The sequence below is a fragment of the Perca flavescens genome, chromosome 5, assembly GCF_004354835.1.
Source record: "Perca flavescens isolate YP-PL-M2 chromosome 5, PFLA_1.0, whole genome shotgun sequence".
Taxonomy (NCBI): Eukaryota; Metazoa; Chordata; class Actinopteri; order Perciformes; family Percidae; genus Perca; species Perca flavescens.
In genome coordinates this window covers 32,326,531-32,388,525 of record NC_041335.1, presented here as the reverse complement: position 1 = coordinate 32,388,525, position 61,995 = coordinate 32,326,531, and the positions used below count along the sequence as shown (strand labels likewise).

Below are 61,995 nucleotides of genomic sequence, written 5' to 3'. Positions count from 1 at the left end.
GTCCAGAGACGTAGTATGTTGTCTTTTATGCAGAGGAAAAACAGGGACTACTTCTATACCTAGCCAAAGTTATATAAAAATACAATAGAAATCGACCTTAATAAACTAACTGAGTTTATACTTTGACCATAATTTAATTCAGTCCAATTGAAAATATTGTCATTTTTTCTCTGTAGGCTACTTTTACTTTTTTTTTTTTACTGCAATCTTACTGTCTTGACCATTAATATTAACAGTCTATGTTCTTGACAAGCTACAGCATTGAAGTTAATAATAGGCTACAAGTAGATGGATCCATTCTGCCTTTCCTTCAGTACTCTGCTGCTCTCTGCTGGGTGAACAAGAGCCTGAAGTCTGCTTAAAACTCAACAGCCTACTGCTTAAATACTTTATTAGCACTTGTGAAAATATACATTTCAGATATCACATAAATACAACAATACAAATATTACAACCATAACTCCAAAAAAATAAGATTCCGTTGTGATCCAGCCTAATAAATGAAACACCTTAATGTGGTCGCTAAAAATCATGGATTATTATGTCTGCTCAGTGTTCAGCGTGTTATCGTTTTAAAAAAAAAATGTTTTTTACTTTGATTCTTTGATGATTCAAAACTTCAATAAACATTTCAATATTAGTTATTTATTCAGATTTATTTAAAATCTGTAATAAAGCTGGTAGGCCTAATTGTGCCGCCTTCAGTGCTATCGGAAATATAAGCAATTAGGGACAAAGAGCATGTGCAGTCCAATAAAGCAGTAATAATGAACGTGAAAGTGCCTGAGAGATTTTTTTATTTATTTATTCGGACGGAGTATTTGAAGGCAATATTAACACCTCATGGAACATTAACTGATTGATTAATCAACTAACCGGTGAAGTCAGCACAAGCAGTTCGATTGTTTTGTCATTTCTGGAATAAAATAGCAACTATCGAAAGTAATGATCACAAAACAACAAAATCTGTATCTCGTCTTAAACATCAGAGTTTTTTCTTTTGTCCTGGAAAGATCAGAAATTACAACGAGTCCATAACATAAAGGGACGTTATTTCACCGTCGCCACAAGGTGGCGCTGTTTCAACACTGATACTGCAAAGAGCTGTGTCAAGTTAACAAGGATGAGCTGGTAAGAGACCGGAGGTTAGGTGATTTGCCTTTAAAAAATAAAATTCACAAAGGTATCTGCAAGCTATAGAAATAGCAATTAATTGTTTTAAATTTAAATGGATTTAAATTGTTTAAATGAATCCTCTAACATGATGACAGCAAACTCTAGATATATTTAATATTTGTTGTTTCATTGTGTAGACTATTATTGTTTGTATTCCAGTATGTTATGGTTTTATAAAGTTTACAAAGTCTTTCAAGTTTTCAAATAGTGAAAGTACATAGTTTCAGTAGCTTTACTAAACGTGACTTACTAAAAGTCATGATATTGTCAAGCATGAGTTAAGTAGCGTATTCAACAAAAGGGCAAATAATATTAATTATTACAGTTCAATTTTACACATAATTAATTGTACACATTTATTGATTATACAAAGTTTAATCTTTGCTTTGTCACCCAGGCCAAGCACAGTTTAAATAAATTAGTTCTAATAACATTACTTTTAAATTCCACACCCTTTTATTTACAAGTTTTTTCCCCAAAGAAAAGATGTAAGCAAAGAAGCAGCATAAACAATCTTTGTGCTGGATTTGCCATGATTCTTTCCAACTCTGTTTGCTGCTTGGTTCGTTTTTTTAAATTGTAGTCCTAATGTGTTAAATCAGATTTAGGCTAATCCCAGTGGTAGAAGTACAAAGATCATTTAGTAAGTAGCAATAACACATTGTAGAAATACTCTTTTACAAGTCAAAGTCCTGCATTCAACATCTGACTTAAGCGTAAGTAAAACTACCTCAAAAGTACACTGATTTTAGTTAATTTCTACCACTTGCTACTAGCTAGCCTGTTATATGTGGATTTATATAGTTTTTATTCCGAAAGGTGCCAACCGGAAGTTCAATAACGTGCTCTCAGCCAACTTGATGCTACTGGCGCAAAGTTCCTCCTCTTGGTACCGAAAGAAACGGACACGAAACATCTTATTATTCTGTCATTGAACCGCCTCCGACGACAGTCAAAGCACCCGAAATGTCTCCCGGTAAGTCGTTTTTCACTTTTAAACCACACACGGCAACAGTTCATGTACGTTAATGCACGTTATTAACGGAAATACGGTTTTTGGTTTTAGACTTCTGCGCTGAATCATCTCTGAAGAAGCGGAGCTCGCATGAAAACACAGACTGAAAACATCAACAGTAGTTAGCAGGGGCAATTAATTTAGCTCTAGCTTAGTTTGGAATCTCTCTGGTTAGCTTTAGTCGTGTTTTATGCGAGCGAAGACACCAAAACAATGGCGTTCTTCGTGAAAAAGAAGAAATTCAAGTTCCAGACCCAGCTGACGCTGGAGGAGCTGACCGCTGTGCCTTTTGTCAACGGAGTGCTGTTCTGCAAGATGAGGCTGCTGGATGGAGATTTTGTCGCTACTTCTTCCAGGTTAAAAAAACACCGCAAATCACACGAAAACACCCTCAAACATCACTCCAGTCATGCGAAGCCTCTATTAGAGGCATTTTAAAAGTATTTTGGTAAAATTTCACGTAATTTAGATTTTTTTTTTTTTTCTCAAAGTCACTTTAACACACTTACAGGAGCTGAAAGTGCATTTATGGAGCCGTGTAGTGGATGTCTTGACTTTTTAAATAAACTTCATATGGAGTTTCTATAATATTCTAATTGGTTCCTACACTTGTTTGTGGCGTGTGTATTGGTATGGTAAATATATATTGTGATTTAAAACTTTAATGTCCCCGAGAGGCAATTTGTTGTACAGTACAGGCATATTGACACATAATCCACAACACAAACATTGAACCAGACATCTACAGCACTATTTATCTAACACATCAATACATAAAATACAATAAAGGAGTATATTGCACAATGTCATAAATAAAATTAAACTACGGCACATTATCCTACTTCACATCTATTCCCCCAGTCATACCCCTCCCTACACCTTATTTAATCGGGTTATTGCCATAGGAATGAATGAGTTTTTTGCTCGGTTTTTCAGTCACCATACAGGATTTCTTGTTGTAGGCAGTCTATGGTTTCCCCCCATTTACTACCATAAAATACTAAATTCTTTGCTGTCTCATCATTGTAAAATTTCCCATTAACTCATTGTTATTGCTTTGTTGCACTGAAGTATTTCAGGTACGAACATTACGCCATTTTTTCACTCAGCTCAGACTGGTTCATGACAGACTGTTATTCTCCAAGTTACATTTAAACGCAGGGTGTTGCCATGTTAAGTGGCCTCTCAGTGTATCTGCACTGGCACCTACTAGACTAAACACAACGCAACCTCTCAAACCAAGCTCACACTGGCCAAATGATATTGGCTACTTAGCTCTAAACCTCCCTTCAGAATCATTTTTAGCTGTTTTTTTTCCTCCTGCTGGTTAACCGGCACTAGGATCTGGTGAACTTGATGATGGGATTGGCTTTTCCCTCATTCGTATCACATATCTCCAGGTTCAGATTCCCTCCCTGGACTCCGATAACATCAACCGCTTTCATCTGTTTTTCCCCTTCCCTGTCTTTGATTCACTAGATGAGATTATACGGCGTTAAAAAGTCTCGTCAGATGTCCGTTCCAGTGTTTTTACACTTATTTAAGAGTACAGACAGAACACAGTGAGTGTCTGGAGATAGTTTGACCTTTCGTGACCTCATTATGCCGGAGAACCGGCTTTAAGAGTTGCTAGGTTGAGGTAGACTTGAAAACCTGTAACCCAATTTCCCAACTGTAATGGACAGTTTGTGTTTTATACGTTGATTGTCATGTTAAGTCATCAAGAATTTCCTATAAGTGTTAAAAGAGCCTCAGGATTGTCCTACATGAGCTAAATAAGTGAGCAAACATCACAGAAAACTATATATATATATATATATATATATATATATATATATATATATATATATATATATATATATATATATGACCTTTTTTTTTTTTTTTTTAATACAATCTGGAAAAGTTTTTTTCCTCCTATCAAAGTCACTTTTAATAAACTTACAGAAGCTTAATGTGCCTCTATGGAGCTATCTAGTGAATTTATTTACTTTACTTTTGATACTTCATGGAGTTTAAAATAATCAGCATGGTTCTTAAACTTGTTTTGAGTTTTTTTTGTGATACTAAACACAGGGATTTGCTGTGACTAAACAGGATTTCTTAGGTTTTAGGTGGTTCTTTTTGGGTTCTCAAAGACTGCCTTGCTCTTCCTCTTACAGTCTGCTCTGCTTAACTAACCTCAACTTGTTAAACAACATGAGGCGTTACATTGTTAGCCGGCTAAGTGTTTTATTGGCAGAGAGTCTCTGCGCTGCTGCTAACCCGTTTTTCAGATGAAAGGACGGACCTGATTTTAACAGGACTGGCTTCTGATCTGTTAAGTAAAATATGCCCCACATCCAGGACTTGAGTTGTCTCAGGTTTGTGGTGTAAAAACAGGAGGAAACCCCCTCCCCCCCTTTTTCTTCTCTTTTTCTCTTTTTATCGAGACTTTTCCACACCCTGTTTGTATCTTTGTGTTCAAACAGGCCCCTCAAACTTTGAATCCTCCGAGCTGACTGATCTGTACGTGGGAGAACGCTTTCTCTGCGTCCTCCGTTAAAGCAGATCATTCTCTTTGTATGCACTCAACCTCCCTTTGTGTGTGTGTGTGTGTGTGTGTGTGTGTGTGTGTGTGTGTGTGTGTGTGTGTGTGTGTGTGTGTGTGTGTGTGTGTGTGTGTGTGTGTGTGTGTGTGTGTGTGTGTGTGTGTGTGTGTGTGTGTGTGTGTGTGTGTGTGTGTGTGTGTGTGTGTGTGTGTGTGTGTGTTGGAAAGAGGACAAGTAAACACTGACAGATCGCGGACATCTTGATCATGTTTCTTGTGAGCGGATGTTGCCGTTTTCGTACCTTTTTTTTAATCGGGGAGGAAAGGGCAGATTGTGAGTTTTAGTCTCACGAACACAGATAATCTCTCCGCTTTGAGTGAAAGCTCGGTGGGCAGAGCCAAAGAACTACAGCTTTTGTGGAACACATGCTTAGCCCTGCAACTAATGTTTATTTTTTTATTAACGATTCACCTATAGATTATTCTTTTCATGAATTGTTTAGTCCAGAAACAGTCAGAAAGTGAAGTAAGAGAAGCTGGAACCTACAAACGTTTGATGTATTTAACTGATAATTATGTGTCTTTTTATATCGCATAATGTTTCTTTTATATCTTAATGCGTTTCTGTCTTGTATAAAGCACTATGAATTGCCTTTTTGTTGTTAACAACACTCATTTTAGCACAATCTGTCGTAAGTCGTGGATTTTTGTGCAGAATGTAAAAATATGTAGCAGCATCACATATTAGAATACATTAACTAGATTCCTTCAGCAGTTTGTGCTAACAGCATGGCTCTAATTTTGTTTTGTTGGTCAATACACCAATTTGGTCCAGAGTGAACTATTAGACGGATTGCTATGAAATTTGTTACGGATGTTCACAGTGGATGAATCCTGACTGAATCCTGACTTTGGTCAACAACTTTTGGATGAATTGCAAGCACATTGCTCTAATCGCAGCCTCACAGAGCTGCTAGCATGAATGTAGACACTCAGGCTGTGTCTCATTCCGCATACTTCCGTCAGTACACTGCTAATGTGCACTGACCACTTACTGCCATAGTGCCCATTTTCAACGGTTAGTATTGTCCCAAAAGGAACACTTATGTTAAAACGCTAACCGGAAATGACGAGCGGTAAGCTCGGCTTGCCGCCTCTCAAAATCTGACGAAACTCTGTTAAACTGACCTTTTGTCGATCAAAAAAGCAGAACCTATTTCTCGCTTAAAATGTTTTCAGAAACCTGTTTCGCTGAACTATTTTCAGATCGTATTCTGAACGACCCGCCATTATGCTCGGTTGTGAAATCCGAGAGAAGCCAGACCCACGTGACGCATTCGTCCAATCAGCTGCCTGGTCCCTCCCCTTTCCGCTTTGTAGTCAAGATGGAGCCCGTTTAGTGCGCGTAGTGTCCATGGTTCCACGCTGAACTTTTTGACCGTTTTTAGGGGGTCATCAGTGGACACCAGTGGTTCTCAAACTTTTTCACATCAAGGACCCCTAAACTGACACAAATTAAACCACGGACCCCCATCTGATAAGACCTTGTCCCAGGATCCCCTACCTGATCGAATTTTTGCTTTTAGATGTTTTAGTACAGAAAGTGAATGAAACCCATGAGCAAAATAGCCATGAAATATATCATTGTTACTTATGGATGAAATTATAGTGAATTGAATTATAGTATTGAAGTGTGCAAGTAGGCGGTTTGAGACACAGCCTCAGTCTTGCTCAATGTTAGCCCTCGTTCTTCATGTTAAATTGAAAAACAGGAAGATACAAACAACAGACCACACGCACACGCACACGCACACACACACACACACACACACACACACACACACACACACACACACACACAACCAGTAGTTCGAAGAAATGTTGGTATGGATATTTGCTCCTAACTGCTAACGTGCAAAATCACATGTTCAGTCACAGTTCAGTTTTACTGCATTGTACAAAAGTCTGATTACCTTACTTTAATATAATCGTGCATGTAAGCGCTTGTCCTGCTTTAGTTTATACGTAACTTGAAAGTTTATTCTTTTGTCAACATTTGTTATGTTTTGATACACAAACGTTGTTGGTCTTTTGACCTAGGCCTCTGAAGTTCAGATCGTGATCCAGTGAGATTCTTTTTTTTTTTTTTTTTTTTTTGCCCTCATAAAATGTTTGTTTTGTCAAAGTAAAACTGCAAATTGCTGAGAAATAACAAACTAAAAGCTCCTGTCCTCAGCAGTGAGGACTGCTCTTTTAGAGGTCATTCCCCTCTCTTGAGGTTATATAACAGATTCCCTCCCTCCCTCCCATCTCAGTTATCATCTCTGTGACTGAAAACAAGGCCCTCTCAGAGGAATAGTCGACGGCGCAGGGAGGCTCCCTCCACGGCAGACAGAGATTAGCGTTATGTCACAGATCTGACAAACCCGGTCTTTGTACGGGGGCCTGGCCGGGGGCCTTGTCGTGGGTCGGGAACAGTGGGGTAATTAACAGCAAGTTTATGCAGCGGACTGAGCTGCACCACATGAAAACACTCCCAGAGCCCCTGTTCGCTCCAAGTCAGGCTGAAAGCACAGAGGATCACATGCTGTAAATGTGACTGATATGCTGATTTTTGTTTGGCCTGTCTGTTATATGTCATCCACTTGCGATGATGGCTGAATTTCAGCTGCTGCACAAAAAAACGTTAATGTGTTTTCCTCATCAGTTTTGGGACCCTGATGGATTCTTAAGCTAGTTCTTTCAGAGAGCATTAGTCGTGCAGCTCCTTAAGAAATAACCACAATATGCAATCAAGCTGAGTTGAGACATTATATCAGGATGTGAAGTAAGGTCAGCAGCAGACTAATGATAACAACCAGCGTGGAAAGTTTTGCAGAGAAACTAATAGATCAGATATCGTGGCGGCTGCTTTTGACTGGCGTAATTCCAACACTATGCTTACTTTTATATTTACAACGTGCAAAATCAGAATTGCTCAAGTGTCTTTAAATGTCTTGTTTTGACCTGCTGTCCAAGCCTCTGAGAAAAGCAGCAAATCCTCAAATTTTGAGATGCCGGAAACGGCGAATATTTGGCATTTTTACTTGATAATTGATTTAAACAATTAATTGATTGTCCAAATTATTTCAGCCCTTTTAATGAGCGGTTATATCGTGAGCCTTTAGTGGGCATTCATGCCGAGAAGAGTCCCGAATTCCCAGTTTGAGTATCAGAATTTGTGAATTCAAAGACTTACCAGACGGCACAATGGTTTATAATACTCTGATGCAGGTTTTTACAACTCTAAAGTTGAAAACTTTAGAGTTGTACTCTGCCTTATTGCTCAACAATACAACTACGTGGCGAAAATCTGATTGTTTGTCATGCATTTGAAGGGACAAACTTAAAGTTTTGATTCAAAATATTGACTGATATCGAGTCTGAAAAATAGACACCAATTATTACACAGTTGTCTAAGGGATTTAACAAGAAAACACCGGTGCATTTATGACAATTGGAGACACCAAACACACTTTGTATAAAGAAACAAAAATGACTCAAATATTATGTTATTCTACTTAATACTTCATTAAAATGTTAAAGATTTAAGTATTTAAGTGCAAACTTTTCTTTCTGCCTTCATGTAACAATACCAAACATTTATGTGCACTCAGTTTCCAGAAACCACACCCTGCAAAACACTTTCAAAAGGTTTTATACTGAAAAACTTACAAAATCTCACTTGAACTATACCTTAAACTAGTTTTTTGTATCAGCACTGATTTTCTTTTTTTAAATGCTTTGAAATGCAATATAAAATATATTTAGGGTTTATATAAAATATGTTACAGTTTCTTTCTCTTGTTTGTGGCACTTTGCACTGAGAAAACAGACAACGGGTGAAAATTACACAAATTCAATTTTACTCTAGAAGTAAAGATATCCAAAAACGTATCATTTTAAAACTTCCCAGACCCAACATATAGATGTGGGTCTTTCTTGTCAGGCTAGTCTTCACTCTGTGCAGCTTTAGAAACCATATGGTCTCCATCCTGATTTTTGGCAGAAAAACTTTCAGTTTCAGAGTTCAGGCTTTATCAGCCATCTCTCGTCTTTCGTTTGACATTTAAAGACATTTTAGACATTTAGCCTATCTTTGTATCTACAGAATACTGTTCCTGACATTTTCTGAGCACCACCAACACATGAAACCAACAATGAGTGTAAAGACAACCACAACCACCTTATTCCAGCTGTAATGAAACATAACATTTTTTTACAGAAGATAAATAGAGATAAAGAGTGCAAGGAGTGGAAATAAGAGTCGACAGAAGATTAAATAAAAACAGGAATGTTGGTGCAGTTAGAGGCCAAGACACCTGACAGTAGGGCGTGATGGAGCACAGAGTGTTCAGGTGAAGGCAGAAAAGAAGGAAGTAAAGTCTTAGTGAAACATGGAGCTTTGAGAGGCTGCAACGGGCGTTTCTGATGTGGCAACGTGGACAGATTGGGTTAATTTCCTGTTCACATACTGATTTAACCTCAGCAGTGCAGGGACACATCTCACACACACACACACACACACACACACACACACACACACACACACACACACACACACACACACACACATGCCATGTTTGGTAAGATGCTTTAACCACACACTCCTACAGATGCATCATGGGTATTACAGGGTCCAATGAGGGGTTAGTTTCCACAAAGTTATACAGTACAGTGAAGTCCAAAGTTTGAGTGCACTGACCACGTCTGTTTCTGTATAACTGACATTAACCATAACCATGACTACAAAAAGATAACATAACATGCCAGGTTGTAAAACACTGAAATTTCCCTTTAATATTATTTATAATACTGTACATTGCTACTTGGAGAGCTTCTTTATTTGGTCATTTGGTTTTATTTGCATTTAAGTGTAAAATGACACTGATTGTGACACCGTACCGTACCAGTGACATGTCATGTCGTTGCTCACAGGTCGCGTATCTCTTAGGACTATTCAAAGTACGAGGAATATTTGGGTGGAGTTGGCAGAGCTTCCTTGCTGTCTGTTTGTCAGGTGCCACCCAGCACTTGACTGGTTTGAATTGTTGTAAATGGCCTTGTTGATTCTTATTCTTTTGTGTTCTCATTGATTTGTTGTTTCTCTAAATTTGTCCCAGACATTCAAACATCTATTTTTCAATTCATTACATATTTATGGCATTTCTCTTTGCATTTCTTTTGTAGTACAACCGTAACTCGAGACTAGAAGCATTTCAAGATCTCCTGCAATAAGAGTTCAATGGCCAGGCTATAGCATGCACCAGATGCACCAAAACATAAGAAGTAGTTAAGCTACAGTAGCACGTATGTGAGATTTAATGCTGCTTTTCTGGAACCACCGGTTTACTTGCTTTCTCACGTCTGTGCAACCTTGTGGGTGGCTGCTTTCACTGTTTTTAAGTGCCACGCTTTCATGGGATCTGCTATGAACTAACCTAATTCTTCTCAGCAATGTGGAAGAATCACGGTTCCCCTGTGGTGGCGATGGCACAGAACACCAGTAGTCATTAACCTCAGGTATTGATGGTGATGTAATAGCTTTGTTTACCTCCCTAGTGTATCCATAATGGGCTGTGATGGACAAACAAACCTGTTAAAATAATGTCTTAAAAAAATATGGACACATTTCTCAACTTTTTCCATCAAGTCATTTAATCACTTATTCAGTTGACAATGAAAATGAATCTGCACTTTTTATAACCAGTTAATCTTCATCAAGTAATGACAAAAATATCTAGTTCCAAATTCTCGGATGTTAGGTTTTGTTTTCTCACTATAAATGATTTATCTTTGGGTTTTCGGCTTTTGGTCACAGAAAGAACATTTGATATTCAATATTAAAAGTAGAAAATGTAGTTACATACAACAAAATGAAGAAGAAAGCATTTTCTGCACTTCTACCAGTTGGATGGACTAAGAATCAACCAATTAAAATGTAGAAATGTGTTTGTATTGTATATTGTAAAGAATGTGGCTGGGGAAAGGGAAGTTTGGGGTCCCCTGCTGGAGCTGCTGCCCCCGCAACCCGACCCTGGATAAGCGGATGACGGTGGGTGGATGGATGGATAGATGGATGGATGGATGGGTGGGTGGGTGGGTGGGTGGGTGGGTTTGTATCGTGGTTTGAAAGATTTCAGGAACATGTCCAGTGTAAAAAAGCCATGAGTGAAGCAGCCAGGGAGTTGAGTGGAAACACAAGCAGGAAGTCATCCCTGGAACCACCTCTGTTTTTAGGGTTTTATCACTCAAGATGTACCTGCAGTGCTTTTGTGCTCACGAGTGTTACAGTTAGAGAAAGTGAAGCTGTTGTCACCTGGTTGGACATTTGGCCTGTGACAGAACGGAAGAGACAGAGAGTAAGGGAAGGAAGAAGTTTGTGAGGAGAGTTAGAAATTGACTGGGACGAGCGGCTTCTCAACAGCTGTTTCCTGTTTTCATCTCACTTTTCCAGCCGTTAGCGTTTTGGTGGGATGTGAAGGGAGGTGTACGTGTGTGTGTTAGGGGTGCGGGGGTGTTTCGAACATTATTCCTCTGGTATCTGGCCAGGTAATCAAAATTTATCTTCCTCCACATAGGGGAATTCCTGTGAAATTGATTGTTAGAGCTTCTTTCTCTAAGTTTGACCTTTTTGTTTCTTACTCTTTTCATTTAGTTTTTGTGTTGGTTTTTTTACACAAAGTAAAAATTTTAATCCTGTGACGTAATTTAATTTAATGAAATAAATGAGTCATTGTCATAAAGGCACAGTTCCTATAAATAATTGATAACTTAGATTGCAGCACTTTAAATTTAAAGGGGTGATAGAATGCAAAACCGATTTTACCCTGTCATAGTTGAATAACGACAGTTCGGTGGGTAAATAGGACATACATAGAAGCTCAAAGTCCCACTGACACCCCTTTACTATGAAAATCTCATATTTTGAAACTGCCGCTGAAAACGGGCGAATCCCAACAAAGCTGGAAGTTGACGTCAACCTCCCAAAAACCGGAGCCTTTGTCAGCCCATGGGTGTATTAAGAGAACGGTCACGCCCCAACATTTACATAGGCTACACAACTGACCTGAGATCAGGTAGTCTTCCGAATCTAGGTTGCGCAGATCTCTGCTATTCCATTACAAAATTCACTTCTGAAACTTTTTTATGCGAGAAATCAACTATGTAAAGCTCAAATATGGGCCGTTTTACGAAAATTTATGGCTAATTGCAAATTTTGTCCGACTGTGTGTCGGAGTTCAGCGCCGGTGCTGCCTGTGTTGCTGCCTCGCCGCCCGGGCCTGCCTCCCTTCACGGCCTGCTCTGAGCTCGATTGAGCTCCGTTACGACTGGCAGCCCACAGCACTCCATACCTGCGCAAAGTCACCGGATTTTGGCAAATGGACTACTACACGCCGGTGCTCTGACAGAGCTCCAGGGCCTGCAGCTCCCCTCTTCCTAATGCCAGGTGTGTGTGAGTGAGAGCGCGGTCAGAGAGCTTGTTACGCCAGCAATCTCTTATAATGTGTGTAATTATAATGTGTTGAGTTATTTAAACAAACGATCGGTGAAATACACGCCTCTTGTCCGCGAGTCTCATTGATAGAGCCTGCGGCTGGATGGAGCTCACAAAAATTCATTAACTTGAAATCGGACACCGTTGTTAGCTTTATAAGACATTTAGTTAGATGTTGTATAACTGGCTTGATGAAATTCAAACTGTAAATATACTTGGAATTACGCCGAAAATGAAGCTAACTATCCGTGATTTGTAGCTACACACAGCTAGGATTGAAGGGACAGTCGCAGCTAACGAAACCCTTACAGCTCACAAATATTCATTAACTTGAAATCGGACACCGTTGTTAGCTTTATAAAACATTTAGTTAGAAGTTGTATAACTGGCGTGACAAAATTCAAACTGTAAATATACTCAAATTACGACCAAAAATGACGCTAGCTAAGTAGCCGCAATCTTGTACACATAGGATTGTAGGGACTGTCGCAGCTAACAAAACCCTTACAGCTCACAAATATTCATTAACTTGAAATTGGACACCGTTGTAAGCTTTATAATATTATATAGAGAATATAATAATATAATATTTGTAGCTACACATAGATAGGATTGAAGGGACAGTCGCAGCTAACAAAACACCTAGCTAAACTTCACAAATATTAATTAACTTGAAATTGGACACCGTTGTAAGCTTTATAAGACATTTAGTTATATGTTGTATAGCTAAGTGGCGTGACATTGTGTGTAACATGTGGTAAGAGATTGCTGGTGTAACAAGCTCGCTGACCGCGCTCTCACTCTCCCACAACGGGCCATTTAGCTAGCAGGAAGAGGGGAGTTAGAGGCACTGGAGCTCTGTCAGGGCTGCCAGCCTAACGGAGCTCACAGCAGGCCGGCCTCTGTGAAGGAAGGCAGGCCGGGCGGCGAGGCAGCAGCACCGCCGCTTAAGTCCGACGCACAGTCTTACCATATTTGCAATTGGCCTTCAATTTTCGTAAAACGGCCCATATTTGAGCTTTATATAGTTGATTTCTCACATAAAAAAGTCTCAGAAGTGAATTTGGTAATGAAACATTGCAGTGTCTGGAATATGAGATTCTGTCACTTCTCTAATGTGTGTGTATTGGGGATTCGCTCAACCAATCAGCGCGCATCTCTAATGTCTGCCTATGGCAATTCGCTCAACCAATCAGCGCGCAGCTCATCTAAATATTCACGAGCGTACCATATTTGGAAGAAAAGCTCTTGTTACAAATAGGGCCAAAACACAGAGATGCATAAGGGCCAATAAAATATCAACCAGGCCATTTTCAGCCCAACCAATGTTACATACCCCATTAGGAGACCATAAGGAACAGTGTGAAATACTCCATATAATCATTCTATCACCCCTTTAAAGCAGCTCCATGATCACAGAGGCCAGACTGTGGTGTGGGCTTTATCTCTTATTCTTGTTGGCAAGTAATCACATAGTCAGTATGGATAAGCAAGTACATGATTAGTGTAAACAGATAAGTCACATGACAGCCCATGTTCAGCAAAGAAAAGTCTTACTAACTAAGGGCAAAATAGCAATAAACAAGTAGAAAAATACATACAAAACATCTTTAAACCTGTCAATCTTTATATTTAAAATATAATGCCAACTACCTTTTTTGAAGCTCCTTTTTTTTTTTTTTTTTTTTTTTTAAACAACAAAAAAAACAACTGGATCCTACATTTCCCATAATGCAATGCAACCTACAAGCATCTTTATTTATACTCAGCACCCCCCCGTCCCTGTCCCAAGCTCATCACTCTAATTCCACATCTTCAACACTTGTAGTCTCCAAGTCCAAAGTTGACAAAGCTCGTCCAGAGCCACAGAGACAACATTGTAGAACTGTTTTCACAGGTTCAATAGTAATCACTGTGACGAGTTAACTGACTATTCATGTGAAAAGTTTATAAATTCAGATTATTCCATAAAAGTTACACAGGTATAAGGGTGAAGGGTCCCACATGTTGTTGTTTTATTGGTGGCTAATTTAACACTTAGCCAAAGACAGCTGTTGGAAATGAGCCTTTTGTCAGTGCTGTTGATCAATATGCAAATAAAATACTGAGGGAACATGTAAGGGACAGGATTGGGGATATATCCACGGTCTTTTCAACAGATGGTTGTTTAAAGGTCGTTACTGTCAGCGAGGATTGGCCCTGTGACCTTTTTGAGAACATGGTCTGTTACTCCTCGCCCCTCCTTGGTTGTCCTTACGTCACCGTCCCCTCAGCAGGATCTGTCTGCTTCCTCAGCACTCTGCTCTCTGCACTGTTTATCTGAGCCCTCGATGCGACCTGACCCGGCCGCGCTGCTGTTTGTATTTCTGCAAACGGCCGGGGCCCCCAGGAGCCACGCAGCCGGGATGGGAGATAAGGATCCCATACTGCTGCATTACTGACATGTTGAGTCATCACATGCTGGGGTCCTGTGGGGGGGCAGCTCAAATCAGGGTCTTCATGTTTACATTTCAGGATTTCTGATGACTTTAGGTGTGCAAACACAACGTTAATTTGTCTTCTTCAGTCGGAATTGTATGGGTTAAGTTTTCCTTGTTGTTGCATTTGTTGTGTTGGTATCATTTAGGTTCAGTGTTGTTACATAACTAGCCAACCAAGACTTTTAAACACAAGTAACATGGGGTCAGAAACAGCTCGCTTACTGGACTTTTAATAACCTGTCGTCCTGCCCGATTGCAGATTTTTGGCAGCAGGGAAAAGGTCAAAACTAATCTGATTCCAGTTCCTGTAACTTAAGCTCAGCATGATATATTTCATTTTATTTTATTATGTAATATTTTCCAAGGAGCAGGACAGCTGCTTAGTAGAAATGAAAAAAAACAACAACAACAAAGCAACAAAAACAAGCAAAAAAAACTGTCAATCCTCATTTTCCTCTTTTAAAAGTATGTAAAGTTTACAATTTGACTTCTAACTAGGAAAGCCTCACTAGCTATGTTTCCATCTACACATTTGTATGCGATTTAAGAGATATTGAATGAAAAATGCCTTATGGAAACAGTAAAATTCAATTGAATTTCATGAATATCGACTCAAAGTTGAATACGTTCAGTCTCATCTGATTTTCTTTTGATCGATGTACGGCTTATGCGATAAACGCGGATGGAAACATTTGCCGTATAAATAATAAATTGCTATTAAGTTTGGTTGGAACCGGAGGGCCATGATTTATCTGGGTGAAGGGACGGGCCAATACAATTACACAACAGGTCAAATCCGAAAATGCTTCAATCTAAGGGTTTCCGTGAAGTATTTTTAAACCACGATCTCCCAGAACAGTTTGGAGCGCTCTCGTTCCCACGCCACAAGCCGCCTCCATTGTACGTTCATCTGCATCATCATAGCAATGTGTTGATAACGTTGTTGTTTTGATATTATAGCTTGATATATCGCTATCAGCTGGCACATAAGCACTATTTTTTGTAAATGTCAGCTAGAATGTTGTGCAATTCAGTGCGAAAATGAATGGAAACACCATAAAATATCTCAAATCAATTCAATATACCAATTTGAGCGCAAAACAGCATTTGACGTCATTATGCACAGGTTTTTATTCGCTTTAAAGCTGTTGGATGGAAACACACTTTCACCGGCTTTGTTCACATGAGTTGTTTTTAACGAACTTGACAAGTGGATGGAAACTTAGTGACTGAGGTCAATATTTGTGTTCATGTCCAGATGGGCTCCAACAACAGAGTTACAGACTTACAACAAGTAACACAAAACATCTCACAAAATCAAATTTAAACAGCGAGTATCGACTCTAGAGGCATAATGAGAGAAACAAAATATCTCCTCTTTGCTTTCTGACCACGGTGGGAAATCTGTAGCAGGAAAAGTTAACCCTCTACTTGATTTCATGTTGTTTATGGAGGAGAACCAGGAAATTAGTCGGGGGAAATGCAACGCTACCAAGCCACGGCCAAGCGGACCAATCACAGTTTTTGTAGTCTGCGTGGCCGCGACGTGTACTTACATTTCAGGCTACGGCGTAGGGTCCGTATCTCCACATACCGACGTACATACCCACGGCGTCGATTTAACGCAGAAGCATAAATTGGCCTTAAGAATCATATAAAGTTTAGAACTTTAGAAATGACCTAAAAAGCCAGCTTAAAGACGGCCAAAGAGCATTCTGAAACCCTAAGTAAGGCTATAAAACAATGATATAAATCATTCGTGGCCAGAGGAGAAAGCAAAGAGTTTCTGAAGCAGGATATTAGGGCTGTGTATTGGCGATACACGTATTACGATACACGGGTCACGATTCAATATATTGCAGTATATTTCGATACTGTGTGTAAGGCGATATATTGGGATTTTTTTAAAAGTATAATTTTAGAAAAACTAATATTTAAAAAAAGACATGATGTTCAAGTCAAAGAAGTTTACTTTAGGTAAACAATTCAGTACACAGACAATCAAACTGCCAGTTTGGGATTGTGGTTTACAGGTTCTTAGTGAGCAAATCTTTATATGCTAAAGTAGGCCAAAGTTCAGCCATAGCTACATTGTTAGCTTCTAGCACAAAGTCAGGCACTGCTAGGCACTGTTAGGCAAGGACACTAGTGGTGCGTCTCAGCATAGCCATCTAGTGGTAGGGGGTTTAAACACAACATAAACGTGAACTACTGTTCTACATGAATATTTTTGAACATGACATTTTTCTCACACCCCTATAAGATATGCCAACTTTTTTTTAAATTTATTTGCTGAAGTTTCTTTGTTGTAAACTGAAGACTCATGTCTTCTACTTCATATATTGGGTGTCTTAGTGGCGTCGCAGTTACGTGGCATACCATAATACCCAAGTTTTGGGTACCATTGCTGCATGTCATACCTCCTTCTCTTCTATGTTTCCTGTAAATAATCCTAAAAACTACTTTATATTCTTTCTTTCTCTTCCCAATAAAAACCTAGCCCATTTCCTCCACTTCCTCCACTTCCTCCTCTGTTTGCTTCTGAGGTTTTTGAGTTAATACATCCTCTCTTCCTCTGCTTTCCTACTACTTCCCTAATCTACTCTGGATATAATAATATAGTCAAAGGAATATTTTGTTCCATCTCTTGTTGGCTTTATCTGCCTTTGACTGTCCTCCTTCTTTTAATTTGCGTGTAATTGTTGATGATGTAGGAATTTGAGCCTACATTAGAATACATTAAGTTTCGTCGGGAAAGTCTGCTGGCAGTCTTCTCTGTCTTTTTATGATCTCTGTTTTTGGTTTGAGGTTCTGAGGCCGAGCTCACTTTTGGATGCCGTCTCTTTTCAATACAGGACACAGCGTCTCTCTCTCTACTTAGTAGTGACAATAAATTAAATGTAGGTGGTGGTACCGATGTTGTAGAAGTCCTGAGCTGCCTTTAGGATGATGTGTGTGTGTGTGTGTGTGTGTGTGTGTGTGTGTGTGTGGGGAAACATCAGGCTTTGCTCTATTTTCAGCTGTCGGAAATTACGTTTTGGGTGAGGCAGTTTTCTGTTAGAAACGCACTAATTTAGTTCAACATGATGAAAGTTTTGCCCACGGGACAAATGCACGGAAGAGGACACGCACAATGACGGCCCTTGTATTCGTTTTTCTTTGCTGGCGTTATCATGTCTGCCCTCAGTCCTCTGTTGATGTGAGCTCTGTTCAGATGGAGTAAGAGCAGCTCCAGTATCTGTCTACTGTCTGTGCACAAAATTCTTTGCATCAAAGCTTTGTTTAATCCACATAACTATATATAGCCCACTGTGTTTCGCACGGATTATTATTACTGTCACACAACGTGCTTACGAGCTGTGGACAGGTGATGTGAAGAAGAAGGCGCGGATTGCTAATGGAGGGAAGAAAGTAGCCAGAAGAGAATCGACAGGCCAGAGAAAATGAAAGAAAGTGTCCAAAGTTTGGGATAATTTCAAGCTAAAGCAAAACAAAAACTCTGTACAGTGTGTCTTTAGTTAAACCGACCTAGCTTACCACACTAGCATGATGTCAATGCCTCAGCATTTCTGCAGAAACCTGACTAAGACCTGTCTTATTTTTCTGTATATTTATTATAGCTCTTTAGTAAAGCAATATCTGATATCTCAATTAATTGATGGAATAATTGGTAGAATACTCTACTAATGAAATCATCGATAGCTGCAGCCCTAATCCCCACTTGGTCGTGACTGATTAAGCTATTTGCCTTTTCCCAACCTCTAAAAAAAACCAGAGGTTTCTTTATTTTCTGGCTTTGCAACATGCTGATTTGATTACTTGCTAAATGCATTGGAAAATTGACGTATACAGTGTTACCTCCTGAGCTGAATCAGAATTGTGTCTTCAGGTCAATTAAAGGTCCCATGACATGGTGCTCTTTGGATGCTTTTATATAGACCTTAGTGGTCCCCTAATACTGTATCAGAAGTCTCTTTCCCGAAATTCAGCTTTGCTGCAGAACTACAGCCACTAGAGCCAGTCCCACAATGAGCTTTCCTTAGGATGTGCCATTTCTGTGTCTGTAGCTATTAAGGAGGAGAGGGGGGGGGCAAGGTGGAGGGTGGGGGTGTGGCCTTGACCAACTGCCACTTTGCTCGTTTGAAAGCCATGATGTCTCTCTCTTGAGTGGGCCAAATTCTCTGGGCGGGCAAAGCAGAGAAAGGGGAGGTAACCTTGCTCCTTATGACCTCATAAGGAGAAGATTCCAGATCGGCCCATCTGAGCTTTCATTTTCTCAAAGGCAGAGCAGGATACCCAGGGCTCGGTTTACACCTATCACCATTTCTAGCCACTGGGGGACCATAGGCAGGCTGGGGGAACACACATTAATGTTAAAAAACCTCATAAAGTGAAATTTTCATGCCATGGGACCTTTTAAGTTACTAGATGACAGTGTAAACAATTAGCCTGGCTCCGCCCTCCTCAATTTTCATTTTCCTTCAGTACGTGGTCTGGGTTTGCGCTATATTCGCGGGTTTTCTCCGGCCAAATCTTTACCTGTCCAATCAGCGAACAGAGGGAGTGGCTGGGAACAATGACATTGAGGTTGTGCGCTAGTTTGAGTTGTAGTTCCGTAATGGCGGCGGAGAAAGATGCAAGCAAAGCCATTCGGTCCGTTGTGGCAACGCTGCCAAATATCCAGAAGTTAAAGCCCAAGCAAGAACAATGTTTGCTGAGTTGTGTTGGTGGCCATGATGTTATGGCCTTCCTCCCCACAGTGTTCGTGAAAAGTTAGATTTTCCAGCTCGCTCTGTTAGTGGTGAAGGAGTTGGCTAAGGCTAGCGATGCTAAGCCGATAGTTGTTGTTGACCAAATGTTAGCGATTGGTTAAGGCAGATCCAGAGTGGCTCTGGGCAGATCCTTCAAGGAAGTTAAAGCTTGTCAATGGAGAGTGGCCAGACTCTCTGTACAAATGAAATGTACCAGAGTCTGGTAGGACCAGGCTAGTAAACAATTCCCTCATTTGTTACATTTCAGTTTTGCTGTGTAAAATAGAGGCACTCGTTTCTCTTTTTTCTATTTTTTTCCTTTAAAGTCAGTGTTATGAGTGTCGTAATGTTTCTGTGGTGATGGGTGTAACCAGACAAATTCTGATTTCAGTGCTCATGAAGCGTGTAGGCTTCATGACTCTGGATCTGATATAGTATCAGATATTAATCTAGTTTAGATCAGAACTGAAACAACAAGACCTCATGTAGCTCTTTGTTTTTGACACTAACAAAAAAAAAAACTTAGATGCAAGTGTAATGTGAAAGGCAAAAGTCAGAGTTTGGATAATCAGCCAGAAAACGCTCTGTTACTGCCTTCACTGACAGATTCCTGTTAAATGTTACTACGCTCCCAGCCTCCTCCTGCCCAAAGGGTAAAACACGCGAGAAAAAAAAGAGTGAACAGAAGAGGCACAAAGGTTGCAGGTGAGATTAAAAACAAACGGTGGAGGTCCTTTTTAAAAACGTCTGAGGCTGAAAGAGAGAGTGTCGGTGTGTAAGCGTGTCCTCCTCCTCTGAGCTGCTGGCGCAGAGTGTGAGGTTTCCATGGAGCCTGAACAAAGCCATCTGGACTGAGGAATGTTGTTGGGAACGCTCCCCGTTACACACTGGAGAACCAATGGTGTGGGGGTCCTGATAAGAGCAGAGAGAGAGAGCTTTTGTGTTTCTACTCTTCTGAGAACCTCACGTGTTTCCAGGGAAGATGCATGAAGAAAAATCCTTATTTTCACCTCTCTTCACTTCTTCAAAGAGTTGGTTTAGGATTCAAATTTTTACAACATGTTATGTGGTTTAGTTTTTGGTGGTTTTAATCTCATTCTTGTGAATTTTACCAGTGCTTTACTTGCATGTGCCACAATATTTGTTTAAGCACGTCCAGACCTTTTAATTCATGTTGTTTGTCTTCTAATATTCACCCATCTAGTCTATCTTAAAGAGGCCATGGGAAGTTTTCTTGTAAACAAACAAAAGTTATGTTTACATTCAGTGAAAAATACATCATGTGTGTGTATCCTTGAGCAGTGCATTCCCTTGCTCATTTTACATTTGTATATATACATTTATAAAAAAAAATGTAAGTCTTTTGAATCCAGTTTACATCTATGTTTACTATTTGAGCTTGCAGTCTTTTATCATGAGTTTTTATCTTGGCTGGCACACTGCAGCATATTTTTGGCGTCTACTGTAACATGGGAATAGGGGGAATAGTGTGACACAATTGGTAGGACATGCAATAGTTTGCATGCATGCATGCGTCCTCATGTCCATAAAGTTAGGATACAAAAAAAAGTAACTGTATTCCCTTAAAGTTACAAAAAATAAGACTTAATTAAACATTTAATAAAAACATTATTAGCAGGATTACAATTTTAAATTGCATTTTATAATGAAGGAACATGCAACATTAAAGCTATAGTGCATAGTTTCTGCCGCCCCCATGAGGAATTCTAAGTAATGACAACAAAACTGACGGCGTTTTATGTGAAAATCATAAATATACAGGATTTTATTTGTAAAACTTGTCAATTTTACGGAGGCTCCATTGTACATTAACCAAAACGAAGCAAAGGGGAAGTAGCTCTACTTCAAGTGTTGGCTCAAAATAATGTGAAAAATTATCAAAAGTGGTTAAAGGATCTAACAAATGATGAAGAGGACTGAGTACTCCCTGAAAGAAACCTCACAACTTGTTTAGTCTGAGCTCAATTTTGTGAAGACAATGAAATACTGTGATTTATATATGTACAAAAGATGGTTTTATGTCTGAGAAGTGTTTATTATGGATCCCGTGTAACTTCTAGGCAAGTCCCGCCCTACGAAGCAGCTCGATTGGTTGGGGTTAGGCATTGACCTTGAGTGGTTAAGGTTAGGATAGCCGATTGGTCAGGGGATAAGACCCAGCGGCGTCGGACTGGGGGGAAAAAGGGGACTGAGTACCCAGGGCCCTCATGTGAGGAAGGCCCAGAAAGATGCTAGAATGAATAGCTGTGGATGTGGGGAGCGGCCCATAGAAAATGCCTTTCTACAGGGCCCAATATTTTGTGCTACACCCCTGATAGGACCTGAACAAATCGGGTTACGTTACCTTGCGTAAGCACGGCCAATAGTGTGTGAATGCTACTGAAGGGCGGGTCTTGCCTAGAAGTTGCGTGGGTTCCATAATAACGCGTCTGAGAAAGTATTCTCTGTGATTTGTGTTTGTTTGTGCCTCAGTGTGAGCTTTGGTTGACATGTTTGTCATTGTTGTATATGCATGGACACATGTATGTGTAAGACGATTCTAATAAATATATTGTTTGAAAAGTGGTTAAAGGCAGAGAGAGAATAGAAATGGTAGAAATCGCACAGCACATAGTGGAGAGATGGATAATGGTGAAAAAAATGGTGGGGGGAGGGGAGTGTGAGGAGCAGCTGCTGCTAGTTTACCCTATTGTGTGTGTGTGTGTGTGTGTGTGTGTGTGTGTGTGTAATTTGCACCTTCTGTCTCACACAATAACTCAAACTGCCTCATGTACACTAATTAGCATGAATCCAAACGACTGAAATGAAATAGAATTCAATTCAAACAGAACATTTGAATAATCGATTAGTCGAGTAATCAACTAATTATGTCAGCTCTTTTGTTTGTGTCAGATTGTGCCAATTTATTCCGTTCTCCTGGCAACAGGACTTAACAACAACTCGATCAGCTGATTGAGTCAACTTCTCCAACACTTTGTTCCAGAGCCTGATATCTTCACAACTTTATGCCAGATTGCCATTGATTCCCTGTGTATATTAATGATCCCTAGAGAATACATCCAAATGTTTTTGCTGATCCCATGACGTTGCTGCTAACACCATCGGGCTAAGATGTCTATTTGTACACAGGAAATACTAATGAATAGAGTGCTCACTACTACGCGTTTACATTAAGTACATTATTCCTGTTTACATTAAGTAATCATTTAGCAATTACTGTACACTTGTGTCTACCACAAGTATATATATATAGTCATATAATACATATATATTATTTATTATATATATACATGGCATATTATATCCCTATATTTTAATTTCTGCACTTTTATGTCTTTGATTCTCTTTTTTTTTTTTTACTTATGTGATTTTCCTTTTACACCTATTTAATGAGCATTATTGGAGGGAGCCTGAGATCTAAGAATGCCATTGCCAGTGACTGCTTCTCTCTGTTATGCTTAGTGCTACGTTTACACGTGGGCGGCTATTTTCATAAACGGACATTTCAACCTCTCCGTTTTCAAGAATAACATCATGCACAGCTGTCAGTTTTCAGAAAAGTGTTTGTTTACATGTACCCGTGCCGTCAATGCCGTCAAGAGCACGCCAGACCTGTAGGTGGCAGAGTAACGAGAAGCTCAAGCCCACGTTAGCCAATCAGAATCCCGGAAATAGCAATGAATCACGAATCACTTCCTCTTTCTCTCTCTTGGCTGCCTAAACCTCCATTTGTCTCAGTTTACATGCAAACGTGCAAACGAAGATTTCAAAAATTTCCGGAGTTTTTAGAAAGACTCGGTTTCAGAGGCGAATTCTCCGTTTGCGTGTAAACGACGGGCACAAACGAAGGGAAATGTCGTTTGTAAAATTAACCATGTACGTGTAAACAGGGTCTATGACAAAAAAAACTTGGAACTCGAAAGTTTACATTATCAAAATGTACATGATCAAGAATATCAAGGCTGTACATGTATTTACTTGATGTTTCTGAAGTAGCTCCAATAGAAACCGCTCATCAGTACCAGTATTTCTCTTTCACCTTTTGATTTGAAATACAGTCCCACCCCACCACAAAGCACTGTGTCTGTGATTTATATGTTGGAATCAAGAAAGCCTCATGTGACTCCAGAACATTTGGCCATTCAGTTGATCTACTTCTTCTCAGCATGCGTTGGACAGAATCCAATGAACGTTTCTAAATAAGCTGTTTGCCATTTTAAGAGATGAACACAGCTTCTTTCTTTTTTTTTGTTGGTTTCATGTGTGATTGACAAACCAATCACACAAATGATGGGGCTTTTTGCTGGGATGGTATTTAACTGAAAGGTTTTGGTTGACAAAATGATAATTGCTCACAGAACAGGGTAGATTCTCATAACTTAGAAATAATGAAGACCTGCATGTAAGGATTTTCCCCCCCCATAATTGGTATGTAGCCTTTTGAGTACAACTTCAAACATCTTGACTTTTTTTTTTTTTTTGGACGTCTCCCTGTTTTAGCACCAGAGACGTTCATATTTAACTACAAATAACACCGTAGAATTACTCCTGCTCACTGTGCTCTGCTGCTCTGTGGATGGCAGCTTCCACCACTTTGGTCAAGACTGAAATATCTCAAGAAGTATTGAGTCAATTGCCATTCAGTTTGGTACAAACACCAATCATTCCCAGAGCATAAATTCCAACATCTTTTGACTTTTCCTCTGACTTTTGACCTTTGTGATTTTGAAATGTCAGCATCCAAATGAATTGTAATAACTTTGATCCCTTAACTTACTAAAGACATCCCAGCCTCAGACTAAGATGGTGAACATGGTCAACATTTGGCATGCTTAATGTGAGTGAAAGCATGTTAGTGCTGATGTTAGCCTTTAGACGAAAACACTTCCTCACAGGGCTGCTGGCGCACATAGTTTCATCTCTAAACAAACAGGAGTGTTGTCTAATTTTACAGACAACATGTTGGGCTGCATAAATTTAGATTTAGATGGGAATCTTGATTTGGCAGCACAACAAATGTCACAAGTGATATATTAAACAAACAAGGATGTCTCATGCATCTACATTCCAAAAAAAGAAAAAATCTCTGGTCCCATGAGCTTTTGTTTTTAGAAACAAACCGATCTGTTTTTACACCTACTGCTTTGTTCCCACCCGTTAGCCAGGATGTATGGATACTTAAAGGTTTTCCACTTGCATTTTCTGACCAGACAAACTGTGTTTTTACAGAAGTCGTTTGACCATTGTACACTGTTTCCTTGACAGGTTTTCTTGTCAGTTAAACGGGAGGGAAAATCTTGAGAGACAAACCAGTTTACACGTTAAAGACTTTCTTGTTGAGAAAATGTCACCATCCTCAAAACGCTGCATTTACCCACAAAATCAGTAAAAGAAACCGCTGAGTTTCAAAAATGAAAAACTGTAATCAGTGTCAGAAGCCATGGGAATCCGCTCTGTAATTCAGTTAGTTTTGGAAAAACTTGCTCACAACATGTTTTCTCAGTGTTGCCCTGTTAAATCTGATCCTCAGTGGACACACTGGTCATGAAGCTGTGAGAACGGGATGACATAACTGGGAGAAAAAAAATATCTGTTGTTCTAAAGTCAGAGAACACAACGAATCAGAATTATAAGTTGCCAAGTCTTGAGAACATTTGACTTTGACCTAAATGTCAGGAAAATAGCCGTGGTCTACGCATAAATGCACACTTTAGGTTGCTGCCATTTTACATAAGATGTTTCAGGGTCTTTGTTACATTTATTGCCTCGGCAAATAGAAAAATGAATCAAACTATCATTAAGCAAAGTCTGCAACTCAAGAAGCGAGGAGTAAGCAGGAATAGAAAGGCATTTCAAAATGAACAATTCGTTGGATGCACAAGAATACAGAATACCAAAGAGATTTATGTAGTCCTGCTGTTCCTTTTTTCTCCTTACAGACAGGAGGTTCGAGAGAACTGCGTTCGCTGGAGAAAGAGGTTCACCTTTGTGTCTAAAATGAGCGCCAATCCGCACACCGGCGTCCTGGATCCTTCAGTCTGCAGGGTGTCCGTTAGGAAGGTAAGACTCTCAGAAGTGCCCTCAAGTTAATCAATACAGTGTCTTTACTACAAAAGACACTGTAATACAGTGTCTTTACTTTAATACGTGTTTGGGATTTGAACTGAAATAAGAGAAATCTACATTCCTGTTGAGTCAGAACATACAGTAATGTGGCTGTAGACCTGTTTTACTTGAGTGCTGTCATTATTTGCTGTTGTGAAGGATGCGATAGTTATAAATAATATTATTTACCCATTCATTGTCGTTAGTAAAAAAAAGAAAAGAAAAGGGAAATAGTTTTGGCCCCAAAAGAGGAAGAATAAAAATATTCAAACTTCCATTTAGTCAATGTCCCCACAGTGTCGCATGACAGGGGAGAATACTGTTGGAACTTGGATTTTTGAATTTGAAAAAGCATATGGGACCCTCAATCATTATTGAAGCACAATGGTGCAATGTGCCTCTGCATATTGAGTTAGTGTGTTTATCTTTGGGCCCTCTGCACTCTGCTCAGTGGTTAGATTGAAGAGGTTTAACTGTGATTTGTCAGCCCATAGTATGTTCAGCTGACATTCCAACAGTGCTATCCCTAGACTAACCTTCTATTTATCTTGTTTGAAGAAGAGCTTTGCTGAAGCAACATGTTGCCTGTTAACTCCAGCTTGTTATACGCTGAATTATTGTGCACTTTAAACTGAAATGGGAACCAAACTTGTAAACAGTAGTGTACCATTTTAATGGATACCTGCCATCCAGTAATGTTTCATTGCAATGGTATAATGTAATGAATCAGCCGAGGTGATTTACAGGTCAAAAGATGTTAAAATGTCTAGGTTATAAATAGAGATGGCCCGATACCATTTTTTGCTTCCCGATACCGATTCTGATACCTGAACTTGCATATCGGCCGATACCGAGTACCGATCCGATACCAGTGTGTCAAATATTTGATTATGTTTTAACAACTGTATACTACTATCCCTGTATGGATGTGATATTCATCATCATCATCATCATCATCATCATCATCATCATCATCTTTATTCAGGACACACATAAAAAATGGTCTATAGCACAATACAAAAGACACAAATACAAGATAAAACACATACAATAAGAAATGACTACAACAGTCAGAATTCCACAATACACAAAAAAGGTTTTCAGATATTAGCATATAGAGTAAAACGCCAATGGTTCCACAATCTCGAAGTGAACCTAACCGCACTCAATGCAGGGTTTACAAGTGTTGCAATGATGCTGTTAAATGACTCAGTTGGTCTACACATACATCTGTACATGAGATTCCTGAGTACAGCAGGACAGGTGGATACATCAACACTTACAAACATTTGGCTTGCACTGCTCCATCGTGGCATTTTAAGCAGCAGCCTCATACCATCATTATATGCCACATTGAGTTTCTGCATACTGCTTTTATTATAGCGCCGCCACAGGTGGGCAGTGTACATTTGAGCACAAAAAGCTTTAAAAAGTGTGGTCTTCACAGATATTATTTCTATCTTTGTTGTTAAACTCTTTGTGAAACATGAACAAACACAAACATTGAAGGCCACAGAAGTTTATTTTATCATTATGACAGTCAGTTATAATGGAAAAAGAACATAAATAAACTACTTTAACGTAGATTTTCTTTAGGGCTTTATTACGTGGTATCGGATCGGTGCATAAACTCCAGTACTTCCCGATACTGATACCAGCGTTTTAGGCAGTATCGGAGCTGATAGCGATACTGGTATCTCTAGTTCTAAACATCGTCATGTATCCTATTGATGAAGAGAGAACCTGCTGCTATGCTCGGAGCACTAACCTGTCCGGTTAAGGATCTTCCAACAGTGTGGATCACCTGGAGCAGGCTTTTGTATATGATTTTTGCATTTGTCTTCTACAGCTTTACAACTACACCACACTACTTTGTCAAGCTGTCTACAGTGAGGAAAATAAGTATTTGAACACCCTGCTATTTTGCAAGTTCTCCCACTTGGAAATCATGGAGGGGTCTGAAATTGTCATCATAGGTGCATGTCCACTGTGAGAGACATAATCTAAAAAAAAAAAAATCCAGAAATCCCAATATGATTTTTTAACTATTTATTTGTATGATACAGCTGCAAATAAGTATTTGAACACCTGTCTATCAGCTAGAATTCTGACCCTCATAGACCTGTTAGTCTGCCTATAAAATGTCCACCTCCACTCCATTTATTATCCTAAATTAGATGCACCTGTTTGAGGTTGTTAGCTGCATAAAGACACCTGTCCACCCCATACAATCAGTAAGAATCCAACTACTAACATGGCCAAGACCAAAGAGCTGTCCAAAGACACTAGAGACAAAATTGTACACCTCCACAAGGCTGGAAAGGGCTACGGGGAAATTGCCAAGCAGCTTGGTGAAAAAAGGTCCACTGTTGGGAACAATCATTACAAAATGGAAGAAGCTAAACATGACTGTCAATCTCCCTCGGACTGGGGCTCCATGCAAGATCTCACCTCGTGGGGTCTCAATGATCCTAAGAAAGGTGAGAAATCAGCCCAGAACAACACGGGAGGAGCTGGTCAATGACCTGAAAAGAGCTGGGACCACCGTTTCCAAGGTTACTGTTGGTAATACACTAAGACGTCATGGTTTGAAATCATGCATGGCACGGAAGGTTCCCCTGCTTAAACCAGCACATGTCAAGGCCCGTCTTAAGTTTGCCAATGACCATTTGGATGATCCAGAGGAGTCATGGGAGAAAGTCTTGTGGTCAGATGAGACCAAAATAGAACTTTTTTGTCATAATTCCACTAACCGTGTTTGGAGGAAGAAGAATGATGAGTACCATCCATCCCTACTGTGAAGCATGGGGGTGGTAGCATCATGCTTTGGGGGTGTTTTGCTGCACATGGGACAGGGCGACTGCACTGTATTAAGGAGAGGATGACCGGGGCCATGTTTTGCGAGATTTTGGGGAACAACCTCCTTCCCTCAGTTAGAGCATTGAAGATGGGTCGAGGCTGGGTCTTCCAACATGACAATGACCCGAAGCACACAGCCAGGATAACCAAGGAGTGGCTCTGTAAGAAGCATATCAAGGTTCTGGCGTGGCCTAGCCAGTCTCCAGACCTAAACCCAATAGAGAATCTTTGGAGGGAGCTCAAACTCCGTGTTTCTCAGCGACAGCCCAGAAACCTGACTGATCTAGAGAAGATCTGTGTGGGGGAGTGGGCCAAAATCCCTCCTGCAGTGTGTGCAAACCTGGTGAAAAACTACAGGAAACGTTAACCTCTGTACTTGCAAAGAAAGGCTACTGTACCAAATATTAACATTGATTTTCTCAGGTGTTCAAATACTTATTTGCAGCTGTATCATACAAATAAATAGTTAAAAAATCATACATTGTGATTTCTGGATTTATTTTTTTTTTAGATTATGTCTGTCACAGTGGACATGCACCTACGATGACAATTTCAGACCCCTCCATGATTTCTAAGTGGGAGAACTTGCAAAATAGCAGGGTGTTCAAATACTTATTTTCCTCACTGTATGTCTTGGATGTCTAGATTAAATATAACCATTGTTTAACTGGTTATATTTAACCTTGTAGTTAAGACCTGCTTCACATTGAATTATATTATACACTTATATACAGCTTATTGTAGGCATCTAAAAAAAAGTGCATGTGTAGATGTCTTTTGTAGATGTCTTTTCTCTTGTGTCGATACCCAGCCCTACAGAACTGCATCTAATAACAAACTTGATTGACTAAAATAATTGTACAGACTGTTTTAGGAGGGTTGGAGAAAAATGTCTCCAGGATATTTCAGTGCAGACTTGATGCTGAAATTTCCCACGTGAAAGCCGCCTCCGTGCCATGCTCTGAGGAACCATGAGTGTAGTCTCAGCCTGTAATTTCAACTATCTTGTTGGGAGCCGTGTAATTGGAGACCACTGTAATATGAAGTTGGATCACCGGGTTCATTACTGTCTTCCTGTTTTCCCTGCAGGAACTCAAAGGAGGAAAAACATATACGAAGGTAAGAGCTTTCGTCTCCCTCTGGGTCACCTCACCTCTCACGCACATAAACACACAGAAACAGTTACAGATGAGCTCTCTGTACGTCTTAATGCCATGTCGTGTAAATATTAGCATTTCTTCCAGCGCTTGACGAGCATGCCACTAGCAGGGCGTGACAATAAATCCCAAACCTGTATTCCTTACGTTCACACTTGCCGGGAATCTGCAGAACATCCTGCCAACACCTCTCTAACCGTAACTGTAAGAGCTCCTGACAAATGAGTCATGCCTCGTCAATTAATTGCAAGGTCAAACCCCTCGTGAAGATACACTTTTGTCGATGCGTGGATGTTGTTGCCCGAGAGGAACCATTTCCTCTGTTTTCGCCCACCCTCCATTTAGGTTTCCTTTTGGCTAAATATATCCAGCTTCCCTCCTTAGAAGTTTGCTTCCTTTAAATACACACCTATGAAAACAGAAGCTCCTAAAGAAGAGGGAAACCTGAAGAATAAAGAATGGGAATATTTTAGCTTAAGAGAAGCTGCAGAGTTAATGAATAATAACATCACACATGCAGTTCAGACAAAGGCAGTTTCCATACGGCAAAAAGCTGTGAGGTTTGTTTTAGAGGTAAAGGTCATGTAGGCATAGTCCTAATCAGTGTAATTTGGGGCTGTGTATAAATCATTCTAATGCCGGGTTCAGACTACAGGATATCAGCACGATTATAGCCCGGCAGACACTGGGTGTTGGATTGGGAACGACGATGGCCGCCACAGTCGATCGTTTTGTCGCTGTGTCGTAGTGGACGTCAACTGCCGCCACAACTGGGACGCCAACAACAGAACAGCCAACAAAAAGCTGAAAGTATAGATTTTCCTTCCATGCCTTTTATCTAGTAAGCAATACAACACAGCACACATACAGAGTATTTTCTCTTTTTTTTCACGAAGTAGTGAAGCTTTTAGTTGTATTTTGGGAGGATAAATAAACAAAGGGATCACTTGTGGACCAGAACATGTAGATGTGAACCCACAAACAAATTGATCTTACAATGGGAATCCCCCTGCATTACTACCCTCCCATAGTGCTCACTGATGGGGTGTGAAAAGGACAATTTCACCCGTTTGGTGTGCCCTAGATTCCGAGGAGTCATTCCCAAAATGGGAGATCGACATTAGTCCTGTGGAGGATATTATCAGCAAACTGTTCATCAACTTCATCAAAGCCACTTTAAAAATACAGCCTTCACTCTTCAAATACGCCGCACTTTTGCTGCATAAATTGCCGATTTCTGCGCAAAATATGCGGGGCTTGCATGATTTCATAATCCCCGTATTTTCGTTGCAAAAAAGTCACATATATCTTAGCAGAAAGTTGAAAAATGTTGCGTTTACTTCACACAAGAGCAGCCATTTCCCCCTGTTGCCATGGGAACGTTATGAAGTGAGTAATTACGCAACGTGAACATCCTCGAAACGCAGGGTGTTGGGGGAATCACTTTATTTTCTCTTTTTCATCAAACCGCAGTTTTTGCAAGTTTTGCAGCAATTTTTGCAAGTTCTCGCAATTTCATCGCATAAAATTGCATAAATATCCGGCATTTTCCATCGCATTTTTTAAGAAAACGTGCCGCATAATCAAGGATTTTTGCCCGCAACAATCCCAAAAAAACTATAGAACTACTTACATGTCCCTTGTCTGCTAGCGCCACTAGCTAGCTAGTAGTAGTCGCTAGCTAAGTAGTCCTTACCTAGCTACTGCGCATGTGCGACTCCCAACAGAGATGGGATAGAAGTGAGATGTCTCACTCTGTAGCTAAAACAGAGAGCTCAACACACAGGGTGAAAAGAGGAGCTGCAGCAATGTGAAGTACAACAAAAATATTATATATATTGAAAATTAAACCATGTAAACTTATTCTGGTACAACCTCAAAATACAATTATGAACCTGAAAATGAGCATAATATGGGCTCTTTAAGATTGACGTGGGGATTTTCATCTCATACATTAAAACTTCAAAAGCTCGGGACTTTCACGATGTGAAATTGCTAGTTGGGCAAAATGATGGGTGTCGCAGAAATCTGTTGTGCCAAACGTTGCCAGTGAAGCCCTCCATTAGTGAATCTAGATTAAACTGTTCTTCTTCCTTATCCTCAGCTGGGCTTCACAGACCTCAACATGGCGGAGTTTGCGGGTTCTGGCTCCACTGTGCGCTGCTGTCTGCTGGAGGGATACGACACCAAGAACACACGGCAGGACAACTCAATACTGAAGGCAAGGAGATGGCTGTTTTATTTTACAAGTCTGTGCCCTCATGGTATAAACAAGAGTTTAATTGCATGATAAATTCTATGCCTGAAGCAAGCTTTATCATTAACCCTGAGACTTTGACCTTTTATTGATCGCTTCCACTCCACTAATGTAGTCCGAAGCGGTCCGAGTGATCAGGTAGAGGATCAATAGTCCCTTTGTCATGTAACCTTTTGTTTAAATGCTTCGGTTTTTCTGTCGAAAAGCAAATATGTTTTAGTACTTTAGTTCCATCTAGCGCTGAAACGAGAAGTCGATGAATCGATTTTTCACAGATAATTGATCATCAATTCTTTTGTAAACATTCCCTAGTTTCAGTTTCTCAGTTGTGAGGATTTGCTGCTTTTCTCTGTCTTATTTGATCGTAAACTGAATATTTTGTTGGTTTGACAAAAAAATAAATAAAACAATTTGAAGATGTCCCCTTAGCCCCCAAATCACCATTTATTCATCAGTGCTCAACACTGAAGCAGTTTAATGTCTCTGTGGGTTCTGGTTTGTTCACTCTGAAGCGCCACCCAGAGTTCCTCCACTCACACAGCTATGTAAAAACAAAGCCAAGACAGTCACGAGTAGTTTTGTCATCTCATTCCTCTGGTAGACGTCATGTTGTGTGCGTAACTCGCACGACAGTGAGCTTACTGGAAATCCACTCCAAGCTTTTCCAGTTTGTTTTTATTAAAGCTTAAGCAGCCAACAGACTGTGTTTAGTAGAAACATGTTCATCATTGCTTCCCACAACAATATAGGTCAGTTATCAAAGTTATACTGGAGTTTATAGTGATGAACACATTAATTCATCAATAATTATAATCCAGTAATAAAATAGATATAATTCTGAAATGACCAATTCTGCATAATAAGTACTTCTTTCTGATTGACATTCTGATGCTAATGCTTTGTACTTTTACTTAAATAGGATTTTGAATGCACGGCTTTTACTTGTAACAATAGTATTTTAACACTGTAATATTGCTACTTTTACTTAAGTCAAATATCGGAGTACTTCTTCCACCACTGTTCCCCCGCCATGATAAGGACAGAAATAGTATTGTGATATAGTAGGTTGGTTAACCTTAGTGCAGGAAAGAGAAAGAACATGCACTACAAAGAACAAAAGGCAGCAATTTCACAACTATGGAAAACTATTTCAGCATTTTGTTAATGTTAGATCAGAGATAAGAAGAGAGCATCTCTTCACATGTTAATAAAACAGACACGTTTGCTGTTGCTGACATTTACCTTTTATCATGTTTTTGCAAATGGAAAAAGCAATGCATGTTAAAATTGTGTAGTGAAATTGCTTCTTACGTCTTTTTAAAGGTGATCATTGGAATGACCCTGCTGTCCGGAGATCCGTGTTTTAAAACGTGAGTATTTCAAATTGTGAGATTTCAGGATGGTCTGTCTTTGTGTCACAGTGACTTCTAAATATATAGGTTGAACAATTAACCACACATTATTCATCACAGACCCTCCATCACATCAGCCTATTCGTCTCAATATGAGACATTTTAACCCTACGAAGATCTGACTAGGACTGAATTGTTGGGTAACTCTGTACTTGAAGGTATCGACAAGTGTCCTTATTAAGACAACTTGACATTAAACAGGATGTCATTATGTCAAGTGTCATGTCAGTTATGACAGTGTCATGTCATGATTATGTATGATACCTTCAAGTAAAGGGTTACCAATTCTTGTCTCTTGAAATGCAGTTAAATACAATCATTTCTAAAATTATAGAGGTTTTTATATCTCTATACCTGTTTTTTGTCACATTGTAAAAATTGATGTCACACTTTTAAGTTTTGTGTTTTTCTCTTTTGTTGTTGGTATTTTGCCATCTTGCCTTTTTGTCAAGTCAACGTATGTGTTTGAGGTGTGTCTACAGCTATTAATTGGTGTCTTAGTAATTTATGTACATTTTTAACCTTTTGACCAGATTCAATTCAATTAAATCAATATAGTCTCTCTGAGCACACTCAAAACTGGATAAGATCTTACTTGAGCGACCGACATCAGTGTGTACAAGTGAATAACATCCAATCTGCGTTTAGAGCCACTCCGATGGGAGTGCCGAAAGGGTCTATTTTGGGACCCTTGCTTTTTAGCATCTATATAAATGACCTCCCTAGAGTGTGTTCGGACGTTGACGTAATCATGTACGCTGATGATACGGTGATCTTCACTTTTGGGGATAACGAGCTGGAGCTTGCTGACAAATTATCAAAAGAGATGCAAAAAGTTGCAGTATGGTTGCAGACGTCCTGTCTGACCTTAAACGTTGATAAAACGGTTTCAATGTTTTTTTCAAATAAACGTAAATTACAACTAACTCAAGAAATTCAAGTAAATGGACTAAAAATTAAAAATGTAAATGAAACAAAATATTTAGGTCTAGTACTTGATTCGAACCTTGGTTTTAAAAGTCACATAAAACAAATTGGTAATAAATTGAAATTTAATTTGATGAATTATAAACATATTAGAAATTCATTAACTACTGAAGCCTCACATATGTACCTCAATATTCCACATCTTCTGTATTGCATGTCTAGTTGGTCTCAGGCGTGTAAAACATTGTTAAAATTACCTGAATCATTATATAAAAGGGCCATAAAAATTCATGATAAAAAGTCTCGCCAGTATCATCACTGTAAAGTTCAAAATAAATATAACATTTTGAGTTTTGAAAACCTTATTAAATATAATCCCATTTCTGCTCTATTTAAAATTATTCATAATATTGCTGCTCCCCCTTTGAGAAAATTTGTCACATTGAATTTGGAGAGAATCTCTAGAGCCACACGGTTGACAGTCAGAGGAGAGTGCAGCGTTCCAAGACGTAGAATCACATATGGTCAACAATCGTTTTCTTATAAAGCAGCAAGCCTTTGGAACACTCTTCCAAACGAAATTATTTCATGCACAAATTATAGTACACATAGTTTACACGCCTGACCAAACAGTGGTTATTATCAAAGCAAATTTGTACGCACTGAATGATTGTGATATAAATGATGTAAACTGTGAGTGAGTGAGTGATAGATTCCTGAAGTGGAGAGTGTTTTTATGATGTGAGTGAAGTAATGCTTTCATGTATTATTGTGCATATATTTTATGAATTTTTTGTAAGTATAACATCAACCTGTCCAGGGACTGCGGGTGGAAATTAGCATTTTCTGCTATAACCTGGCACATGACATCTCTTCTTTTATAGACTGTTTTTTGTGCATTGTCCCTGATCAAATAAAGTAAAGATATAGATTGTTAAAACATTTTTGCTCTTCTGTCCTTTGTTAGCTCAGTTTCCCCACAGACAATAAAATGAATCTTATCTGTGCGTTGCCAAGCTAAGCAGCTCTGTCCTCATTTAATCTTTTCCAGACTGATAAGTTGTGCTTTGTTTTTTTCCTGCAGGCCTCCCAGCACAGCAAAGTCCATCTCCATCCCAGGACAAGAACACACCCTGCAGCTGGACTGTAAGGGGGAGGGAACAGCTGAGCCCGGGCCTGCTGGAGGGGTTTCCCTGGGACGAGCCAGCAAGCCGCGACCCTCCATCATCAGCTCAGGTACAACTCACGTCTGGGCAGAAAAATGTAGACTTGAAAAGGATTTTTTTTAGTCATGGTTGTACTCTCTCTGAGGGCACGCAGAGCCAATTCAAGGGGTCATACATAACCAGGGGAAAAATATGGAGGGCATGTAAAGTTGAAATAATCTGTTTCATGAAGGAACAATAAGCAAACAAGTGTGCTTTGATGCTTGCAATGCTGTCAAGGTTTGCTAGATTTTTTTAGATAGAACAACGTGTACCAGATGGATAGATTTTTTTGTAGAGGAAGAAAAGATAAATGCAAAATATGACAAAGCCTTTCTTGCTCTCAAGGTCAATCTCAGTATATTTGGAGAGATTGGTGTCTTTTGTTTCTAAAACTCATGACTGTTTTGGGTTGTTTAACTTTTTCAAATTGCAAGGTTAACTTTTTTTAGAAATTTAATTTATGCACAGGGGGCATGAATTGTTTTGGCATGACAGACAAAGTTTGCCTTAAGATCACTGTATAAGTAATCAAATCTTTTATTTTGTCTTTTTTTCTTTTTCTTAAAAAAGAGCAATATATACAATCAAAAGAGTAGGTATGTACACTACCGGTCAAACGTTTGGGGTCACTTAGAAATTTACATTCCACTACATTATAGACAGAATACCAGCTGAGATCAGCATTGCTTTTTTCACCAGGGCAACAGTTTTCAGATTACATTATGTGCGTACATAATTGCAAAAGGGTTCTCCAATGTTTTCTCAGTTAGCCTTTTAAAATTATATCAGATTAGTAAACAGAATGTGCCTTTGGAACATTGGATGAATGGTTGCTGATAATGGGTAATGTAGATAACCCAAACTTTTGACCAGTAGTGTACACGTGTAATATACTGTATCTGGAATCAAAAGTTGTACAAAGTATTTGGATGTTATTCTCATATGTTGAGGGATTTGAAAGAATGATCAGATTTGCTACCAGGTTTAGAATAAATAAAGGGTGAGGCTATTTGCACCCCTGGTACAATTAGAAGTGCTATTTGTACCCTGGTGCAATTAGAAATGAATGCTATTAGTACCCTGCCGGTGCACACAGCAATGTGTTCTATTAATACCCCGTCTGGTACAAATATCAATGTATGCTATTGGCACCCCTGTGCATTTACAGTACCTTGGCATATATTTACACACAGTTATCCATACTACTCATGTATTACACCTTTTTGGAATATTATTGCCCTGACATTCATACCCTAACCATAACCAATCCCACTCCTCTTGCCTAAACCTAACCAACCCAACCAGAGCAGGCATATTCATGAGTCTTCCCCTACCACCCTGCAATATACGATATAATACGAACTCCAAACTCCCATACCAAAGGTAAGCGTACTGACCACTCACCTAGCAGTTCTTTCAGGATATTAAACAACTGTTTACTACTTGGTTTCTTCAAGCCTCGGTTGCTAGGTAACCATACTGTATACAAAAAAATAGGTACTAACTAACAAACTAACGGTTGTATGCTTTCACTGAAGACAGAAAGCGCAAGTGTAGTATCCATTTTCCGCTAGAAATTCAATTGTTATAAACTTTAAAGACAAAACTTTCCTAATATGCCAGTTTCTGTGGTCATGGAAGATGAACGTCCGCCATGATTTCGGTGCACGCGAGCAACGTTTTTTTGTTGTTACGTCACAGGGTGTAAATAGCTCAGCTGTGTGGCCAAGGCTATTCGAACCGGGGGTGCAAATAGACACTCCGATAAATAAAATGATATTGAATCCCACCCCGATTTCCAGGTACAGTAAAGTTTCAAGTCGTAAAGGGAATTGAGACAAAGTTTAGACCGAGAACAGATCATTTTTTGCCTCATTCATCGGAATCATCAAAGACAAACACAGAGCACTTCAAATGCCAGAACAACTAAACAGCTACTGAACTCTTCAACTCCTAACCTTAGAAGTAATACAAAAAATAGTTCTCAGTAAAATGATGTCAAAAAGACATGAGATTAAGAATAGTATGAACCATAAGATATAGTGTACTTGAGACTGGACTCTAGTCTTTTAGATCTTGGCTCAAACATCGAGCCAGATGGTTTTCATTCTGAGCCAAAAAACTTCCCGGAAGAAGAAAAATATATTTTTGAGAAGATGTTCCCCTGCGTGGAAAACTAGTAGACAATGATAGTATTTTGTTCAGTTTAAATTAAAATAATAAAAAAAAATTAAACCTGTTTTTGTTCCAACTTGGAAAACAACTTGAAAGGCTGAGGTTGTTCACAACAGCGGAGCATCTGGTACAGTAATATGTCTAAAGCACCTTCACCGCGCGAGAAAAAAGTGCACATTTTAGTATTCAGTATTCATCAATGTTTCGTCACATGCAAAGGTTGGTTTACAAAAGCAGTTATGGAAAACCTAAAACACAGTTTGACTTTACAGAAACAAACATGGTTGTAAATTACAACTCCTGTGAGTCAGAAATGGCTGCCATCTCTGAGTTCTGCATCTCTTCTGTGAAAGTAAACAAAGACTTCTTGATGTCTGATCCTGCAGAAAAAATATTTTGATTCAAAATAAATACAAGGTATTAACCGTGTTGTTTTCCTCCTTTTGGTGCATTCAGGTCTCCTTGAAGAATCCGAGGCGAACCACTCCAATCCTGCAGAAGTCTTCCAGTCTGGTCACTCTCGTAACTCCAGCTATGCCAGCCAGCACAGCAAAATCTCTGGTACATGATACAAACATTTTAAAACCCCAAATCTCAGGTAAAAGATTCACCTGCAGTTCCCACATGCAGCCTTCATCATGACGTATTTTGATATTCCAGAAAAATGCCTTTCCAAAATAAGGAATTCAAATGTTTTTATATGGCTCCTGTAATTTCCCAATACTTTTGTAGGAGATTACCTATCCAATAGTCTATATCCACAAAGTGCCGCGGGAAATTCTGCTGGATGCATGTCTTTTCGCCGATGTCCGTTACCTTTCGCTTTCTTTGTGTTGGAATTCTAAACTCCGGTGGATTTCTGAGGACTATGGTTAACTGCTCCTCAGATCTCTGCAGGGTAAATCCAGACAGCTAGCTAGACTGTCTGTCCAAATTTGAGTTCTCTGGCACGAGTTATCCATCCCTTGCTGAAATTCAGAAACTACGCAGCAGTATAACCTATATATAATATTAGTCTATACCCACCAAGTTCCACTTCTCGCCGGGAATTCCGCCGGATCACGCTCTTTTCGGCCGGATATCCGTCACCTTCCTCTTTCTTTGTGTTGACGTTCTAAACTCCGGTGGATTTCTGAGGACTATGGTTAACTGCTCCTCAGATCTCTGCAGGGTAAATCCAGACAGCTAGCTAAACTACCTGTCCAATCTGAGTTTTCTGTTGGACGACTAAAACAACTTTTGAACGTACACACGTTCCAACAAAACAAGTTCCTTCCCGAGGCTATTTTGCAGCGGCTCCGTGCGGAGCTTAGCACCGCCCATGACGATTGTGATTGGTTTAAAGAAATAATAAAACAGAGCAGGTTTTTCTCCCATCCCGTAATGCTGGGTGGACCAGCCAGACCCTCCTCCGCAGCGCTTGTGGAGACTAGCTACCCAAAGTGGCACACAGCTGATGTCTTCTAATGTCTCCTATGACGCCTTCTTGTGTCGCTGCAGGCTACAGCACTGAGCACTCCTGCTCCTCCAGCCTGTCAGACCTCACACACCGCAGGAACACCTCGACAGGAAGCAGCGCCTCTGGGGGCTTGGGCTTCACTGCTGACACACCTACAGAGGGCGACAAGGACGCCGGACGTCCAGAAAGACCCCCTCGACCCCCGCGGCCCATCTTACCCCCTAACAGGCCCCCCAGGTACAGACACAGAGCACTCTTTTGTCAGTGCTCTGGTCATGGGATTATTGTGGTCCAGTCCTCTTCTAACTACATTTTTCCTCTTTTCTTTTTTCTCATCGCTGTATTTCAGGCGGAAGCAGGACTCAGTGGTGAGTCAGCCCTCTTGGGTAAACGACACTCGCATGGATGCCGACGACATTGTGGAGAAAATTGTCCAAAGCCAAAACTTTGCCGATATCAACAACACTGAAGGTACAGTGGGAGTTTATCACCGCTTAGAAAGAATCTAAGTATTGATTTATTTACAGCTTAAAACAAGGAAAAAAACAAGCAGAAATGCGGCTGAAGGGTTTAGTTACAAGAGAGTGGACTTTGACACAGGCCTGTTAAAACCACATGCTCAATAAAGATAAGAAGGTTGAAAATCTTCAGTTAGATCATTTATCACAATATGCAAGGTAGGAAACAAGCAGATTGCTATAAACATGTGAGTTTTACAGCACAAATCTGTAAAGATCAGTACAGTGGCTCAGTTGTTAGCACTGCTGCCTCACAGCCAGAAGGTTCTGGGTTCAAACCCAGGTTGTCCCAGGCCTTTCTGTGTGGAGTTTGCATGTTCTCCCGGTTTCTTGTGTGGGTTTCCTTCGGGTGCTCTGGTTTCTTTCCACCATAAAGGCATGCAACTAGGACTACAGTTGAAAATTAGCCGACTGGTTAACACTGGCGCGTTTACAGAAATGCTGATTAATGTGCATTGTCCAAATCAAAATAAATAAATCATATTTAAAGTTTTCCATCCATCCATATGATGGAGCGAAACACTGAAAACTCAGCCCTTCATCTTTTCAGTAAATAATAAATATGTGTTCAACAAACTGCTTATTGAATTTATAACAATGAGAGGAAATCATTTCCAACATTCTTTTATTGAACAAATTGAACATTGAATTAAATATAAAAGGCACCATTTAAAAACATTTTAAAGTGCAGTTTTTAGTGATATTTTCTTTCAACTAACACAAAATATCTCTATTTTCTGATATAGGGCTGAGCGATATAGAGTAAATCAGATATCATGATATTCTTGACCAAATACCTCTATCGATATTGCGGCGATATATTCTAGAGTTGACAGTTGGTGCTCTCGCAAAATATCTTCACACTTAGATTTTAGATAAATAATCATTAATAATAGAACAGCTAGAACAGTCTGGTAAGTTCAGAAAAGTACATCACTTCACTGTAATGCAGCCTTTAAAACCAGGAAAAGACACTTATGTCATATCACAATATTACAATATCCAAAATCTAAGACGATATCTACTCTCATATCACGATATCGATATAATATCAATATATCGCCCAGCCCTAGTGTCTCGTTGACTTCTGTCTGTATAGTTTAACTAACGTCTTGCTGTTTCCGGTTGCTCCAGTCTAAAATCATCTGGCCAAAGGACTACAGTTGAAAATTAGCTGGCTGGCTAACACTGGCACATTTACAGAAATGTTAATTAATGTGTGTTGTCCTTTATAAAATAAAGAATAAGAATCTGTAAATAATTTGAGAAAATAGTTGTATCAAGAATGGTGAAAAAGGGGAGCTAAGAGAGAAGTTCCAACTCTGGCTCCTTTCTCAGCTCCACTCAGCTGGCCAATCCCAGCGTGAATGTTGGATTGCCGTTTTGGGAAAGTTACCAGCCGACAAAGGGCCCTTCAAGGGGGAAAACTTTCTGAACGCAGTGCAATGTAGAATCTGGCCCGGTTCATTTTCTATAAGACACGAGAGAATTGTAGGGTAGCAGGCGATGGGACCGACCGGCAACTTGCCAAGGAAAGCAGAAAACTTAACTTGGGAAATTCTGTGGTGATTGCCCAAAAACTGACAAAGAAAGAAACAGAGAAGATCATCAATTAGGAGTCCCTTAATGGCTCCAAAAGTACAGACAGAACCAAAACATGCTGCTTGGCACGTCGCATAAAATGTTAGAGAAAGTCACAGTTTACACGATGTTTGCTAATAAATGATTAGACTAGATTTGAAAGCTTTATTGATCCCCAATGGGGAAACTCATCTGCCACCAAATCAACTACAGACAAAAAAACTAATAGACAATACATTCACATTATACAACAAATACACAGTACAACAAATAAATAAACCCATCATAAAGAGCCATTTCAGACATGATTAACAGCTGAAAGGTGCTAAATCTAAACACCACATCTAAAAGTGTTCATTAAAAAATTGGACCGCTGCTGGAACAAAAACACAAGCTACTCATTACTTTATTAGCTTGTGAGCATCGACACGCCCCTCGATGGAGATGTTGGTAGGAGTGGTTTATGGGAAATGTAGTCTTAACTCCATAGGTGATGGTGTGAGATGGAGGCTATCGCTCTTTAACATGTTCTCCTTTGTTTACACTGAATTTCTTTGTGTGAAGGTTTAAAAGTTACTCTGACAGCATAATATTGATGACCGTTAACTCCTGCACCATCTTTGGACCGAGCTCTCCTTCTCCAGCTCTGCGTTTTGTCACCTTTTTATTGTCTGTGTGTCGGCGCCTTCTGGTTTATGTCAGCGGGCTGCTAACTGTGTTTCTGGCTTTCAGACAGCAACCTTCGTCTGTTCGTCAACAGAGATGGAACCACTGCGCTCAGCGGCATCCGGCTTGGAAACAGGTGAGCAGCACGGTTCGGACTTTTCTTCACTTTCAAACGTCATCCTCTCCTTGATTCACCCCTCATTGCCACGATCTGGTTTTAACAGGTCTCTCTTGAGAATGAGACCCTGTGTCTCAATGAGATTACCTGTATAAATAAATGTTAAATAAAAACATCGGTCTATCTCTTCCTCTTTTCCTTTTATCCCTTTCACATAACTTTATCAAATCTGCTGAACTGCCTCAAGCAAACAAACCAAAATCAATATTATTTTTAAGGCATTAGTTTTTGTTTTCTCTCACTATAACCCTCCAATCCAAATAGAACTCGGATACATTTTCCAAAAAGAAGTCTTAAACAACACTTCGGTTGAAAGCCCCCCCCTTTCTTATGACTTACATCAGTTTGACGCTACACAATGAACTGTAAATAAATGTACGTGGTAACAGTAAAAGTGAGCATTAAAGAGATGTGTAACCCTACACTACATCACACATCAAACACACTTATAACTTGGAAAGACAAAAAAAGTCCAGGGTGCTCCCCAGGAAGTCAGATGTTTGAAGGTGGTCTTTGGGGTCAGGAATTCAATTAAGTGTAGAAAAAAAAGGAAAATCCAAGACACTCTTCTTGAAAATGATTTAAAAAGCCTTTATTTTACTGGCTATTTCATAATGGAAAATGTAAAAGACATAGGGAGAAGCAACCCACGCGTAGCGGCACAGACAGCCTTCTTCAGGGTGTGCTCACTTATAACTTGTTCACACTCACTCACTCACTCACTCACTCACTCACTCACTCACTCACTCACTCACTCACTCACTCACTCACTCACTCACTCACTCACTCACACTCACTCACTCACTCTGACTGTTGTCCCCGTATTTTTGGATCTTTGCAGGGTGTCTGCAGGCGGGTACGAGCCCGTGGTGATAGAGAGCCATTAAAGCGAGCAGCAGGAGAGGGGGACATGTTGACCCGTGGATGGTGGATCGTCTCGTCTTCTGTCTTGCTGGTTTCCCCGGAGCTTCGGCCGGTCTGAAGCTGTGAAGGGAAAAACCTTGTCAGTTTGCACTTTATGTGAAGTTTGCGGCGGCACTTGTCTGCCCTCCCTTCAGCTGTTTGTCTGTGATGTTGAGGGCGAAGACTCAGAGTGAAATGCACAAAACGTTTCTTTGATACTGCCATGTGGTGTGTTTTATCTAGATTTAAAAGAAGTCCTGAGATTTCAGGACTTCAATTTGTTCAGTTAAATGATAAAAGATACAGAAGCCAAAGTCGTCCATGTGTCCCCAGTTCATTATTCAAACTGATGCTTAGGGGGCAGTGTTAATTAATAGCTATTAGATTTGATAGCTGTTTCTTACGACATACGATTTCACTGCTGAAAACGAGTAACAGACAGGGACAGGAAGTTACTGAAGGCTGGACCGAAAGTAACTTCATTATGTACCGGGGACATATGGATGATAATGGTCATTTTATTAAAAACCTAACTCCTGCAGGATGTATGTCCATCCAAACCAACAATCTTTTTGTTGAGTCATTTTTCTTAAAGCCCCTTTTTAAGTGACAGGTTAATAGTAAGTAGTAACTTTAATTTGGCCACTAGTTGTGCAGATGAATACAGATCTTTTACTGTGTATTCAGTGGATGTGTTTTTTTTTTTGTTTGTTTCTTAAACACGTCTGTAACAAGTTACTTTGACACATTTTTTGTCACTGCAAACTGTCCGAAATGGTGAGCAAGAATCTCACTGGGAGTTTAGTTAATGTGTAACGTTTAATTTAGATTCAGCAGGAAAAGGTTTCCACCTTTTTTTTTTTTTAAAAGACCTTCCAAACCAAGTCCCAACGGCAAAACAGGATAAAATAATTTAGTTTTATGCATTGCATAACAAAAAAAGTCCAACATGTCAACTTGAAGTGTGTTAACCTCCACCGACAGGCCGCACACCCAAACACTGAATGTGATCAAGAGTTTAGAAAAACCACTGAGGAGCCGGGAAGATGCAGAAACTCTGAATCACTTTACTTTTTTCTCTTTTAGTTTTGAAGTTGTAGCCGTTCGCTGTTGAACAGGGGAAAGCAGTAGAACCACCTTGTGCCTGTAACGTTTCTCCTGAATGATCCTCAAACGCCACGAAAACTGTGATAGCAGAGTGCTGGTGACGGTGACGAGAGAAATATTGTTTCTTGTTAACAGTTTCTTAGTTCAGTTTTGTGTCCGTCTTGTTGTAACTTGCAGGTGTAGCAATTTTGGGAAATCCCACATGTTGCTCCATCTCCATGAAGGACGACTTGTAAAAGATTCAGTTCCCCTCTCTCCTCAGCCATTAGAAATGAAAACTAAATGTGAGGTGTCAGCTGTGGTACAAACTGTTCTGGTTTTATTCTGAAGAAAGAGATTAACTCCATGAAGAGGGATCGCTGCAGTCTTTGTTGCCCCCTGGTGGAGTAACTGCTTGCTTTCAGGTTTTTGCATGAGTCCTTGTCCTTTTACAAGGATGTTTACTTCCAGTTTGTTTAAAGCTGTCTTCAGATCAACAAACACCAAAGAGGCGGAAAGATGACAGAGTTTCTGTAGCTCAGACAAACACGAAAGAGGAATTGTAAGCAAATCAGCTGGCTGTTTGATGCTTTGTGTGTGTGTGTGTGTGTGTGTGTGTGTGTGTGTGTGTGTGTGTGTGTGTGTGTGTGTGTGTGTGTGTGTGTGTGTGTGTGTGTGTGTGTGTGTGTGTGTGTGTAGCAAGTTTTCTGTTTGGAGTTTGATGTCCACAAGAAGTCTATCTCTAACTATCTCAAGAAGGAACAAGGTTTTTTTTTTTTTTTTTTAATCTTGTACAGAGTCTTAAAATCTTTTTTTTTTTTCTGTTTTGTAAAAAGGGTTAAAAAATTGTCAGTCTGAGAAATAATGCCCCCTTCTCGAAATGCAGGTCGAAAATCCCTTGAATTTAGTTAAATAACATGGATGTTATGAGCCAAGATTGGGGTATAACTTATGATAATTTTCCTCATCGATTGAATCTGCCGATAATTTGTTCAGTGAATCTCTTAATTGGTTAATCGTTTAAACTATAAAATGTCCGAAAATTGTGAAAAAGTCAAATATTTTCCAAATATCTGACCTCTTTCAATTGCTTCTTTAGTCCGATTAATAGCCTTAAACCAAAACATATTCAATTTGCAAATCATATAAAATAGAAAAAAAAAACAGCAAATCCTCACACATGGCACTTTGGAACAAGCAAATTGAGATTTGTGGCTGTAAAATTACTGTTTATTATTTCAGGCCAATATTTTACCTTATTTACAATTACAAAAAAAAAATCAGCTTTTAAGACTCCGTACTTTATCGGTAAAAGTATTTGCATGGACGTTATTTTTTTCTTCACACTTCGCTGGTGGAATCCAGCTCTTTATATATATAAGTTCACTACCAAGCTTGTATTTTAAAGTTGTATGTTTATTAATCACATTTTGGGGATGAGCCACTGACTGTATGGTCTGAATTTGGGTTTACATCACCACAGCCTTTAGTATTCTTTTAAAGCATTTATTTATATATTTTTGTTTCTTATTCTTTTTTTGGTTTGGAGGTTGGTTATAAGCTATGCACACAACCCACCTTCCTAAGTTTTTTCTATGAGTAATTCTAACAAATGATTCTATTGAAACGAAGATATAACCGAAATTTATAGAGAACCAAGTTGGAACTTTTGGTCTTTGTTGGTATTTCTGCAGAAATGACTAAACAATAAAAAGCTTATTGGAGTTTGTTTCTGTGTCGTGTTTTTTATCATCAGTGTTGTTCTATCTACAGTACTTTATCCTGTTTCACATTAAATACTGGAACTGACAGTATCGTACAAGGAAATGTCCTCTGTAATATTTCTGAGAATTCAGTGGGTTTAACTAAACGAAGAGTTTATATTCTTCAATTATACACACTTTTAAAGAGCGATTTAATTTTTTTAGACTAGATGTCTTAAAATATTGTAATACAATACATTTAAAATATTGTAATACAATACATTTGCTGTAAACTTGACATATTTGTGATTCTCTTCCTCCAGCAGAAGAGGGCATTCTTCACACAATTATCTGCAGAAATGCTCTGTAGATGGCAGCATCCATTCATACAGTTTAAGTGAGAGCAACTGAAGGCAATGCAACACTTGGATCTTTAGTTTCTTGTAAACTTAATCCCACACACTTTATACTTAGCACACCTGCAGTGCGTATTATGCTTATTCAAATCTACAGGCACTGTATATATGTTAGCGTATTCATACCACTGTTTATACTGCTCAGCTTCTATATAGGTACTTTAGTGTTTATTCCACATTACATTGAATCTATTCTGTAAATTCTGAACATTGCTCTGCTTTTTTGCACTTCTGGTTTAATGCTGAACTGCATTTCCTTGCCTTAGTATTGGTTAATATATATGTGGTTAATAACATGTAGGCTATAGCTGTTTTGTAACATTGATAACTGGATACCTTTATATTCTTTTTTGCTAATTAAGGCTAGCATTGGTGAAACTTAGCATTAGCTAATGGCGCTGCTAACCTTAATTTACAAATGTTGGACTGTGTTTTAGCCAATTACATACTGTCTATAAATGTAAATACATCTCCAATAATAAAATAACATTTATATACAGTTTATACAGTATATAATGCTGTGTTCGATAGTTAAGAAAAGCTTTACTAGCCTAGTTGTTCTGTGTGTTTTATTTTCAGACACTAGCTATACTCAGTGGTGGAAAGAGTTACATTTATTCAGTAGCCAACTCAGAAATATTTTGCTAATTTAAATCAAACTCTGTCATGGCAGGTACCTGAAATACAATGCCCACACAAAGGAGGTAGAGTGGTTCTCCTTTTACCACATGTTGTCGGTTTGATCCAAATTCAGATTACAGAATTACAGAATATAAATAGATAAACAAGAATAATACTTTATCCATCCCTTGCTGAAATTCAGAAGCTACGCAGCAGTATAACCTATATATAATATTAGTCTATACCCACCAAGTTCCACTGCTCCTCAGATCTCTGCAGGGTAAATCCAGACAGCTAGCTAAACTACCTGTCCAATCTGAGTTTTCTGTTGGACGACTAAAACAACTTTTGAACATACACATTCCACTAAAAGTTCCTTCCTGAGGCTATTTTGCAGTAGCAATTTGGCTCCGTCTGGCGCTTAGTGCTGCCTAATACTGTTATGATTGGCTTAAAGAAATACCAATAAACCAGAGCATGTTTTTCTCCCATCCCGGAATGCTGTGTGTACTAGCCAGACTAATAGAGAGACTAATATAAAATATATACCATTGTACATAAAATTAAATATTGTTTGGTCCATTAGGAGTCCATCATAACCAGAATTGGATGCTATGCAGCAAACTGTGGTGAATGGAGATACTCAACAGCGCCATCTGGACTCTGTAGGGTGAATCGGTGACAGAGGATGCAGGTAAGACATTTAAAGGGGAACTATGCAGTCTTTTTTAGCTTAATTTACCTTAACTGAACAGCTTCGGTGTCATTGGAATGGATGGAATTTGACTTTTTTCGGGTTGAATGGTGGTCGTCTCGCTTCCCCCTAGCGGCTGTAAGCAGAAAAAACACCCTTGCAACTTGCCGGCCTCAGCGTCAGGAAGTATTGCGTGAAATCAGGTCTTGCGATGTAACAAATTGCTTTACGGCACTGCACACATACACGCCCATTCAGGAACCAGCTAACAAGGTAGCGATGGAGTTTTTCACACTATTGTCCTGGCTGAGCCGGCAAAAAAGAAGCAGAAAGCTAGGAAAGCATTGTCGGAGGAACAGAGAAAGAAGAAATGGCAGACTCACCGAGCGAGGAGTCAGACACGAGTAAACATCGGACCTGCGTTGTCAGAATGGCGAGAACTGAGACAAACACAAGCCTGCAAATCCGATGCTGACCTGGCATTCTTGCTGTTGCACTTGTAGGCTAAGTATCTTTGGGATAAACTCTGTTTAATCTTTGTATTTCTTGTTATTGTGACCTCAGGATGTTTGCTATTGTCTGTAAAGGTTTTTTTATTATGATCGCTGATCGTCTGTTATTGATCTTTTGGTGACTTAGGGGCAACAACTGATTGCTGCAGATTTATTTAAATTTGGAGAACTCTGCTGGTCTTGGTGAGGAGTCAGTGGGACCAGATGGAATCAAACTCCAAACCGTGACAGTGACCGTGTTAGTCCCAAGGGGGTTAGCGAGCGTCTGGCAAGCGTAGCTCCTATGGCGCCATTTTGATGCTAACAAGCACTCACCCGCCGTTAGCATTCAATTGACTCCGATTCATTTTGACGTCACTTTGACAGCGAATAACTTTACATCTGAAGCGTTTAAAGACTCTATTTGTCCATTGTTTATTTCTAAAGAAACACGACAATGTATAAAAGGCTCGATACCTGGTATCTCACGTTATGGCTCCATAGCAGACGTTTTTATAAAAATAGGCTAACGATTGTGTCATAACCACGCGACTTACTGTCGCATAGTAGCAGGCGCGTATTAAGACAATGTGGTGCCCCTGGGCACTATACCTTAAAGTGCCCCCCACCTTCGTCCCCGTAAATATCAGACATAATCAAGGGGATTTCTCAAATGTAGTTTACTAACTTGTCCAACTACATATATGTAGGCATATGAGCAGTGAGCACTATATTCAAATGTCTCAATTCAAAATGTCAATTTCAAAAAGCACAGCATTCAATTAAAAATGTAAATCATTATGTTATGCAAAGAGAAACCAACACTTGCTTTCCCCCTGCCAAAAATATCAGACATAATTAAGGGGATTTCTCAAATGTAATTTATTAACTTATCCAGATACATACATGTAGGCATATGAGCAGTGAGCACTATATTCAAATGTCTCAATTCAAAATGTGTATCAATTCAAAAAGCCAAAATCAATACTATATATTGCAACATTGTGGGTAGGTCAAATATGTATTTTTCAGACTTTATTTCACGGGCCCTGAAAGCAACTCCTCTGATTGGTCACAAACTTTCAAAAGCATCATAGGAAAGCTAAAACTGCTTTAGCATCACAGCTAACGACAATAAAAGGACCAAAAATGAATAAGATATAGACAAAAGACTATCAATATTAGATCTAAGAATATGGATTAATTCTATGGTGCTGAGTGCTTGGAAAACACGTTGAAGGGTTGGGCGCAACCAAGTCTCACCCTCAGAGCACAATCACATGGTGCTCTTTCAAATTACAAAAAATATGCTGAGGCATTAGAATGCGTCCCAGGACCAAAAAAACACAGAGAGGAAAGACGGAAGGGAGGGAGACATAATAAAAACACAACAGTAAGAATGATGTCTGCAGCTTACAAATAAGACATACAGAAACAGACATACACAAACACACACATAAATAAACAAAAGACATTAACAGAGAGACAGACCTAAAACATAAGGGACCAAACACATGCACAAATAAAAGTAAGAAGGCTATAGCACAAGCCTACAGCATGGATTTCAAGAATTCAGCAATGTTGAGCCAAGTGTCCAAAGTCTTTTCTGAGTCTCCATTTATGCGAGCTGTAGAGAGCTCCATACATATGAAATCCAAAAAGGAAAGGGTCCATGTAAGAATAGACAAGTCATGAGGTGGTTTCCAATGGGTTGCAATCATTCTCTTAGCAGTTGTAAGTCCAGCAAATTCAGCACGTTTTTGAATTTTAGAGAGCTGAAAGGCTGACAAATCATTCAGAATCAAAACACTGATAGTAACAGGTACAGTATCATTAATCAAGGCAGATATTTTGGATGCAATATTGTTCCAGAACTGACAAACAGGAGAGCAATCCCAGATCATGTGAAGATATGTACCGTGAGCTTTTAGTGGGCAGAAAGTGCATAAAGGACTGTTAATTATTTTCATGTGATGCATTTTCACAGGGGTGAGATATGTCCTATGAATGAAATTGTAGTGAATCTGCTGATGGTCTGGATTGCGTGATACTTCTGGATTGTTAGACCATACATCATGCCAGTCAAAATCGATGTTCAGGTCTGGGCAATCACGTTCCCAGACCCTCTCAATAGGAAGGCCAGAGCAGCCAGGTATCGCCAAAAACTGATAAAACTTGGATACCATACCACAGGTTTTTGGCTGCATAGTAAATACTTTCCAGATAGGATGGATGGGCAAAGATCTCTGCCAGGAGACACCGTATGCCTTGAGTGCAGATTTTAATTGAAGGTAAAAGAAAAATGAGGAACGTGGTAGACTGAATGCGTTTTGTAAGTTGGAAAAAGTTAACAAGCCAACCTCGCTAAAATGTCTTTTAGATAATGAACCCCCCCCCCCTCTGTTCCCACTGTGGAGCTGTTATAGGCCTCCCACCAATCAGGAGTGCTGTAATGTTGAATAATGGAGAAAGTGTGTGCCAGTTACATTCTATATGGCAATATGTTTCAACCAAAGTTTTGATGAGAGATAATGGGACCAAAGCGTAGCTGCCACTGTTTATTAGAGATATTGGCAAAAAGAATGTCATAGAGTGACCATGGTTCTGTCATAGCACTTTCTAAAGTACGCCAGCAAACAGACTTATCTGGGTCAAACCAGGTAAGGAGGGGCATTAACACAAAGGACCAAAAATAATGTTTAAAGTTGGGAACTGAAACGCCACCATCTTCCTTCCTCCTCTGTAGAGTAGACATCTTAAGTCGCGGCTGCTTGCCTTTCCAGATAAATTTAGAAATTGCTGATTGTAATTTATGCCAATAATCAGAAGGAGGGCAAAGAGGTCGCATAGAGCGCACAAAATTAATCCTGGGTAAAACATTCATTCTAACCACAGAGATACGGGCTTGAATAGACATTGGGAGAACCATCCATTTTTCAAAATATATATATCCATATCTTTCAAAACAGAAGAGCAATAGAATAGTTATGCTTAACAGTCTGGTTTAAGCAAGGGAAAACCTCAATACCTAAATATTTAAACTGTTTAACAATGGGGATTTTAGCAGAGATGGTTGAATTGCAAGCAGAGTCATTTAAATGTAGTAGTGCAGACTTTGACCAGTTAATTTTAAAGCCTGATAAGCTTCCATACTCCTCGCATAAGGATAGAAGGTGAGGAAAGAACTGAGAGGGTTTTTTTATAAAACAACATAACATCATCCGCAAACAGTGAGAGGTGATGCTGTGTATTGCAAATGCATATTGGTGACACCATAATCGATTGGCGAATGGCTTGAGCCAGAGGCTCTAGAGAGAGGACAAATAATGCAAAACTCCAGGGGCAACCTTGGCGTGAAGTTCTAGAAACTGGAAATAAAGAGGAGGACGTGCGTCCGGTTAAGACTCGGGCTGAAGAGTTAGAATACATAACTTCGATCATACCAATGAAAGTGTTACCAAAGCCAATCACCTCTAAGACTGACCATAACAATGATCACTCAAGTCTCTCAAAGGCTTTCATTGCATCAAGAGAAAGAAGTGACATTGGTGTCTTACTGTCTTCTGCGGCATCAACAATGAGGAGAAGGCGTCTAACATTATCTGCTGCCATTCTCGTTTTTATGGATCCTGTTTGGTCAGAATTTACTAATTTTGACATATGATGGGATAGGAGCTTTGCAAAGAGTTTAACAGGCTCAGAGGTCGATAGCTAGAGCACTCTGCAGGATCCTTGTCCTTTTTCAAGAGTAAGGAAATCAAGGCTGTGTCCCTTGAGAATTCACCGTTCTCAATAGAGAAGTTATAAAATTCAGGGGGGATCCCATCAAAGCCATGTGATTTTCCCTTTTGCATACTCTGTACTGTCACTCTTAGTTCTTCTATAGTGATCAATTTGTCTAGGTCAGCTGATTCCTCTACTGATAATTGAGGCAAGTTAAGCTGATTTAACCATCTGTCACAGTGGGTTTTATCCGAAGTAACCTCTGATTCACACAAATTAGAATAAAATATCTGAAAGGTTTTATTTATTTCAACAGGGTCAGTTCTAATATTGCCATCTAAAGATTTAATAGCAGGTATATCTGCAAAATGGTCACCGGTCCTAATTCTCATGGCAAGTAAATGACTAGGTCTAGCGCCCTGGAAATAATAACGCTGTCTCGTTCTATGAATTAGGAATTCTGATTTCGTTTTCAGAATGTTGTTTATTACTTTCTTGACTAGTGATCATTGTAAAGCTATTTGATCAGTAAAATTAGTTTGCAACAATGAGTCTAATCTGGTGAATTCAGCTTCAAGGTTTTGTAGTTGAAGTGACCTTTGCGCGCATTAGAGCAGAATAGGTATATGAATAAGAATATGGTATTGCTCCTAATAAAATCTTTTTTCGCTTCCCACAATATCCTGGGGTCTTCTACAGAGCCAACATTAGTTTCTCCAAATATCTGGAATTCTGCAATAAACTGAGTGATAAATGAATTATTGAAAACGCCATCTAACAGCACGTTGAGACAGTCGGCCGTACTACAACATTTAAAAAACTAAAAGCAAATTATGTGACAGTATCACAGTAGCAGCTCCCCTATGTCTTCTTCTTCTACAAACCAGTCAAATTGCCTCCAGATTTTCTCATACACCCCCAATTTGCCTCTCAATATACTGTATATGTCAGTCTGTCCATGGACATATATTGCGCCATATTCTTGATCCAAGCACCAATTGTATGTGCCTCCATTTTCTTCCAGATGAGAGCTGTAGTCCTTTTTGCCTGTAATGTAGCAAAATCAATACATTTATATTGTTGGAGATTCTGATTTGTTGGATATAGGTGCAGCGAAATCATCTTAAGCCGCCCACACATGATAGGCGGCAAAACTGCTTTGCGCTGGCCGTTCCATTGATTTCCTCTGGGGAGAGCGGTGCCGCTCAACTGACGTCGCGCACAGCTTGGATTTGCCGCTTTGTGCTGCGCTCAAAGTTAAAATTATTTCAACTCTGACCTAGTTGCTGTTGATGTTTTGAAAGCTCAACCAATGAGGTAACAGCTGTCGTTACCTAGCAACGGGTGGCTTCCTTGCCACCCTTGATGTTGAATATCTGCGCTGCGCTTCGCTCTCTGCGCTTCGCTCTCTGCGCTTCGCTCTCTGCGCTTCGCTCCCTGCGCCCTACCTAGTGGTGCGCAGAGAGCAAATCCCTTATGATGTGTAGGCGGCTTTAGGGTCAAATGGAATGTTCACAGACAAGACGAACATAGTTTTATTGATCACCTCCCTCCATAATGTTTTAATTTTGTCTCTCAGACACAGTGCATAAATGATCTTTAGCCTCATTGCATTTAAAACAAAGGTCAGGTGGTATATTACTGTTGTATTTATTCACCTGAACAGGAGTTGTGCATGTCTGCATCAATCAATTATACTGGAGTAGCTTTAAATTAGAGTTTGCTGTTTTTTTCGGTGATGCGTCACAAGTTTTCTTCTAATTGTTTTCTCAAATGTCCCCTTTTGAGTCTGCCCTCCATGTCTCAAGTCTAACTATCGATGTTTCTTTAGAGCCAGATGCAAGCCAGTTATAGATTGATGAAATCAAACCCCTCTCATTGCAATTGTTTGTTGTAATTTCTTCTAAGGATGAGAGTGCAGGAATCCTGAATGATTGGTTTTGCATAGACGAAATAAAGTTCTTCACTTGAAAGGTCATTAGAATCCCTTCTTTAAAGAGGTCGCTTACTTTACTTATTACTTTCTTTGCCCATATCTGGAATCCTGCATCCAGCTTGCCTGGTTTAAATGAAACATTGCCCCACATTGGGCTGAATTGTGACAGAGTGTCCAATATGTTATTGTACCATACATTAACCATATTGAGAACTATAGGATGATGTGTTCTTAAGTACTTTAGCTTGGCTGAATAGTACAATTTTGAGATACTTGTACTTGACTTGAGTATATCCAGGTTATACTACTTTGTACATTTCACCTCCCTAGATGTACGTAAAGTAGGCTACCTCTCACATCAATAATAATGATCCAATAATATAATAGTAAAACTGACAGTAGACACTGCATTCTGTGGTACTTTTTGCTTTTGATGCTTTACCTAAATTATGTTGCTAATACCTGATTTTGAATGCAGGACATTTACTCGTAATGGAGTATGTTTATAACGTGGCATTGCTACTTTTACTTTGAATAGTACCTCATTCACCTGTAAGGGAAACATTAATTATGATTATTAATTTTATTATTCTTTTATCACTTGTGTTTGAATTTTCATTTGTGTGACTAGAACTATTGAACTATAAGTTATCATTTTAAATTTAAATTGCTAAATGTCCTTGACAAGATTAGGTGTTTCAGCTGAGGGAGGATTTCTCGAGACCTTATGGAGGTCTGAGAAAGAAAACTGATAATAGTGTATCTGCTAGCTTATTAAGATACTCTTTATATGGTCAAGGTAGTGATGTAATGAAACTGTTAGCTCATCTTTTCTCTGTGTGTGTCTTTTGTATAAAGTTATCTCTGTGGGACTGCCCTACAGACAGATTTTTTGCAGACTCTGACACTCTGTAAACTGTCTCTTCTTGTGCACAAGAATAAAATACCACAAAGACATTGATTGACTCAAGATCTTTTATTGCACAAATCCTTGTTACCGAAATTTCCTTTACAACTTGGTGTCAGAAGTGGGATCCCAGGACTGTGGCCATCCAAGACCAGAAAACATACGTCTTGTCTCCTACCTCAGAATCTTAAGAGAAGGGAGGACCGTCTCCACGCACCAGAATTGTCACCTCTGGATCCAAACGAATTCCAATCATCCTGAATTTTAAATTGGTAAGCAAGAATCTGAATCGATTAAAAAAAAATTGTATTTAAATAATTCTGAAAAAAAATCTATTTTTATTGAGTCTAGAAAAGTGTCTTTCTTCTGAAAATTTTAAACACATGACTGTTGAAGACTTGTGATGGTATCATTGGAGCTGTTTAATGTTGTTTTCTGACTAGATTCATTGAATCTCTGAGTAGGTTCGAATCTCTGACTAGATTCGTAGAACCTGTTTTCAGAACCTGAGGTACTGGAAAAATATTTAATACAACATTCTGAGGAGTTTGTCCGTTACCTAGGTCCAAACGGTCATCCTAGCAAGACGGTGTTAAGGATTCTGGAAAATCTCACGTGAGTCTGATCCTAGGTATGGGGTCAGGAATTTCCAAAGATTCCAAGGAATGTCCGAAAACACAATGTTGTTTAATAATGAAAGGGAAATATAGTGGCAATTGGAGTACACATTTTCACTTTTGGGTAAAAGAATGTGGTTTACCTGAAGAGGGTTTATTCAGTGTACAAAGGTTAAAAAGGTTACGTGAATGTATGGAGAGTAAGGAAAAAAAGAGCTAAAAGGTAAAAAGAAAGTCAATGGAAAGGAATTAGGAGAAATAGGTCACAAAGCAAGTTGGCAATTATGGATGAATGAAGCAGAAAGAAGAGAACGAAAACAAATGATGAAACAGTTACCAAAAGATGACGGTAGTGATTCAGGGAAAGAATGCAAACACATACATACACCAACCTCCTCCTCAGCTCCACAACCTAACCAAGGCCCATATTCTGAGCTTTCCAGTTCTCTACAAGCCATGAAGATGAGCTGGAAACAGGGGACGATGACAACACATGTTTTGTGCACCGCTGCCCAAACCCCAGGCAGGACCGCCACAGTGGACCATGGCGTCACTGCCAGCCTATAACAAACAGTCAGTACCACCCCAACCCATCGGATCAGATCTGATTGGACCATGGCGTCTGTCACAACCCGCTGTAACCCAGTCACGATACGGCAAAGCAGATTCCACCTCAGGTTCAGTATCACTCTCTGACTAACTGGACCACTGTGTGGCGTTTTTAAGCCTTCGCCAATGTTTCTTTCCTAAACCCAACCGATTATTGTTTTCCTAAGCATGTGACGGTGGTCACCGTCGTGGTTTGGTCGCTTTTTTTCGTGTTTTTATTGTTCTTTTTTTGTTACTAAAGCCTTTCCCAATGTTCTTTTCTTAAACAGCGTAGACATACACGTGGATAGCTCATATTGCGTACAGATAACACACCATTTGGCTTTAGGAAAGTGGCGTGTATGTTTACGCAAAGTCATGATGCCATGTTGCTGCTAGACTTCTGCAAAATCTGGAAACCAACGTCACATGAGGTAAGACGTCTCCTCATGAAAACCTGGACCTGTGAACAGGTTCAGAAGATAATGGCCAAACTAGGCGGAGATTACAGACAGGCCCAAACAGCCTGGGATGGCACCAAACCATATAAAATATGGGTGACTGCTGTTTGCACTGCCATAAAAGAGGTTTTTCCTGTAAAAGTCAGCATGCCATTAATTCATCATTTACTCGTTTCAAGGCTTCACGTCATCACCTTCCTTGTATAATTCTGCTCTATCTCGCAGCCTGTCCACACTTTCCTTGCCTGGTGGTTCTGCCCTTCTAAATTATGTTGACGATCTTCTTGTGGCTTATCCCACCAGAGCTCAGTGTGAGGAGGACACCATTGCTTTGTTGAAACATCTTTGCCAGGAGGGACACAAAGCTTCCCTGAATAAGTTGCAGTTTGTCAAGCAAGAGGTGACGTTCCTAGGACACATTCTTACACCGCAAGGTAAATCTTTGTCCCCAACTAGGATTTCTGCCATTGTAAACACTCCCAAACCCATCACAAAGAAACAATCAATGTCGTTTCATCAATTAGTGTTCTTACTGCAGAAATTTTATTCCTAACTTCTCTGTTCTTGAACGCCCTCTTTGTGACATCACACATAACAAGGGTCTGACTGCATCCAATCCCACACCATGGACTTCAGAAGCCGAACAGTCTTTCGTGAGTTTGAAAACTTCCTTGCAAACCACTCCCACTCTGGGTGTGCCTAATCCAGAAAAACCTTTTGTTCAGTGTGTTGATGAAAAGGAGGGATGTATGACATCCGTCCTCTTACAAAAACATGGATCACATCTACAACCTGTTGCATATTTCTCCTGCACGCTCAATCATGTTGCTAAGGCACTTCCTAACTGTCTTATAGCCATGTCGTCTGTCCTGGCCTCTAGAGGCTTTGTAGGTTTTTCTGACTTAACTATTCTGGTTCCACATGCTGTCTCTGCTTTATTAGCAGAGCAGAAAACCTCACATTTATCTGCAGCCCTCTGGCTCAGGTATCATACCACACTCCTTACTCTTCCTCATGTAACTGTGAAACGATGTAACACACTTAACCCTGCTACTCTTTTGTCTCTCCCAACAGATGGGGAACCGCACAGCTGTGAAGCAGAAATTGAGATCACCTGCACTCCAAGACCTGATGTCTCTCGGATATTCCTCTGCTTAACTCTGACCTTGTTTTCTATATTGATGGCTCTGCTTCTCGTGACCCTGACACTGGTCACTGTCGAGCAGGTTATGCTGTCGTCGATGATTTCAACACTGTAAAAAGTTCTTCTCTGCCTTCTCATTTCTCAGCACAGGCGGCAGAGCTGGTGGCTTTAACTTAAGCATGCAAATGGCTGAAGGTAAAACTGTAACTAACTGTAACAGACTCCCGCTATATTTTTGGAGTTGTTCATGATTTTGGCGCCAGCTGGAGGCATAGAAAGTTCTGAAATCAGATGGTAAGCCTATCTTACATCATGACAAAGTTTCTGCACTGCTAGAAGCCATTTTGCTTCCAAAACAGATCGCAGTTTGCAAATGTGCCGCACACACATCTGCTGATGACCCAGTTTCTGCAGGCAATGCTAGAGCAGATTCTGCTGCAAAACAGGCCAATAACACACACTCCTAACCCTTACTCTTGTTTCACACACTGTTGCTTCTCTTTCCAATCTCAACAGTTTAGCCTAAGAGAAGAAGTTGTGGTCTGGGCCTGACGGTAAGCCATGTCGGCCTAAACGTCTTTTTCCATGTTTTGCTAAATTGACACATGGGTTAGATCACGTACCAAAACAGCGGATGTTTCAGGCAATCAAAGCAAATTGGTTTACGAAAAGTTTTTCAACTTCTGCTGCAGATTATTGCAGGGCTCTCAAGTTTTGAAAAGAGTTCAGAGTGAGATTTTGGCGGCAGGGGTTTGGGTGGGGACGGAGTCTGATCTGATAAATGACATAAATGTAGGCCTGTGTTCGATTGAAGAAATTCTTAGTCGACTAACACGCATTCAATTGTATTGACTAATCGATTAGTTGATTTAATCGACAGATCTGTAAATCTGAGTTTCTCTGCAAAGAGTCATGCAAAATGATGCATATATTGAATAAGATAACGCCTCCTTTGCATATTTAAACACAACATTTCAGAAAACGTGTAATACAACAAAAAATTGCCTCAATGAAAGTAATCAAAGTAGGTTTCACGGTGATATCTCTTAGGTAAAATGTCAACCCTTAATTCTTGTGTTTACCAGAGATGTGCTCGTACGTTTCTTGGAAATAAGTCATTCAGCATGAAAAAAGCATCAAACATGACTAATGGACTAAAGAGATCTAAGTTGACTAAGACCAAAACCACTGATTAGTCGACTAATCCACTAACAGGGAGCAGCCCTACATAAATTCGTACAAATAATTTGTATTTGTATTAATTCAGTATGTCTTTGTGTGTGTGTGTGTGTGTGTGTGTGTGTGTGTGTGTGTGTGTGTGTGTGTGTGTGCGCGCAATAATTAACACTATATATATACAATATAATGAAATAGCCTAGGCCAAAGGTTTTCACAATGGAGCCCGGGAGGTTGTGCAGTAAAAATAAAAGGAAAGAAAAAACTAAAAATATTCCAAATTATTATGGGTACTGTTATAAAAGTATTATTGGTAGGCCTAAAATGGGTATCTTTATAAAAATATAAAACTGTCTGAGTAGCCCTGCATCCGATTCAACATGTAGCTATAATAATATTAATAAAAGCTACCCGGTGTTTCCTCTATGTAGATTTCTGCCGCCACAGTATCAGAAATAGGGCAGACACACATCAGGGTTTCCTGTTCCTATGTACATGTAGTATATAAAGTCATAATTCCACGACTCTACAGAGCCGTGTGCTCTACTGACCTCAAGCCAACCTTCATCCGCTCTCTCTCCCCTCAACTGGAACAGTGACAGGACGTCATCACTCGCCAAGTCATGGCAACCAGATAAACAACAGGGCGAGTACACCGAGTACACTTGTCACTCAATCTCAGGCAAAGTCACAAACAGCGACGAAAGCTGCAACTTGAAATCCGCACTCACTCAGCTTGTGCGTGGCAGGCACTAGCGGCGCCAGGATTTTGATTGTAGGTGGGCCTCCAGAAAACTGGACGGGCCAATTAAAATAAGCCAAATGTATTCAGGTTCCCCCTTCATTCAGACAGCCAGACACTAATAACGTTAAGACACTACTTGCCTTGCTGGTGTGACGGTGTGGCTACGGGAGGACTTGATGGGGAGAGGGCGGCCGAGCAGGATGGTAAATCTTCACTTGTAACCGCGTTACTTAAAATGTCCTCCTCCTGCTCCTTGGAGTGTTTCTTGCTGAATTTAGATGAACACACAGTTAAACACACCACAGCCGCCGCAGTGACTAAGGTGCTGGTGACGGAGATTTTGCCAAGATGGGTTCTTCCTGAAAAACTGTCCTCGGACAATGGGTCCCATTTTGTAAATGAAGCTCTCAAACAGGTATCTGAGTATTTTGGATTTGACCTCAAACAGCACTGTTCATAATACCCACAAGCAGGTGGTGCCATTGAACGAGAGAACGGCATTTTGAAAAAAGTAAGTGTTTCCAGGAGGAAGTCTTGGCGCCAACACCACTGGTTAGGACCCTTCCAAGTCCTGCTGGTCACCCACACTGCAGTAAAGATCGCTGAGAGAGCAACATAGGTGCACGCATCCCACTGCAAAAAGACACCAATTCCCTCACTGTAGAGAGAGAAAGAAGAAATTGGCCGTGGCATCCAATGAGGTGTTTAGGGTGCCCCCTCAGATGTCTTGCATGTTTAACTCTTCTGTTTGCGATTATTATGTTTCTGCTACTATGGTTTCTTGACCAACCCTTGTCTGATAATACCTCTGCTAAACACACTACAGCTGCTGCAGTGACTAAGGCCCAAAATTGGACAATGGGTCCCATTTTGTAAATGAAGCTCTCAAACAGGTATCTGAGTATTTTGGATTTGACCTCAAACAGCACTGTTCATAATACCCACAAGCAGGTGGTGCCATTGAACGACAGAATGGCATTTTGAAAAACAAACTAAGTGTTGTAAAGAAACACAACTTTCATGGCCCAAAGCATTGCCTATTGTACTGATGTACACTACCATTCAAAAGTTTTAGAACACCCCAATTTCTTTAGTTTTTTATTGAAATTTTAGCAGTTCAAGTCCAATGAATAGCTTGAAATGGTACAAAGCTAAGTGGTGAACTGCCTGAGGTTAAAAAAAAAAAAAAAAAGGTTATCCAAAACTGAAAAATAATGTACATTTCAGAATTTTACAAAAAGGCCTTTTTCAGAGAACAAGAAATGGGTAAACAACGTAAAGCTGTTCTGCAGCAATGGAGGTTGATCAAGCTTTGAAAGTTGGTGCTACCAATTCCCATAGGTGTTCAACTTGTCTGGATTACTTACAACCCCCTCTCTTTGTATAAAAGTATTGTTGGAACACACTGTGGTACCGTACCCTCGTGAGCATTATTTGAACAGTATTGTACTGCAGAAAGTAGTGTGTTGCCATAAAAATGGTGGGAAAAAGGCAATTAACAATGGAAGAGAGACAGACCATCATAACACTTATGAATGTTGGTCTTTCCTACAGTGAAATTGTGAAGAAAGTCAAGGTGTCAGTGAGTACAGTATTCTTCACCATCAAGAGGCACTTAGAAACTGGGGGAAACTCTGACAGGAAGAGGTCTGGCAGATAGGCGGCTCACAAGACAACAGCTTCAAGCACAGCTTAATAGTGGTCGTAATAAGCAAGTCTCAGTTTCAACTGTAAAGAGAAGACTTGGAGCTGCAGGTTTGATAGGTTGAGTTGCAGCAAGAAAGCCATTGCTAAGACGTCAGAATAAGAAAAAGAGGCTTGCCTGGGCCAACAAAACATAAGTCCAAGTTATGCCAGAACTACCTTAGCAACAAAGAACAAGATGGTAAGCTTAAAAACATGGAGTGGCCAGCACAAACCCCTTTGAGCTGGTTTGGGATGAACTGGACAGAAAAGTGAAAGCAAAGCAACCTACAAGTGCCACACATTTATGGGAACTTCTGCAACAGAGTTGGGAAGAACTTTCTGAAGAATATTTGATTTCCATTGTAGAAAGAATGCCACGAGTGTGTTCAACTGTTATATCTGCCAAAGGGGGCTACTTTGATGAGTCAAAAATGTAGAATACATTTTGGTTTATAAATTGATTCCATGATTTCTTTTTTAACTTAAATTGTTCATTTGTTCTATTCTTTCATTTCAGAGTACAATAATACATTGAACTGCATGAATTACAATAAAAACCTGGAAAAATTGGGGTGTTGTAAAACTTTTAACCGGTAGTGTATATATGAGAATGTGCAAGCTCGAGCGACTTAACCTGTCACCCTTTGAGATTTTGTTTGCAGCACCTCCACACATTGGACTTGGCCAAGAGGCACCCCACCGGACACACCATTGTATGAGGACCAACTGGTAATGTATTGTATCTCACTTAACAAATCTCTGACTGATATCAGAAGACAGGTGTCAGCTGCACAACAAACCTCAGCATCAACACCACTGCACGGCATCAAGCCCGGTGACTACGTGTTGGTGAGAAGTTCCAGGAGGAAGTCTAGGCGCCAACACCACTGGTTAAGACCCTTCCAAGTCCTGCTGGTCACCCACACTGCAGTAAAGATTGCTGAGAGAGCAACGTGGGTGCACGTATCCCACTGCAAAAAGACACCAATTCCTGATGACATGCTAAGAACGGCAGTAGGAGACTAGAATGTAGACTAAGCTTACAGAGGAGCAAGGCCATAGAACCACAAACACATACACACACAC

The 61,995-nt window shown here is 39.7% G+C and overlaps 1 protein-coding gene across 1 annotated transcript; it reads left to right on the top strand.

Annotated features, from left to right (window-relative positions):
* The first annotated feature begins 2,005 nt into the window (after positions 1-2,005).
* On the top strand, positions 2,006-45,730 carry eeig1a (estrogen-induced osteoclastogenesis regulator 1a). The gene is made up of 12 exons (XM_028578664.1): positions 2,006-2,152; positions 2,243-2,547; positions 25,450-25,570; positions 29,564-29,593; positions 31,736-31,852; positions 33,212-33,258; positions 35,312-35,463; positions 38,067-38,171; positions 39,111-39,306; positions 39,419-39,540; positions 41,901-41,970; positions 42,854-45,730. Exons 2-12 carry the CDS (start codon positions 2,405-2,407, stop codon positions 42,897-42,899), a joined length of 1,149 nt encoding a protein of 382 aa, XP_028434465.1. The 5' UTR covers positions 2,006-2,152; positions 2,243-2,404; the 3' UTR covers positions 42,900-45,730.
* Positions 45,731-61,995: the final 16,265 nt, after the last annotated feature.

What these genes read in the sequence shown, in the direction of transcription:
- eeig1a (XM_028578664.1), top strand. Translation starts at nt 2,405, where the DNA reads ATGGCGTTCTTCGTGAAAAAGAAGAAATTCAAGTTCCAGACCCAGCTG. An exon ending in CCAGCACAGCAAAATCTCTG is followed by an intron (nt 38,172 to 39,110) that starts GTACATGATACA and finishes GTGTCGCTGCAG; the next exon opens with GCTACAGCACTGAGCACTCC. An exon ending in CGATATCAACAACACTGAAG is followed by an intron (nt 39,541 to 41,900) that starts GTACAGTGGGAG and finishes TCTGGCTTTCAG; the next exon opens with ACAGCAACCTTCGTCTGTTC.